We start from the raw sequence: 72,089 nt of genomic DNA, 5'->3' as shown, positions 1-72,089 counted from the left end.
CGTTTTCGAGATATTTAACATTTTGCATTTAAGCCCCAAATTTAATGAATCGAACCTGCACGGCACGTTATACTCTCTACCATAGCTAAACCTGATCATGTTACGAAGACTTGCTTCAATACAAGCTAAAACAGAGCGAATGCTAAAGGGCCTAAGTAGGAACCGAACCGTTGATCTCATCATTAGACTATGTTTTTCTTGTTCCTCGTACTGCGAACCGAGGTACTGGGTAGAAATTTTTTGTCCGTTTTGCTCTACGATGCATCGCTTTCGAGATATTTAACATTTTGCATTTAAGCCCCAAATTTAATGAATCGAACTAGCACGACGCGTTAGCCTCTAAGCTAAGAGCAGCAGCCATCTTGCGCAAGCACCCTTAAGGCGTCTCATAAGGAGACGTGTATAGCCGCCATCTTGTGTCCGCCATCTTGCGCAAGCATCCTTAGGGCGTCTCTAGCCATCTTGTGCAAGGACCCTTAAGCCTCCTCATAAGAGCAACCGCCATCTTGCGCAAGCATCACTAGGGCGTCTCATAAGGAGCCTTGTATAACCGCTATCTTGCGCAAGCATCCCAAGGGCGTCTCATAAGAACCTGTGTATAGCAGTCATCTTGCGTAAGCAGCCTTAAGGAGTCATGTATAGCCGCCATCTTATGCAATTAGCGTCGAGAGAGGACTGCTGTAGAATTTTTCTTTTTAAATTATCCACCACCACATTTCAAAGGTATCTAGCTAAAGATGGCAGCACTGCGTATGACAGGTGACGAATTTACATCTACTACGATAAAGAGGGCAGCACGGTGCTCTCTGGATTAAAGATGGCGGATGACAGCTGTCAAAAAAGCATGTGGCTATGTTTACCAAACAAGAGCACGTGGAATTTGCCGCCACCACATTTCAAACTAAAGAGGGCAGCACTATGCTCTGTTGATTAAAGATGGCGGATGGTAGCTGACAAAAAAGCACGTGAGTTTGTTTCCAAACAAGAGCACGTGGAATTTTTCAATTTGCCGCCACCACATTTCAAAGGTATCTAGCTAAAGATGGCAGCACGGTGCTCTCTTGATTAAAGATGGTGGATGATAGCTAGCAGAACTTTTCAAATTGCCCGCTACTACGTGCTTAAGGTAGTAGCCATAGAGAGGGCAGCACGGTGTTCTGTGGATTAAAGATGGCGGATGACAGGTGATGAAATTGCCCGCATGATAGCAGCACGGTGCTCTGTTGATTAAAGATGGCGGATGACAGCTGTCAAAAAAGCACATGGCTTTGTTTCCAAACAAGAGCACGTGGAATTTGCCGCCACCACATTTCAAACTAAAGAGGGCAGCACTGTGCTCTATAGATTAAAGATGGCAGATGACAGCTGTCAAAAAAGCACGTGAGTTTGTTTCCAAACAAGAGCACGTGGAATTTGCCGCCACCACATAGAGGGCAGCACGGTGCTCTCTTGATTAAAGATGGCTGCTGTCATGTGGAATTGTCTACCACCACAGGTATCTAGCTAAAGAGGGCAGCACGGTGCTCAAAGATGGCTGCTGTCAAAAAGCATTTTTCAAATTATCCGCCACCACATTTCAAAGGTAAGTAGCTGAAGAGGGCAGCACTGTGCTCTATAGATTAAAGATGGCGGATGACAACTGCACGTAGATTTGTTTATCTCACGCTAGTGAGGTTAAGTTGGTAGCACTAAGGTTTAGGCCCGCCAAGATGGCAGCACTGCCGATGACAGGTGAAGAATTTACATCTAAAGAGGGCAGCACAGTGCTCTGTAGTTTAAAGATGGCGGATGACAGCTGTCAAAAAAGCACATGGCTTTGTTTACCACGCGCTAGTTAGGTTAAGTTGGTAGCACTAAGGTTTAGGCCCGCCAAGATGGCAGCACTGCCGATGACAGGTGACGAATTTTACATCTAAAGAGGGCAGCACAGTGCTCTGTAGTTTAAAGATGGCGGATGACAGCTGTCAAAAAAAGCACGTGGCTGTCAAAAAAAACACGTGGCTTTGTTTACCACGCGCTAGTTAGGTTAAGTTGGTACTACTGAGGTTTAGGTCCGTCAAGATGGCAGTACTGAGGTTAGCGATGCGTTGTTGTCTGTCAAAAAGCACGTGGTTGTCAAAAAACACATGGTTTTGTTTATCTCGCGCTAGTTAGGTTAAGTTGGCACTACTGAGGTTTAGGCCCGTCAAGATGGCAGTACTGAGGTTAGCGATGCGTTGTTGTCGATGACAGCTGTCAAAAAGCACGTGGCTTTGTTTTCAAATCTGTCAAAAGCACGTGGCTGTCAAAAAACACGTGGATTTGTTTATCTCGCGCTAGTTAGGTTAAGTTGGCACTACTGAGTTTTAGGCCCGTCAAGATGGCAGTACTGAGGTTAGCGATGCGTTGTTGTCTGTCAAAAAGCACGTGGCTGTCAAAAACCACGTGGCTTTGTTTACCTCATGCTAGTTAGGTTTAGTTGGCACTAGTGAGGTTTAGGCCCGTCAAGATGGCAGCAGTGAGGTTAGCGATGCGTTGTTGTCGATGACAGCTGTCAAAAAGCACGTGGCTTTGTTTACAAATTCAAACCTCCCGCCAAAATTCAAATCTCCCGCCAAAATTCAAATTTCCCGCCAGAATTCAAATTTCCCGCGCCGCGCGAGGAGGAGGAGGCGGCAGAACCATCCAATTATACTACTCAAACCACATGGATCAATATTCCGAAGGACCTTGGACTACCAGGCGACCGCTGCTCAGCCCGAAGGCTTGCAGATTATGAGGTGGCGTGTGATAAGCACGACGAATCCTCTTGGCCGTTATTCTTGGCGTTCTAGACCGAGGCCGCTAACTTACCGTCAGATAGCTCCCCAGTTGTAATCACATAGGCTGAGTGAACGTCGAGCCAGACCTCAGGTCCAGGTAAAAATCCCTGACCTGGCCGGGAATCGAACCTGGGGCATCTGGGTAAGAGGCAGGTACGCTACCCCTACGCCACGGGTCCCCGTAGCACACTCAGTAATCCACTGCTGCAAGACACTTGTGTCAAAAAGCTGACATCTATTATAAGGGTCCGACAGAGACTTCCAGAAGGAATTAAATAACAACCCACGAACCTACTACGCTGGCGTAGCAGGGGGAGAGGTGATACTCCTACGTGGTGCGTCCCAGATGGCGGATAGCGGGGTCCTAATCGGCTTGCCGGCGGTCTTGGGTGAAATAAAATAGCTCTCACGGACCAAATACAAAACCCCTTAGTGGTGGGTGATGCAGACGGAGAATACACCCACAGTACCCCTGTCTATCGTAAGAGGCGACTAAAAGGGGCGACCGAGGGATGATCGAATTAGAACCAGGAGACCACTTGTAATTTGTACCATCACGCGGGGAACACCATGGGTCGCCTTTACTTGCGAGTAGTACCACTATGATTGGTACACAGTAGGTTTGTGATTAGTAGCAACGGAGTGTGAATCAAGGTGGGATTTACAGTAGTACCCCTGATTAGTATCACTACATGCGGAACACCACGGGCTTGTCCAACTCGTTGGCTGAATGGTCAGCGTACTGTCCTTCGGTTCAGAGGGTCCCGGGTTCGATTCCCGGCCGCGTCGGGGATTTTAACCTTCTGTCGTGACACAGGCTTTGCCACGACGAGAAATGATGAATAATCAGATTGACTTCCTCCGAGCGGTAATGAGGGATTGTTCAATGGGCCTGGGAGATTTGCTACGTGTGAAGAGACGAAGTCCTCTGTTTCCCAAAACCTTCCTTTAATAGTAAACTGATGAGTACGTATAATTATATACAGTATTTACAATCTCCTTCCTAACTTCAAATGACGCTGACATAGAAGACTTGGCGTGGTCGAAGTATTGAAGTGAATACTCTAAGTCCACACTTGGACCTTATTATTATTATCGGTGACCTCACTGACAGGGCTTCCGCCCGCACTTCTAGTCGACTTGTTCCAAAAAAGACTCGATCAGGGTGTGTGCCCCTGTTTTATACCTTCACTAACTTTCGCCTCCCTTCGAGAAGGCCATCGAAGTTCTCATCCTATGGAGTCTGTCCTCAGACACACGAAAACGGAATTGCCTCCTTCCGTTCACTCTCTACCCACCTTTTCTGAAGATATACTACGCACCTTTAGCAGGGTGCAGCTTATGATTCACCTACTTCGACCAAGCCTTACTTCTAATTACACAACTTGTTGCTTACAGCTTTTGGTGTGCCTTCAAACTCTTAAATCTTATATGTTTCTTAATTTACTTATATCAACATTATAATTATGATTCCTTGGCCTTGTTGCCATTACATAGTCATTACTATTAGCTTATAATTTCCCCTATAATATCAATGTATGTCTCAGCGACACCATTCCTCCTACGTTCCCGGTCATGGGTTCGATCCTCGGAAGAATGAGTCCTGAGCTCCAATCTGGGGCGGACACGACACTTCATTGGTTAATTCCAATGGCCCGGGGTCTGGGTGTTTGTGCTGTCCCCAACATCCCTGCAACTCACACACCACACATAACACTATCCTCCACCACAATAACACGCAGTTACCTACACATGGCAGATGCCGCCCACCCTCATCGGAGGGTCTGCCTTACAAGGGCTGCACTCGGCTAGAAATAGCCACACGAAATTATTATACCACGGGCTTGTGTTGCTAGTAATTTGTACCATTATGCGAGAAACACCGTGGGTCTGGTCGTTGCCTGTGTTTAGGACCAGTATGTGAGCGCCACCGTCGGTCTGCGCTGCCTATGATTGGCACCCACTCTGTGAGGAACATCACGGGATAGTACGAGTACCTGAGATTAGTACACCTATGTGAGGAACATCATAGGTTTGCGTTGCCTGTGAGTGGCGTCGTAGTATGAGAAACGCCATAGGTCTGCGTTACATGCGTGTATTACATTACATGTGAGTAGTACCATAATATGTGGAATACCGCGAGTCTACGCTACTTTTGTTTAGTACCGCAACATGACAAATTCCATGGTTCTACCTTACTAGCGATAAGTACCATTATGAGGGGCCGATGACCTGGATTTTGAACCCCTTTAGACAACAAGCATCATCGATTCAGAATTGTGTTTTAAAAGTAGTCCCTTGGTCAGCAAAACTATTGTTTTATGCTAGTTTCTGAGAATGTGGGGCATTGAGGTTCGGATCCACTGACTATTTTAAATTCATATTCACCCATTCATTCTTCGTCGTCACGTTTTGTATTCTGGTGATTGGTTGATTTTGATTTTGGCATTATGGTCAGTGGAAGATTTTGGACTTTTAATTTGTCATTACATTTCGTCGCAATTCGTACCATTATGGGTCGATGACCTAGATGATAGGCCCCTTTAAACAACAAGCATCATCATCGTATTATTATTATTATTATTATTATTATTATTATTATTATTATTATTATTATCGTCAGTACTAATAATGGCAGAAGTGGCAGTAGTAGTAATATACGTATTTATGGAAAACTTAATTGATGCTAAGCGGAATTTATAACCTTGTCCTTTGAGTCGTAAGTACCCAAAAATAATATAATTCCTTTATTAACTTATAGCTCATACGATGAAAGTGAATGAGTCATGACTGAATGGAAGTAGTCCATATTATGTTATGTACAATAATTAGGTAAACAAATATTATCGGAGATATTGGTGAGATTATGAAAAATATAATAATCGTTAATATTTCCCTTATTTTTCCTCGAGTGGTAAAAACGCACGGAACGCAAAAGATATCATATAATTAGAATATTCTGCTCATTAGTTTATGGCGTAGAAAAATCAGACTCTAAAAATATTCATTGTCCAGATTGTTTAAATAAAACTCTTTAAATAAATAAGAAAGTTAAGTTTAGTCGAAAAGCTTTTCGAGTGTTATCAAATAGAGGGTATTTGCAAAGTGGACGATCAGTGATGTGATTATATTAGTGGATCGTCCCTCGGAGATCGGTTCTCAGTGTCACTCTATTCGTGACTGCCATAAACGATATGATCGCTGCTGCTGATTCGTCAGTAAAACCGTCGCTGTGAGTAGATGTAATATTTTTATAATATTTTATCGTCTCCGACATCAGTAAGTCACTATGGATATGCATTTAGAGCAGTCGCCCAGGTGACAGATTCCTTATCTCCTGTTTTCCCAGCCTTTTCTTAAATGATTGCAAAGAGATGGGAAATTTATTGAACATCTCCCTTGGTAAGTTATTCCAATCCCTAACTCCCCTTCCTATAAACGAATATTTGTCCCAATTTATCCTCTTGAATTCCAACTTTATCTTCATACTGTGATCTTTCGTACTTTTAAGGACGCCACTCAAACTTATTCGTCTACTAATGTCATTCCACGGCATCTCTCCGCTGACAGCTCGGAACATACCACTTAATCGAGCAGCTCGCCTTCTTTCTCCCAATTCTTCCCAGCCCAAACATTGCAACATTTTGGTAACGCTACTCTTTTATCGGAAATAGCCCAGAACAAATCGAGCTGCTTTTCTTTGGATTTTTCCCAGTTCTTGAATCAAGTAATCCTGGTGAGGGTCCCATACACTGGAACCATACTCTAGTTGGGGTCTTACCAGAGACTTAGGCCAATATGCCCTCTCCTTTACATCCTTACTACAACCCCTAAACACCCTAATAACCAGGTACAGAGATCTGTACCCTTTATTTACAATCCCTTTTATGTTATTACCCCAATGAAGATCTTTCCTTCTATTAACACCTAGATACTTACAGTGGTCCCCAAAAGGAACTTCCACCCTATCAACGCAGTAATTAAAACTGAGAGGACTTTTCCTATTTGTGAAACTCACACCCTGACTTTTCACCCCGTTTTTCAACATACCATTGCCTGCTGTCCACCTCACAACATTTTCGAGGTCACTTTGCAGTTGCTCACAATCCTGTAACTTATTTATCACTCTATAGAGAATAACATCGTCCGCAAAAAGCCTTACCTCTGATTCCACTCCTTTACTCATATCATTTATATATATAAGAAAAAATAAAAGTTCAATAATATTGCCTTGAGGAATTCCCCTCTTAATTATTACAGGGTCAGATAAAGCTTCCCTTACTCTAATTCCCTGAGTGCTATCTTCTAGAAATATAGGAACCAATTCAGTCACTCTTTTGTCTAGTCCAATTGCACTCATTTTTGCCAGTAGTATCCCATTACCCACCCTATCAAATGCTTTAGACAGGTCAATCGCGATACAGTCCATTTGACCTCCTGAATCCAAGATATCTGCTGTATCTTGCTGGAATCCTACAAGTTGAGCTTCAGTGGAATAACCTTTCCTAAAACCGACCTGCCTGCTATCGAACCAGTTATTAATTTCGCAAACATGTCGAATATAATCACAAAGAATGCCTTCCCAAAGCTTTCATGTAACGCATGTCAAACGTACTGGCCTGTGATTTTTATCTTTATGTCTATCACGCTTTCCTTTATATGCAGGGGCTACTATAGCAACTATCCATGCATTTTGTATATCTCCTTCAAGCAAACAATAATCAAATGAGTACTTCACATATGTTACTCTATCCCAACCCATTGTCTTTAGTACATCCCCTGAAATCTTATCAATTCCAGACGCTTTTCTAGTTTTCAACTTTTGTATCTTATTGTAAATGTCATTGTTATCATATGTAAATGTTTATACTTTTTTAGCATTAGCCACCTCCTCTACCTGGACATTATTCTTGCAACCAACAATCTTTACATAATGCTGACTGAATACTTCTGCCTTTTGAAGATCCACACATACACACTCCCCTTGTTCATTAATGATTCCTGGAAAAGGAAACTGTTCCTGCCTTAAAATATCTATACATACCCTTCCATTTTTCACTAAAATCTATATGACTGCCAATTATGCTTGCCAGGGGGGAGTATGTTATATTATCCTTACCTACCTTCTTTGCTAGATTCAATTTCCTAGTAAATTCCTTCAATATCTCCTTACTTCCACAGCCATTTCTAACTCTATTTCTTTCCAATCTGCCCCTCCTTCTTAGTCTCATTTTTTTAATTTAAAAAAAATTCTATTTCATCTTATCTTTGGTATAAATCTTTTTCTCAAATGTTATATAGTTTGTCTCATTTAAATGGATTTATTATCAAAAATAATGTTTCTAGGAGGAAACCGTAAGTTCATTTCATCGATTGCAAATGTATTTAGATTTGTTATGATACTGATCCTCAGTGTAGCAAATTCTAAATGTCCCCTACTCTTTAATTTTATGATTTTGGTGGCTACAGCCCATCTTCCACATGGCCGTTTTGTGGAGAACGAGTGTTAAGGTAAGTGTTCTGTATCTGATTGATTGGTTTGCTGCTGTTATTTTATTTTGTTTGTTTGTTTGTTTGTTTGTTTGTTTTTGTTTGTTTGTTTGTTTGTTTGTTTGTTTGTTTGTTTGTTTGTGTGTGTGTTTGTTTGTTTGTTTGTGTGTGTGTGTGTTTGTTTGTTTGTTTGTTTGTTTGTTTGTTTATTTGTTTGTTTGTTTGTTTGTTTGTTTGTTTGTTTGTTTGTTTGTTTGTTTGTTTGTTTGTTTGTTTGTTTGTTTGTTTGTTTGTTTGTTTGTTTGTTTGTTTGTTTGTTTGTTTGTTTGTTTGTTTGTTTGTTTGTTTGTTTGTTTGTTTGTTTGTTTGTTTGTTTGTTTGTTTGTTTGTTTGTTTGTTTGTTTGTTTGTTTGTTTGTTTGTTTGTTTGTTTGTTTGTTTGTTTGTTTGTTTGTTTGTTTGTTTGTTTGTTTGTTTGTTTGTTTGTTTGTTTGTTTGTTTGTTTGTTTGTTTGTTTGTTTGTTTGTTTGTTTGTTTGTTTGTTTGTTTGTTTGTTTGTTTGTTTGTTTGTTTGTTTGTTTGTTTGTTTGTCCAGCATCCATGGGTTGGCGTAGACCTAATGCTAGGGCCACCCTATTGTTGTGCACGGTTTATGTGGGTAAATATATAAATAAATAAGGTCACTCCGCAAATCAGATTCAGTGATGTTCGTTCTTCCACTTTGACGGCAAAATCGTCAAAATGGTGGCAACCGATAAATGTGAGATGCGGTGTGCGTCTTGCATAACAAACTACTATTGAACATATTCTTTAGATGGCCAAGTTCGCCGTAGACAGGAACGTAACGTTGGGGCCTGCATTGCAGATGGGCCCGAGCCTTTAAGGGGCCCCGCAGACTCCTCAAAATACATATATAGCCTAATACCTCTCTGCGCGGAAATGAAATGGTGGTGATAGTTTTGTAGAATCTGTCGAAATAGATAATTCTGCAATGTTTACGTAGAGGAATTGCCATTTGATTGCTTCTACCAGCAGACACCATTACACACACATTACACAACTTTTGTAAGAAATTTAATCTGCATAACCAATTTATTAAGGGCATTGGGTTAGCAGCCCTGGAAGAATCGTTAGCAATAGTAAAACATAATTTATACTCTTAGCTATATCTTTATCCTATGAGGAATTCCTCATGGATTTCAAATTTATTGACTGATGTAATCGTTATTAATAAATAGGCATTAATATGGTATACCTATAATTTCTTGACATATTTTAAAAGACCCTTGTAGTTATTAATCAAATTTTCATGCAGGGTTTGCCTTTCTGGCAGCCTCCGAATGGGGGATGCAGAAATAAATGCATTTCTCTATCTTTAATTGTGTTGAGTGTAAGGCAGCATAGCTGTAATCAATGTTTACCTTGGCCGTGTCTCCCAACACCGCGACACGCTACTCACAAAAGATCCGCACAAAATTATACAAAAATAATTACAGCAATAAAAACTGATACCAAAATATCACATCTTATTTAGAAAATGATACTTTCTTGATATGTAGTGTACCTCAAATATTATTATGCAAAAATTTTGCTGAACATTTAACTTTTGTCACTCATTTATTCGATAAAAATCAATACTACCTATACGAAGTTGGTGTGGTAACTCTGATTCTATTCAGTTTGGAAATAGTTCTGTTTGAGTGAAGGTAATTACAGGCTTATCAGGTGTGCGGTTTGATATTTTTCAAATTTTATTTGGGCAGCTTTTTTTTTTTTTTTTTTCGTTTTGTTCGTATATATGTCTGTGTTTTAATCGAATACATTTTCATAAGTGAGAATTTGGTATCGGTTGCAAAGTATAGTTCTCTAGTTACTGAAAATGAAAGCAATTTTATGTACGAACAGCTAAGTGGTGTACGGTTGGCATTTCAGCAGTGTAGCCGTTGAACTAAGGAGGCAATCGAATAAAACCTATTAAAAATACTTTTAATAATCTTACAGTACTGAATAATCTCTATCTTCATATAATTTGACATTATTTTGTATTAGTTCCACCCGCTGTAATTACGTTTATATTAGCTATTCATAGGTTTACATCTTATTTGAGGGAGTCCGAAATTTTATTTTGCCGTGCGGGTCCGTATCACATATGCTAACTCATGCGATGTGCCTACTGAACAAACTAGACTTCACCAGCTGGAAGTCATGGCAGACACCAGTAACCTAAGGAAGCTGGTTTCGAGGATTTCACCCTGCGCGTGTTCCCAGGGGGTAATCGAATGTTAAGCCTGTACAGAATATCGTTCTTTTGGAAGCCATGCCCAAAAGAATTCCCGTCGTACTACGTCAACTCAGATCACGGGCTATCCTTGTACCCACCATATAGAAAAGTAAATACTCACTTGGCTCGGGAGGTGTTGACTGGGTTCAATGTCAAACTATGCCTTGTACTCTTGATTGAATAGAGTATGCCTATAAAAGTTGTGCTATTTCTCAGGCAATCCGGTTGTCAGGGGACATGCGTTTTCAGACGGATACTTTTGCTAAGGTATACGTCGCTCCCACCCAAATGATCGCCTCTTCAGGATTACCAGTGACTCGGCCCACAGATAAACCGGTATATACACTGACTGACAGAGCAAATGCAACACCAAAAGGAGTGGTCAGAACTTTATGCCAATTGCAGGGTAGACTGACGTCACTGAGGTATGCTCATGATGTGAAATGCGCCGCTGTGCTGCGCACGTAGCGAACGATAAATGGGACACGGCGTTGGCGAATGGCCCACTTCGTACCGTGATTTCTCAGCCGACAGTCATTGTAGAACGTGTTGTCGTGTGCCACAGGACACGTGTATAGCTAAGAATGCCAGGCCGCCGTCAACGGAGGCATTTCCAGCAGACAGACGACTTTACGAGGGGTATGGTGATCGGGCTGAGAAGGGCAGGTTGGTCGCTTCGTCAAATCGCAGCCGATACTCATAGGGATGTGTCCACGGTGCAGCGCCTGTGGCGAAGATGGTTGGCGCAGGGACATGTGGCACGTGCGAGGGGTCCAGGCGCAGCCCGAGTGACGTCAGCACGCGAGGATCGGCGCATCCGCCGCCAAGCGGTGGCAGCCCCGCACGCCGCACGCCACGTCAACCGCCATTCTTCAGCATGTGCAAGACACCCTGGCTGTTCCAATATCGACCAGAACAATTTCCCGTCGATTGGTTGAAGGAGGCCTGCACTCCCGGCGTCCGCTCAGAAGACTACCATTGACTCCACAGCATAGACGTGCACGCCTGGCATGGTGCCGGGCTAGAGCGACTTGGATGAGGGAATGGCAGGTGTACAGATGCTTCCGTGGCCAGCGTACTCTCCGGATCTCTCACCAATCGAACACGTGTGGGATCTCATTGGACGCCGTTTGCAAACTCTGCCCCAGCCTCGTACGGACGAACAACTGTGGCAAATGGTTGACAGAGAATGGAGAACCATCCCTCAGGACACCATCCGCACTCTTATTGACTCTGTACCTCGACGTGTTTCTGCGTGCATCGCCGCTCGCGGTGGTCCTACATCCTACTGAGTCGATGCCGTGCGCATTGTGTAACCTGCATACCGTCTCTGTTTTTTCCCCAACTTTCATCCCTTTCGAACCACTCCTCCTTGGTGTTGCATTGTCACTGTCAGTCAGTGTATATATATATGAACTCATTTCCGCAGTCCAGTACCATGCCAATGTAATCCCTTTCAGTCACCTTTTACGACAGACAGGATACTCCGTGGGTGAATTCTATGCCCCCCACTGACGGGTTGTTTTATTGTTCTACTGATTCAAGGATATTGCAATTTCATCTGGAAGATTGGCTGCAGGTAATTTCTATTACAAAATTTGTACAATAATTTTAAATTAATGTTAACATTTTGAGATGATAAATAACAACATTGATTATCTATTAGTGATAATTATGACAACCACCTTAATGTCCCGAAATTGTAAACTTGCTCATGATATTTGTTCTCCTAAAATGGAAACTTCGTACATTGTACATTCAATTAACAATCGAGCAACCCTTTCTCTTCAAACAGTGGCAACATGCATTTTATTGCACTGACGTACGCTTTATTCGAATATATCTTCTTCTGACTCTCTGACAAACCTCCGGACTCAACGTCATCAACATCTAAGCCATCTTCTGGTTTTGAAAGAACAATCGGTAGAACAGCTGTTGCAGCCACAAGGCCGTAGAACGCACAGTCATCGAAGGCCTTCCTTATTACAGCAAGAGGAACTGATCGGTGAGAACAACCAAGGATCTCCAGTGTCTCCGCTAATGTACCATGATATTCCTCTATCAGTTTGTCCACGTAATTCATTCTTATTTCCTGTTTGGTACAAGCGTGCAGAAAATATTGGAGATCTAGAGCCGGTGAACCATAGTAAGCAAGTTGAAAGTCAACAAACCGTATATCTTCAAGAACACAGTCAGCATATTTGAACATGATGTTGTTCGTCCAAGTATCCCCATGAAGAAGAACGTTAAATTCATTATTTTTACGTTTGGTGGTCTCTACTATTTTGTCATAAAACTTGCTTTCTAGCTTCTTCAATTTCCAGGCGTATTTTTCAAAACCTGGCCATTGTGAAACTTCCTCTGAGAGACATCGAATTCCAGTCTCGAAGATCTTAACCATTTCCTCCTTCATATCCTGATTATATACAAATTTGTTATAACTTTCCACAGATGAAGGATTCTGATTATGGAGACCAATGGAAGCTGCATGGTAACGAGCTAGAGCTCTTACAACCATAGTGCAGTGCATCAGATCCATACCCTCATGTCTCTTAGCCAGAGTAAACCCAGAATGCCGTAGGTCTTCCAGTACAATGAATTGGATGGGATCGTTTCCATGGTAGACGCACTTTGCAGCGAATGGTTGATATACTCCTGGCTTGGCATCGTTCAGAAGCTTGTACATAGCTGGGAGAGTTTCCTGCAACATTCGAGTCTCTATATCGAATACGTTAGCCTTCTTAAGCAATACTTCTCTAAATCCTCCCTGAGGATGACATTTCACGATCACACGACGTTCTTGTGAACCTCCTAACCTGGCTATTATCCTGTACATGTCAGAGCTGTAGCCGTCTCCTACTGAATTGGCCATGGAAACTTTACATGAGAGGACAGTCAGAGTGGGATTGTTATCCCCAGAACGGAGAGCCTTCTGGATGAAGTCCATATTTAACCAAGATGGTATTGGAGGCGTCACGTCTTGTCCATCAGCAGCCATGCTGGGGAGGGATGATATATCCTGCAAGAAAAAGAAACCATACATTAGTGTGTTTCCAATATTTGCCCTGTTTTTGTATTGGGTCGGGTGTGAAGTGAATTGAATCCTTGTAGCTTTTATGACAGGAGGCAGTTCTGTAAGTTCATCAGAGGAGTAAGTAGACGAAATGGATGACTTGATATACTTGATAGTAGGAAGGCATATGGCCTACACTTGTCCAATAGCACCTTCAAGTCTTAACCTCTCCATCTGACGGAAGAATCCCCATCAACAGCGCCGTATGTCCTCGTTCCAAATGAACACTGTGGAGAGGTTAGGAATTGAATCCAGGCTTTGGCACGCAATCTACTGATTACAAATAGTATACCGTATCACCACTTCTCCTACCCTGTGGCAAATATTCTGATGGTGAAAAGTCTTTCTGTTAACCATGGTGTCAGGCAATACAGACTTGACACCCTAATGATCATGGCAATCAGGCAGGCAAAACAAACATGAATTAGTATCATTTACAATGTAAAACTCTAGTGTAGTAGAGTCCCCATTAGTCTGACCCAATGCCCTCAAGGATAACGAGTATTCCGGGTTCAATTTTAGAGCCATGAAAAATATCACAATTCGCACTCTGAAATAGGTTTAAGACCTTATTTTTTAGTAACTGTATATTTAAAATGTGTATTTTCACTAGCTGTTCTATACATTATATTTAAGGACCCAGTGAAGATCTGTCGTGTTGTCAGTTTGATTACAATAATGATATCGACTGTCTTAGTCACATGCAGACCTCTCAGTCAAGGCTGACTTTGCAGATTGTCCTAATTAAATAACTAAGTATGCTTTACCTGAATATTGATTCGGCTCAGTGATGTAAGAGTAGAGAGACTTCTTCTTACCCGCAGGTCGCGAGTTCGATTCCCGGCCAGGTTAGGAATTTCTAACTGGATCTGGGAGCTCGTTCGATGTCCACACAGCCTACGTGATTACATGTTGTCCGTGGACTAGGAAGCCAAGAATAATGGCCGAGAGGATTCGTCGTGCCGACCACACGACACCTTGTAATCCGCAGGCCTTTCGTGACTATTACGCCATTGTAAATTTAGGTCATTGCTCCAATGATCAATCAGGTATAAGAATATCGAAAACTTCAACCAATCACCTGTTGTCTATCGTCAAACTTCCCAACGCAATTGTGAATGGCAGGAGGCAAATTAGCCTGCCGTTATCATCACAACTCCGCAACTCGCACTTTATGTTGAAAACAACGTATGAAGACCTCTCCATGCTGTTTCTTGGATAACGCTAAGAGACCTGAAATTTAAAAAATCTTATTCACTGCGTGAACAGTAATTTTCTTCAATATCCGTATACAATGTAGAATACCGTAGCAAAGCACTGTTACATTTGCTAATCTCTAGCTCACCGGAAAAAATTAGTCACCCCTGGAGGGAACATTACAAGCATCATTTAATGCCGTGTAACTCCGCCTCTGGAATTGATCCACGAACCTGCTACGAAGGCGTAGCAGGGGGAGAGGTGATACTCCCACGTGGCGCGTCCCAGGTGGCGGATAGGGGGGTCCTAACCGGCTTGCCGGCGGACTTGAGGGAAATAAAATACCTCTCGCGGACCAAACACACTACCCCCTGCGGGTGGGGGACGCACATGTAGAATACACCCGCGGTATCCCCTGCCTGTCGTATGAGTCGACTAAAAGGGGCGACCTAGGCGCGGACATGGATTGCGGTTTGGTATAATGTGTTGGACCTCCTGTGGATGGGAGGGGTCGAGTACATTCACAGGTAATCCCTGCCTGTCGTAGAAGGCGACTTAAAGGGTCATGTGGCCATGGTCCCCTCTTTATTTTTTTTATTCTTCCGAGGGTCAGATGTAGACAATTCGAAATTTTTATGTGCGTGCTGCTCGGCGATGGAGCTCCTATGTGTGCGACTACGCTCGAAAGCCCGTGCCAGCAACCACCCAGGACGCGGCGGGTGGGAGTGTCATGTACCCGGGCAGTGGTATCCGCCTGACAACGCAGGTCCCCGCACAGCCGAATGCCAGAAGGACATATTCTTATTAATTATTTGTATTTATTTTTTCTATATTTAGTGCTCTGTACATGCTATGGGGTACATGCTATTGCGGGTGACTGGAGGAAGGGAGTCTTAGTGCTCATTGCCTCAGTCATCCCGTATTAGGCATCGTCCAACATCGGACCCCGGGCAGTAACTGCTATGACCAGGTGGGTATTGCCTTGGCTGCTTGGTTCGGCTACAGAGACCCCTGATCGGAGTGGGTGGCATTCGGGGAGGATGCTATCGGGCATGGCTTCCAAACGAAGTCGGCTCTCTCAAGGTGGTCGCCCACCTAAGTCTTTAACTTTTGCTTCCCTGAGAGGTTCAACTCCCTGGGAACATGCGCAGCGTGAAGGAATGGGGTCCAGCTTCCCTAGGTTTCTGGTCGCTACCAGAACCGATGGGCACTATTTTAAGCTGGTGAAGTCGATCCTGTTTAGTAGACACATCGAAGGCGTCTATGGCTAACTGGAGGAACTTAAGAAAATGCGCAACGGTAGTTTGCTTCTAAAGACTCGTACAGCACTGCAAGCTGATCAGTTGCTTAAGTGCGAGCACTTTGGCGAAATCCCCGTCAAAGTGGAGGAGCATAAGTCCTTGAACCTGGTTCGCGGAGTCATCTTTCACCGCGACCTTATTTTGAACACTGACGACGAGTTGATGGAAGACATGAAGAACCGTGGCGTGACACACATCCGGCGCATTACGCGCAAGGTCAACGGTGAAGACGTTGCCACTGGTGCCTTCATTGTCTCTTTCAAGTTGTCAGTGTTACCAGAGAAAGTCAAGGTAACAACTTATCGTTGCGATGTGAGGCCGTACATCCCGCCTCCTATGCGATGCTATCAATGTCAGCGATTCGGACATATGGTATCTCGCTGTTCGAATCAGGCTGTATGTGGTACATGTGGACGAGTAGCTCACGGCGCGGAGGAGTGCACAACTCCATCCAAGTGCACTAACTGCTCCGGTTTTCATTCTCCTCGGGATCGGAATTGTCCGACATACCTGAGTGAGAAGAAGATCCAGGAGATCAAGACCCTGGATGGTCTTTCCTACCAGGAAGCGCGCCGTAAGTTTAATTCTACGAATACACCTGCCCGTACCCTCGACTATAGGTTGATAGCTCAGAGTCTTCCAGGTTCGTCATTTACAACCTCGACACCTGTCCAGACCGCTGCGCCCAAGGCGACTGTTGCTGCTCCCAGCAACGTCGCGAATAGTCAAAGCTCGAAGGGAGGGACCACCCCACCTTCGACCAACCAGAAGTCTGTGCCGGCTGGCAGTTCCCAGCCGGCACAGCAAGGGGGGAAGACTAAGTCTCCCCCCCCCCTAGGAGGTCGACGAAAGTCGCGCCCCAGCCGGCGGAGGCGGCATTGTCGACCAGGGCTGGGAAACCATCTCCCAGCCCGTCTAAACTAGAAAAGAAACAGGGGAAGACGAGCGCCCGTCCTGAGCGCTCTCGGACTTCCCTTTCGAAGGAGATGTCATGCCCCCCATCTGGGAGATATGAGTCTGCGTCAGGAGGCACTCCAGCTCCCAAACCTGCGCGCTCCCCTCGTAGGGGACCCCCTCGCGCCCGAAAAGCGTCGAAGTTCTGGGCGGCACCCCTGCCATCTTTCGATGACGGATTGGATGTCGCGCTGTCCTCTACATCTACGGATGTAGAACTAGATAGTGTTTAGGCTTACGAGCATTTTGTCGCTCATAACCTAACACTCCTTTTATAGTCCACACTATGGCACTGTTACAGTGGAATTGTAACGGTTATGACAGGCATCTTGCTGAGTTACGTCAGCTTATTAGTGAGTACGCAGCGAGTATAGTCTGTATTCAGGAGACCAATTTCAGACCTGGTCATCATACGGTCTTGAGGCATTTCAAACTATACTCGACAGAACGATACTATGCTCACCGGGCTTCCGGAGGCGTTGGCATTTTTGTACGTTCTGATAGCTACAGCGAAGAGGTTCCATTAAGAACCCCTCTTGAGGCTGTAGCTGTTCGCGTCTCGCTGCCTGTCATAGCAACAGTGTGTAAAGTTTATCTTCCACCAGGCCAGCATCTGAACATCAATGAAGTCGCTGATCTTATAGATCAGCTTCCACCACCCTTCCTCTTATTGGGAGATTTTAACGCCCATCACCCCATATGGGGCTCTGAGACACGTTGTCCCCGAGGAAGAGAGCTGGAAACACTTCTAACAGATCTGGATTTATGTATTTTGAACACAGGGGAACCAACTCACTTTATTGTACGTTACGGCACATACTCTCGCATAGACGTAAGTATATGCAGCCGGACGTTGGTTCCACTGTTTCGGTGGAATGCACACGATGATCTCTGTGACAGTGACCATTTTCCCATCATTCTTACATTGTTGAAACATAAACCCGTCGAGGCTCCCCTCGATGGATTCTTAAACATGCTGATTGGCCAAAGTACACATCACTAGCTGTCTTTCACGATGATGTCAGGCGGACCGTCGGCGAGGAAATAACTTACGTCACCCCAGTTATTCTTGCTGCTGCTGAGGAGTCCATTCCGTTTTTCTCGGGGGCTCCTCGCCGAAAACTCGTTCCTTGGTGGAACGATGAAATAGCAGCAGCCATCAAAGAACGCCGTCGCGCTCATAAACGTTACCGTAAACAGCCTACTGTGGCCAACTTGGTAACATTTAAGAAACTCCGCGCTAAGGCGCGAGTTCTTATTCGACAAAGTAAGAAGGCTTCAGGGAGAGATATGTGTCGTCCATGACGTCACATACTCCATCATCTCAAGTGTGGACGAAACTTCGACGAATTTCGGGTATTCAAGGATCATCTGCTGTACCGGGAATTTCCATTGCAGGCAGTGTCGCCACTGATCCCCTCGCGATTGCTAATCATCTCGCTAGTCATTTCGCGGATGTCTCTGGCTCCGGGAATTACAATCCTGATTTCCTCCCTCTGAAGCGGGAGGCAGAACGTCATCACCTTAGTTTTGCCACCCAAGCTTCAGAGGACTACAACGTGCCCTTTACGGAGTGGGAACTCCGCAGCGCCTTAGCGCTTTGCAAGGACACGTCTCCTGGACCGGACAACATCCATAACCAGATGTTGAAACACATTAGTGATGATAGTTTACTATATCTCCTTCGTGTGTTCAACCGAATCTGGACAGAGGGTGATTTTCCGTCTCAGTGGCGAGAGGGCATAGTCATCCCTGTCCTCAAGCCTGACAAAGATCCTAAGTATGCAGGAAGTTACAGACCGATTTGTCTTACAAATTGCCTGTGTAAGCTATTTGAGAGGATGGTAAATCGCAGACTCGTGTGGTGTCTGGAGAAACAAGGACTCTTGTCCGAGTACCAATGTGGATTTCGAGCCGCTCGATCCACCACAGACCACTTGGTACGCCTGGAGAGCTCTATCCAGGATGCGTTTCTCCGCAAACAGCACTTGGTAGCTGTCTTCTTTGACTTGGAGAAGGCCTACGACACCACCTGGCGATATGGCATCCTATCAGTCCTGCATCAATGGAGATTCCGAGGTATCTTGCCGGTATTTATTGCGAATTTTTTGTCACTCCGTCTATTCCGTGTCCGAGTAGGGAGGACATATTCGCAATACCACGTTCAAGAAAATGGAGTCCCACAGGGATCGGTTCTTAGTGTCACTCTGTTCGCGATTGCCATAAACGGTATTGTCGCTGCTGCTGGTCCAGCCGTAATACCGTCCCTATATGTGGATGATTTTGCTCTGCACTATAGCTCGTGCAGTATGGCAGTCGCCGAGCGACAGTTACAGTAAGCTATTCGGAGGGTGGAGAAGTGGACCTTAGAACATGGCTTTCGGTTTTCTGCCGCAAAGACCTCCGTTGTCCACTTTTGTCGTCAACGTACTCTTCACCCTCCTCCTGAGCTTTATCTAGGAAATGTCGTTCTTCCAGTTGTTGACACCTACCGATTTCTTGGGCTCCTTTTTGACAGTAAATTATCGTGGGAGCCACACGTGCGTGAGTTAAAAGTGCAATGCACCAAGAGGCTTAACCTCTTGTTGTTTCTTAGCAGCACTAATTGGGGAGCTGACCGCGTGGTGCTCCTGCGATTCTATCGGGCACACATTTTATCTCGGTTAGACTACGGCAGTGCAGCATATGTCTCCGCAAGACCAAGCGTTCTTGCGAAGCTGAACAGTATCCACCACAGCGGGGTTAGGTTGGCGACTGAGCTTTTCGTACTAGCCCCATCGCTAGCCTGCTCGCTGAGTCTGGTGTGCCGCCTTTACACCTGAGGCGCCAGCAACTACTACTTACGTATGCTGCAAATTTGCGACAGATGCCACTTCATCCGAGCTATCCCTGCGTGTTCAACAATGGCAACCGTTTGTTGTACGTTGCTCATTCTCGTGCGACGCGGCCGGTTGGGATACGCTTGGATAGCAGTTATGAATTGTTTGACGTACCTTCGATTCCTTGCCTTGTCAGACAACCAAGTGGGGTACCTCCGTGGGTTGTACGACGACCTGAAATCATCCTGGATTTGCACACTGGCCCGAAAGGAGACACGGACCCTTCGATTTATCGGAGGATCTACCTGTCCGTTCTTGGCCGCTATCCAGGTTCAGTCGTCGTTTACACGGATGGTTCAAGGACAGATACGAAGGTGGGCTGTGCGTTCGTTGTCGACAATGATCGGTTTCTTTTTGCTCTCCCGGACACCTGTAGTGTGTACACGGCAGAGCTCTATGCTATCTGTGAGGCTCTGCGGTACGCACTAGACAATGAGCGCCGACACTTTCTCGTGTGTACTGACTCCTTGAGTTCGCTTCAGTCTATTGATACCTGTTTCCCTCGACACCCTCTAGTGCAGCGGATCCAGGACCTGCTGGCCGGGTGTTCGGATGCCGGCACCAGAATTATGTTTGTGTGGCTCCCCAGCCACATGGGCATAGAGGGAAACGAGTTAGCAGATCAGGCTGCCAAGGAGGCAGTTACACTGCCCCCGTTGCCTTTCAAGGTTCCAGCAAGTGATATTCGCTCTCAGCTGAGACATCTGGTTATGTCTCATTGGGAGATGGAGTGGCAGGCCATCCCACTTCCCAATAAGCTGAGAGCGATAAAAGGAACAACGAAGGTATGGAGGACTTCCCTTCGGGCTTCGCGGAGGGAAGCCGTGGTATTATGTCGCCTTCGGATCGGCCACGGTATCTTGACGCACTCCCATCTACTGAAAGGAGAACCCCCTCCGGTGTGTACCTGCGGCGACCATCTTACCGTGGTACACATCCTTACGGAGTGCGTGGACCTGGTCGATCTGCGCCGTAGTATTAACCTTCCGAGTACTATCTCCCTTATCTTGCGCGATGACGAGCAGTCAGCAGACCTCGTCATCCGCTTTATGAGGGATAGTGGTCTCTTTTATCGTGTGTGATGATGTCCTTTGTCCTAGTGTTGTTTATGTCAGTTGCGCTTTTATCTCATTGACTTCATTTTAGTTTATGTTGCGCATTGTAATGTGTTATTTGAACGTCTAACGTACATTATGTGTTAATATCAGTATTACTGGGCAATGCCTTATTCCTTCGATTTCCTGTACTTTCTCTTATTTTAATAGAACATAAGGCATTGCGTATTAGATCCACTGACTGTTTTAATCTCACCCTCATTTTTCTTCATCACCATTCTTTTTTAACTCTAGTCAGTGGATACCTTTTAAAATTTTAACTTCATGTCTCATGTCATTCATTTCGTTCCATTAGGGGCCGATGACCTTCGATGTTAGGCCGCTTAAAACATCAAGCATCATCATCATCATCATCATCTGGAATTGATAACCGCCTGGATTTTGTTAGGACGTGAGTCCAAAAGGTTGTGCAAGTACGTCGAATCCAGATTAAGCCACTCGCTGAGGATCTGATCGTGTATATCCACAAAATTAATGGATACTGATGTCGGCATTTTATACGCTGTTCCAACATGTCCCGTAGATTTTCAAAATGGTTCAAGTCAGGTGTTTTGTGGGTCAATCGAGATGTAATACTGTGGGGAATGTTCATAAAACCAGTTACATATGCGTCCAGCCCGATGAATTTTGGACCCATTTCGACTGCAAGCCTCATCGGTTCAGTACTATGCTTTAGAAGCAGTCCCTTGGTCAGTAATACTATTGTTTAACGCTTGTTTCTGGGAATGTAGGGCGTTGATTGATCCATCCATTCATTCATTCTTCGTCCTCACGTTTTCGAATTCTGGTCAGTGGAGGATTATGGATATTTAAATTGTCATAACATTTCGTACCATTAGGGGCCGATGAACTAGATGTTAGGCCCCTTTCCACAACAAGCATCATCATCATCATTATCATCAATTTCAGGATCGTAAGACATCCCGGAACGAAACTTAATTTTCCGTGGACGCAATCGTCTTTCTTTTCGGACCCCAGGGTGATGTTGCTCATAAAGCGTTTGAATTGTTCTGTGATTATCGCGATTATTTTGCTGGTATGTAGCTGCCGCTGCTCTATGAACCTCCGGATTATTTTTCAGGTATATAGCTGCCGCTGCTCTATGAACCTCCGGATTATTTTTCAGGTATATAGCTGCCGCTGCTCTATGAACGTCGAGATTATTTTTCTGACTTTTCTGTTATATTCATGGCGCTGCTCTATGTGCCTTGGGATCATTCTTCTGGTACCTGACTGCCGCTGCTCTATGAAACTTGGAATCATTCTTCTGGTGCGTGTCTGCTGCTGCTCTATGGATTTCAAGATTTTTCTTTTGGTATTTACTTGCAACAATCATATGTGCGGAAACATTATTCTGTTAAAGTGTGGGTGATGTTCTTTAAATTGATTTTCCTTGTACCATTTTTGTATCAAGTACAACGTTTTGGGGTACTTTTCGAACAACGAATGAAGCACTTGTTTCTTCACACAAAAATCCATATACTTCAAAAAATCCGGTAGAATGATTACGAGTAAATGGCAATTTATTACGTTATTAGGTTCATCACCAAATGTCCAGTATAACATTTCATCACGACAAATTTCAAAGTGGTATGGAAATGTTTTGCCTGCTGCCGTAAACTCAACATATTCCACCATAATTTGAATCTTTTGACATATAAAGTCGGTACTCTTATGAGGAGGAATAGTTATTACCATAATGACTTTCGGACAAACTGGAGAACTCTACCCAACTGTTCACAACATACGAAACAATAGCTTCACGAACATATTTATGGCGTAACTGAGTAGAATATAGAATGTAAAATCTATATAAATAAAATTGTAGGGGGTCCGCTGTCTGTAATTTCTTTTGTTTTGCCAATTTTTCAGATATTTATCCGTTTTAGGTCAACTCAAGACCGAATCGGTGGTTTTTACGTTTCGTGTCTGTTTGTTTATCTGTTTGTCTGTTTGTCTGTTTGTCTGTTTGTCTGTCTGTTTGTTTGTTTGTCTGTTCCACCATCACGTCGAAACGGCTGGATAGATCTCAACCAAACTTCATATTTAGAGTAAACTCATCCCGGGGATGGTTTCGATATGCATATCATTTTAAAATCTTTCAATACTCGGGGGGTTTATAGGAAAACCAGAATGGTTTTTCCACCATCACGTTGAAACGGTTGGATAGATCTCAACTAAACTTCATATCTAGAGCATACTCATCTCGGGGAAGGTTTCGATATGCATATTATTTTAAAATCTTTGAATAGACCGGGGGTTTATAGGAAAACCAGAATGGTTTTTCCACCATCACTTCGAAACGGCTGGATAGATCTCAACCAAACTTCATATTTAGAGTATACTCATCCCGGGGAAGGTTTCGATATGCATATCATTTTAAAATCTTTCAATAGACGGGGGTTTATAGGAAAACCTGAATGGTTTTTCCACCATCACTTCGAAACGGCTGGATAGATCTCAACCAAACTTCATATTTAGAGAATACTCATCTCGGGGAAGGTTTCTATATACATATTATTTTACAATCGTCGAATAGACGGGTGGTTTATAGGAAAACCAGAATGGGTTTCCTCCATTTTCTCTTATACTATTGATTTTCTGTAAACTTCGTTTACCGTATGTGAAACGTCTCTTCATTATAAACAACTTTCGTTATGTTCATAATTTACCTTACTCTTCACATGACGGAGAAATTTACAATTTTCCGCTGGTATCATGCTCTGCATTGAGTGACCGACAGACCGACAACGAAACTACAGGTTACCATGGCAACGTCTCTGACTGCATGCCAGCAGGGAAGTAACGTATTGCCATTTTCCTCATCATGCTTTTAAATTCGTGGTTGTTCCTTGGGTAGAAGGCAAGAGAGGCGTCAATCGGCCTATCTGCGGGATATTGGCGGAATATCGTTGGATATTATAACCGCCCTCGAATAGATTAAGTAATAACACCATTAGTCATCTTCTTATTATTTGTTTACCTAAGAATCACTGACCTAAATTTCTCCTCTGTTACCGCTTTATTATATCCATTACTCACACTAGCATAATTTATTGAGGGGCATTTGATTTTCCAATACATTCACTTGGCATTTACATATTTGTCGTTATCCGGCTGTCCGCAGTTATAATCCATTTTCTATTACTTTCAACTTTCTTAACTGTATTATTTCTTCCTTAATTACGCCGTATGTACGCGAGTGCTACAAACTACTGGATGTATTTCCACCAAGACTCATATTTAGAATACACCTGTCCTTGATAGGTTTTGGGCAAGTATTGTTTCTAAATCCCTGAACTGACTGGGGGTTTATACGAAACCCAAACAGTGATTTTGCACTTCCACAAAATATACACAACCAAACTTAATGGAAATCTACCTACCTTGGTAGATAATAATTTCTAAACCTTTTTTCTCATGTGCATCATTTCGATACGAGGATTAATAAGGGAGATATCATTAACGGACCCTTTTTTCTGTACAAGTCCCATCGGACTTAACTCCCGAGCGGGTGCGTGTAAAGCGTACTCCTTACAATTTGAAAACTACTGAAGACATTCGAACCAAAATTTATATTTAGCATCCACCTGTCCAAAGGTAGGTTTTAAACGTAAATAACATTTCATGTTCCGGAATGGACTGGCGGTTTATAGGGAACCGAAATGGTGATTTTACTCTTCCACAACATATACAGTACAAGACCAACCTGACTGGAAATCGACCAAACGTGATGGAATTCCACCTCTAAACCTTTTTTTCATGTGCATTCTTTCGTCAGGAGGATTACTAAGGGAGATATCATGAATGGTCACTTTTGCCGGTTAAGTCCAGCGGACATAGCCCAAAAGGTGTTTTACATGGAGCAGATTCCTTATCTATATAAATCAGATCGTAACGACTGTGTGCCTCTACACTGACTATTTTGGAGAAATTTTCGTACAGATTTCCGTTTAAGGGGTAATAATGACCATCTCCATAATTTTTGGTTTAGTTTCCTGAAAGTCCTAATTTTTACCCGCCTCGCCCAAAATCCAAATTGCGCCATATTCTGCCAGAAGAAAAAGAAGATAATTGAAATTTGACAAAATTATACGTTTAGGCCTGTAACGAACGGAAAACTTCCTAGATCATTAAATTTTTCACTTTGAATCCCCGAAGAATATCGAAATACGCAGGCAATTTTAATGATGGTGCAGACCTTCGGAAATTCCTATCCTATAACGGATTGCACAATCTCCGTTCAATTTGGAATGATCTACAACCGTGGTCTTATGACTTTTTGCCGTATCTGTATCCCTTTTACGTTTGATTTTTCTCTTTAATCGATGTTAAGTCAATTTGGAATTTTCACATGCATAATTCATACTTTCAATTACTTATATGAAATACAGAATCATTAAACTCTTCACGAAAATTGGCCCACCCAGTAGCCATATGTGAGCCAAATGCTATGTATGTATCCGAAAAGTAATGTAATGTGAGATAATCTTACAAAACCTTTACCCTGTTCCACGTTTCTAACTCAATCTGACCCAAGAATAGATGACATATCATAGGACCAGCCATTTAGGCCACTAAATCCGGCGTGTCTTATGGTATAATCCTTTGTCGATATGACGTACGTTTAGTAGCAGTTAATCTGTAAATGAAGGTCTTCAATATTGTAAATACGCATATACTTTCGTATGTCGATCTATATATATTCACTGATGTCGATTTTTAGCGATCGAGAAAGGGTGGGTCTGCTATTGTAATAAGTACTCCCCACACCGACTTTGACTGGCAGTAGGAAAGGGTTCCTTCTCCAACTCCTGTGTAACTGTCATTAGTAATGAAAGCCTACAATTATAATGAATAGTTCCCTTCTCGATTTGACTTGCAGAAGGCAAGTGACCATGCAGTTTTGTTTGAAACTCCCCTACCCGATTGTGTTTGGGAGTAGGCAAGGGTGCCTATCATTATAAAGAAATGTCCTCATCTAAAATGTGACTGGCATTAGGCATAGTGGCCTGCTATTTTGATGGAAACTCACCAACTTGGTGTGACTGGCAGTAAGCTGGCTGGCAGTAGGAAAATGGGCCTGGCATTATAATGATAACTGCACAACTCAATTTCGAGTGATAGTAGGGTAATTGCCTGCCATTATAATAAAAACTCCTCACCTGAAATCTGTCTGGAAGTAGGAAGGGGGCTGCCATATTAACGAAAACTCCCCAAATCGATTCTGTCCGCGTAGTAGGCAATGGGGCCTGCAATTATAATGTAAACTTCCCAACTCGATTGTGAATGCCAGTAGGCAAGTGAGCCTGCCGTTATATCACAAATCCGTAACAAACACTTTACATTGGAAACAACGTACGGGGAACTCCCCATGCTCTTTCTCGGATAACGCTAAGAGACATGCAATTTTAAAACAATCTTATTTACTGCATGTACACTATTTACTTCGATAACCGAATACAATGTAGAATACCGTAGCGAAGCACGGGTACATTCGCTAGTGTAAAAATATAGATCTAAATAGACACACACCGCCACCTACAATAGAAACATTCTTATGTGGCAACACTTCACCATTAATGTTTAGATAAGTTATTACCATTTTGCTGTGTGCGTGAAAAATATGTTCGCGTTGCAGTCTGTTATTTACCTGTCCCCTTGAAATATCACACACCAGTACGTTGAATCTTCTAATATGAAAATTCGGTACTTTTCTGAGGATATTTATTACCAAGGACTGCCAAGGCTCAAAACTTTCCTGCTCAAGAGTTGTATCACACTCACTTCATTACAGGTCGACAATATGCTAGTTGCCTCAGATCTCTCCTTCTTCAATATGAGTGACATATCTTCGAACTTTAGACAGCTTTGCTAACGACGCATACGCGCGCCGATCATAATGAAGGAAGAAATGCTATTGCTTTCGCCTAGCCAGTTCTACGGATGAAATAATTCCTTTAAACTGTAAACGGCTGCATAACTCACTAATAAAATATAAAACGTTAGTAATTCTCCCTGATAAAACAAGATTCCTGTGTTAAGAAAAGCCGCCAGGAGGCTGATTCGTACCTGTATTCTTGCATTCTGCAGTCCGTTTACTTAAATGATGCGCTATCAGCGCTGCGTAAAGTAGTTCCACATTAAATCACTGACAAACATTCGTATATGTAGGCCTATATATTGTTAACTCTATTTATTGTAATTAAGGACTTGGTTGATTACCATCTTGAAATAAACGGGACCACTTGCGGGTGGGGGACGCACATGTAGAATACACCCACGGTACCCCCTGCATGTCGCAAGAGGCGACTAATAGGGGCGACCTTGGCGCGGAAATGGATTGCGGTTTGGTATCATGTGTATCCCCTGTGTATGGGAGGGGCTGAATAAATTCGCAGGTAATCCCTGCCTGTCGTAGAAGGCGACTAAAAGGGTCATGCGGCCATCGGACCCCTCTTTATATTTTTTTAGTTTTTCATGGTTAGTTGTAGACAGACTCAAAATTCTTGATGTGTGTGCTGTTCGGAGATGGGCCTCTTACGTGAGGGATTACGCTCGAAAGCCCGCTGGTGACCGCGGGAAGCATTCGGGTGGAAGCGCCATGTACTCGAGCAGTAGTATCCGCCTGATAACACAGGTGCACGCACAGCCGAATGCCAAAAGGACATATTATTATTTATTTTTATTTTTATTTTTTCTCTATATTTATTACTCGGTACACGGGGTACATGCTATTGCCGGTGATTGGAGGAAGGGAGTCCTAGTGCTCATTGCCTCAGTCATTTCGTATTAGGCACCGTCTAACATCGGATCCCGGACAATATCTGGTACGACCAGGCAGATATAGCCTTGGCTGCATAGTTCGGCTACAGAGGCCCCTGATAGGAGTGGGTGGAACTCGGCGAGGATGATTTCGGGTATGGCCTCGAAACGTCTTTGACCTGCCCAAGGTGGTCCCCCACCGAAGTCTTGCGATTCCTTGCGGGGTTCTACACCTTGGGAACATGCGCAGCGTAAAGGAATTGGGTCCAGCTTCCCTACGTTTCTGGTTGCTACGAGAACCGATGGGCATGATTTTAAGCTGGTTAAATCGATCCTCTTTAGTAGACAAGTTGAAGGCATCTACGGCGAACTTGAGGATCTCAAGAAAATGTGCAACGATAGTTTGTTTTTGACGTCTCGCACAGCTGTCCAAGGCGATCATTTGCTTAAGTGCAACCACTTTGGTGAAGTCCTCGTCAAAGTGGATGAGTACAAATCCTTGAATCTGGTTCGTGGAGTCATCTTCACCGTGACCTCATTTTAAACACTGACGATAAGTTGATGGAAGACACGAGGAACCATGGTGTGGCACCCGTCCGCAAAGTCAACGGTGAAGACGATGCCACTCGTGCCTTCATTGTCTCTTTCAAGTTGTCAGTGTTACCGGAAAAAGTCAAGGTAACAACTCATCGTTGCGATGTGAGGCCGTACATCCCGCCTCCTATGCGATGCTATCAATGCAAGAGATTCGGACGTACGGTATCCCGTTGTTCAAATCAGTCTGTGTGTGGTACATGTGGAAGAGAAGCTCACGGCGCGGAAGAATCCACAACTCCGTACAGGTACACTAACCGCTCTGGTCTTCATTCTCCTCGGGATCGGAACTGTCCGACATATCTGAATGAGAAGAAGATCCAGGAGATCAAGGCCCTGGATGGTCTTTCCTACAAGAAAGTGTGCCGTAAGTTTCATTCTCCTGCCAATAATCTAGACTACAGCATGATAGCTCAGAGTCTCCCAGGTCTGTCAATCACGACATCGTTACCCGTGAAGATTGCCCATGGCGGCTGTTGCTCCTGAGAGCAAAGTCGCAAAGAGTGGGGATCACCCAACTTTCGACCATTAATAAATCTGTACCGGCTGGGAGTCGTAAGCCGGCACAGCAGGGGGGAAGACCAAGTCTCCCCACACCAAGAAGTCGGTGAAAGCTGTGTCCAAGCCGGCGGAGGTGGCATCGTCGACCAGGGCAGCGAAATTATATCCCAGCCCGTCTAAACAAGAAAGGAAGGCGGAAAAGGGTAACGCCTTTAACGGGTGCTCCTGAACATCTCCTGCGAAAGGGAAATCATGCCCTCCATTCAGAGGGTATGAATCAGTACCAGCAGGTACGCCTATCCCTAAACCCGAGTGCTCCCCTCGTAGAAAGATAACCTGCCCCCAAGGTACGTCGAATTCTGAGCGTCAGTACCACCGTTCGTTGATAACTGGGTGGACGTCGAGCTGTCATCAACATCTACGGATGTAGATGATGATATCGATAGTGTTTAAGTTTACGAACATCTTGCCGATCATAACCTAACACTCTCTCTTTTAGTACAAACTATGGCACTGTTGTAATTGAATTGTAACGGTTATGAAAAGCATCCTGCTGAGCTGCACAAGCTCATTAGTGAGTTCGCGGCGAGTATATTCTGTATTCAGAACACTAATCTCGGACCAGGTCATCATACGGTCTTGAGAAATTTCAGATTATATTCGACAGAACGATATCTTGCTCACCGAGCGCTAGTGGCGTTGGAAATTTCGTATTTTTGTTCGTTCTGATACCTATAGCGAAGAGGTTCCTCTAAGAACCCGGCTGGAAGAAGTTGCGGTGCGGGTACCGCTTCCTTTTATGGCAACAGTGTGTAATGCTTAATTTCCACCAGGCCAGCCTCTTAATACAAATGGTGTCACTGATCTTCTAGATCAGCTTCTACCACCATCCCACTTATTGGGAGATTTTAAAGCCCATCACCCTACATGGGGCTCAGAAACGCCTTGCCCCAGGGGAAGGGAGACGGAAATATTTCTATGAGAGCTGGATTTATATATTTTGAATACAGGTGAACCAACTCATTTCAGTGTGCCTTACGGAACATACAGTACTCTCGCATGCAGCCGAACGCTGGTTCCCTGGTTTCGGTGGAGTACACACGATAATCTCTGTAACAGTGGCCATTTTCCTATTATACTTACGTTGTTAAAGAATCTATCGGGGCTCCTCCTCTATGGATTCTTAAACGTGCTGATTGGCCAAAGTTCACAGCACTAGCTGCCTTTACTGACGCAACTGGCCCAAGCAGAGACGGCGATACATCTTACATAATACAAGTTATTCTTGCTGCTGCTGCTGCTGCTGCTAAGAAGTCCATTCCATCCTTTTCAGGGACTCCTCGCCGAAAACGCGTTCCTTGGTGGAACGAAGAAATTGCAGCAGTTATAAAAGTACGACTCGCGTTCATAAACCTTATCGTAGGCAACCTACTGTGGCGAACTTTGTAACATTTAAAAAAACTTCGCGCCATGGCGTGAGTTCTTATTAGACAGAGTAAGAGAGCTTCGTGGGAGAGATATGTGTCGTCTATGACGTCACATACACCGTCATCTAAAGTGTGGATTACATTTCGACGTATTTCGGGTTTACAAGAATCATCTTTAGTGACAGGAATTTCCATTGCAGACAATATCGTCACAGATTCACCTTGTGTTGCTAATCATCTAGCCGGTCGTTTCGGGGATGTGTCTGGTTCCGAGAATTACCATCGTGATTTCTTAGCTCTGAAGCCAGAGGCAGAACGTCATAAACTCAGTTTTGCCATCTAAGCTTCAGAGGACTATAACGTACCCTTTACGCAGTGGGAACTCCATGGCGCCTTGGCACGGTGCAAGAAGACGACTCCCGCACCAGGTGACTTCCATAACCAGATGTTGAAACACCTTAGTGAGGATCGACTTTTATATCTCCTTCGTATGTTCAAACGAATCTGGGTAGAGGGTGAGTTTCCACCTCAGTGGCGAGAGGGCATAGTAATTCCTGTCCTCTAGCCTGACAAAAACCCTAATTATGCAGGAAGATACAGACCTATTTGTCTTACGAACTGCTTGTGTAAGATTTTAGAGAGGATAATGAATCGCCGCCTTGTGTGGTGCCCTGTGAAAAAGAGGAAATTGGTCCGAATACCAATGTGGTTTCCGAGTCGCTCGCTCGACCACTGGCCACTTGGTATGCCTTGAGAGTTCTATCCAGGACGCTTTTATTCGAAAACAGCATTTGGTTGCTGTTTTCATTGACTTATAAAAGGCCTATGGCATCAGTGCTGCATCCGAGGTAACTTGGCCGTATTCCAATTGGTCAGCGTTAGGGGCGGACAGCACGAAGGCCACATTGGTACTTGGACAGAAGTTCTCTTTTCACCAAACGCCTCAAAAGTCGGTGATTCACCATTCTTTCAAACAGCTTACACTGACAGGTAATGAGACAAATAGGTCTGTAAAAACCTGTATACTTTGGATATTCTGAGGCTTCAGGAGAAGAATTACTATTCCCTTTCACCACTGCGAAGGAAACTGAGCCAGTATCCAGATTCGGCTGAACACCCCAAGAATATATCAGAGGCTCTCGCTGCTGAGGTGCTTCAACATCTGGTTATGGACAATATCTGATTTGGGAGACGTGCCCTTGCAAAATGCCAAGCCTCTGCGTAGTTCCCACTCTGTAAAGAGCACGTTATAATCATCTGATAATTGAATGGCAAATATTAAATAAGATCGTTCTGCCTGCCGCATCAGGGCCAGAAAATCTGAATGGTAATTCTCGGAACTAAACATATCGGACTTGCTAGATGATTAGCAACCGGGGGTGGATCAATGACGATATTTCCTGCAATGGAAATTCGCCGTACCGAGGATGGAGCTTTTACTCTCGAAATGCGTCTAAGTTTAGTCTATACTTGAGATGACGATGACGTCACATATCTTTTCTATGAAGCTTTCTTAAGTCTGTCGAATGGGTCCTCGAACCTTAGCGCGAAGTTTTTAAAGTACTACCAACTTGGGTTCAGTAAACTGCATACCAATGTCTTTATGACCAGTACGCCGTTCTTTTAAAGCTGCTGCGATTTCTTCGTTCAAATAAGGAACGAGTTTTCGTCAAGGAGTTTCAGAAAACGATGGAATGGGCTCCTCAGCAACGGGAAAAATAACGTGTTTGATATAAGTTATATCGTCGTCTATGCCCCGGCTATTCGCATCCTTAAAGACAGCTAGTGAAGTGAACTTCAGCCAATCGCCATGTTTAAGATTTGATCGGGGAGGAGCTTCGATGGATTTCTGTTCCACAAAGTAAGAATAATGGATAAATGATCATTGTCACAGAGGTCATCGTTTTACGTCTCACCGAAGCAGGGAAATGAGCGCCTGGCTGCACAGAGTAAGGTCAGTGCGGGAGAAGGGATCATACGCTACGCTGAATTGTTTCGGTTCCCTGTATTCAAAATGGAAAAATCTAGCTATCGAATTAAATTTTCAAATTTTCTTCCTCTGGGGCAAGGTATTTCAGAGACCCATAATAGGTGATGGGAATTAAAATCACCCAATAAGATGAAAAGAGTTGGGAGCTTAATTATAAGATTAATTACATCATTGATATTAAGAGGCCGCACTGGTGGAGAGTAAACATTACATACTTTAGTTATAACAGGGAACAAAACACTTACCGCTACTGTTCTAGCTGAGTTATTAGCTTCGCTGTAGGTATCGGAAAGAATAACAAAACCATCTTCAAACGAATCCCGGTTAGCAAAATTTTGTTGTGTCGACTATAGTCTAAATTTTCTCAAGACCGCATGATGACCTGGTTTGAGATTTGTTTTTTTTGAATGCAGACTGTACTCGCCGCGAACTAAGTGATTGGGTTGCGCAGCTTAGTAAGGTAACTGTCATAACCGTTACAGTTCCAATGTAACTGTGCCACATGTTGGACTCTTGAAAAATTATTTAGGTTATTATAAGCGGCAGAACACTTTTAGCCGGGCTGAGTGGCTCAGACGATTGAGACGCTGGCCTTCTGACCTCAACTTGGCAGGTTCGATTCTGGCTCAGTCTGGTCGTATTTGAATGTGCTCAAATACGTCAGGCTCGTGTCGGTGGATTTACTGGCACGCAAAAGAACTCCTGCTGGACTAAAGTCCGGCTCTTCGGCGTCTCCGAAAACCGTAAATGTAGTTAGTGGGACGTAAAGCAAATAACATTATTAAACACTGTTATACCTCAACATCAAGATGAAATCTCAACGTTTTTCCTCTGATCAGGTGACAGGTGATTAACGCCGAATGCTTCTTCGACGCCTTACCGTGGGGTCTCTTCCTACGAGGGGAGCGAATAGGTTTCAGAGCGGCTGGATCATCTGGCACTAACACTTACCGTCCAGATGTAGGGCGTATTTCTCCATTAGCAGGAGGTGTGGAGGAGCGCCTAGTAAGTGCGTCCTTCTTCCCCGGCTTCTTTTCTGGTTTGAGAGAGGTGGGAAGTGAATTTCCTGTCCCAGTCCTTGATGCCGGCTTAATTTTACAGTCCACTAAATAATTGTACGATTTCGGAGACGCCGCTAACGGAATTTTATCGTGCAGGAGTTCTCCTCTGATGCAGAATGTGAAGTTTTGAGCAAGTTAACAGGAAAGGAATACCGGCACTCACTTTTAACAATAAAATGAGCCAACAATGTTGTTGCAGACAACAAACTGATACTGAACTCACAGTCTGAATCCCACCGTCGCGTTGACAGCTCCAAAGATGATTCTCCGTAGTTGTCTTATTTTCACACAAATCTTGTTTTCAGACTGTGTCTTAACTGAAAATCATAACCCTTATACTTATCCAGTTGTAGATAGTCCCCCTCCCCGTATCACCAAAAAAATAAGCCTCTCTCTGTTAGTGAAAAGTAAGTAGCATGACTTCTTTCTTTGCTTTCTTGGACGCAGGTGAAGCGCAATTTGGAAGAAAATATGTTTTACTGAGGAAGAGATGGAAGTAACAGCAAAGGACATGCGATTACATATCTGTGCTGATGTTACATAAGTTTATGTTAGGGAAAACAAGTGCTCATTAATCTCAAGGACATCAACTGTTCTCTACGATCCGCTGAGTCACTGAGTGAAGGCTGATGCGATAAAGAAGAAAAACACATTCCGTAGTTCATTACGAAGCAGATATTCTGTTCATCAGCGAAGAGTGTGTCCGGGCTATGCTGAATCGTTTAAGCAGTAGAAGCGCCGACTTCCAGAACTCAAGTTGGTGGGTTCTACCTCGGCTCAGTCTCGTGGTATTCATAAACTCTTATCAATAGATTTACTGACACGTCGAAAAAAAAAACCCGCTGGACAAAAAACGACATTACGGGGTGTCCAAAAACCATAAAAGAATTGATATGTAAAACCATTATTATTACTTTTTTGAGAAAGAGATATTTAATTACGTATCTTCCTGTGGTTTCGGCAGGAGTGAACGTAGCTAATTTATTTCCGACCCTGGCCAACTGGAAAGCTGTAGTGTGCATTATGTCGTCTGGAATGGGCTAGAACAAATTTCTTACCTTCATTGAGCCTGTCTCGGTGCTTCCTTGACTTCGACAGATGTAAATGGCCCAGGTGTGCGCGATGCTAGTAATGCCAACTTTTTTTAGCCAGTCCCCGATATGAATGATGTGAAAATGTCTCCTTTTTTTTTCACAATTTGTTTTACGTCACACCGATACATAGGTCTTATGGCGACGATGGGATAGGATAGGGCCAGGAGTGAGAAGGAAGTGGACGTGGATTTAATTAAGGTACATCCCCAGCATTTGCCTGGTGTGAAAATGGGAAACAACGTAAAAACATCTTCAGTGCTGCCGACAGTGTGTTTCGAACCCACTATCTCCCGAATGCAGGCTCACAACTGCGCGGCCCTAACCGCGCGGGCAACTCGCCCGGTGAAAATGCCTCTGGTAAGGCCGGTTGGTGCATCCATTTCAGTGGGTTTAGCAGACTGACAAGAAATAGCAATTTTCGGCTCAGTGAGGAAAGCAACTGGAAACTACTCACTCCTCATTTCCCAAGCATGCCTCATCAGTAACCCATAGGCCATCTCTAAGAACTGATGGCAGAGCTGTTGAGGATTAAACCAGCCTTCGATCGGATTACTCAACGTACTAAACGCACATGAACTAAATGGTAATTAATTGTAATAAACGACATATCTGAAACTGTGCTGTTACAGTGGGTCCAATTTTTTTAAGGCATTCCAGTAGCTAATAAGAGAAACACGGGATTCTTCTCAAGAAAATATATCAGGATCTCACAATCACAAATTGGAGGAAGAGTATGAACCAATGACGTAGCGCCAACAATAAGAAAACGTTTCTCGAAAAGGGACCAAGAGTCCTAAAAATCATTGGTCATGAATAGAGCCCGGAAGTTCAGGCATTTATTTTGCCTAAAAAAGGCAGGCAAATAAGCACTTAAAATTCAGGAAGTAGGCAAAAATTAATTTAAATAGGCTTTTTTAATGACAAAAATGGGCACTAAAATAATGAAAACCGGGCGAGTTGGGTCTGCGATTAGGAGCGCGCAGCTGTGAGCTTGCATCCGGGAGATAATGGGTTCGAACCCCACTGTCGGCAGCCCTGAAGATGGTTTTCCGTGGTTTCCCATTTTCACACCAGGCATATGCTGGGGCTGTAGGCTTACTTTAATTAATGCCACGACCGCTTCCTTCCCGTTTCTAGGCCTTTCCTATCTCATCGTCGCCATAAGACTTATTTGTGTCGGTGCGACGTAAAGCAACTTGTAAAAAAAAAAAAAAAAGGATGGTTTAATATAAGCTACGTAACACACATCTGCATCACATTTTACGTCCTTCTGTGGGTTGGGATGATAGAATAACATCAACGGTATCCCCTGACTGTCGTAAGAGGTGACTAAAAGGGGGACCAGAGACTCTCAACTTGGGAGTGTGGATTGCAACCTCGGTTCCCTTAAGTGAGACTGGCGTTGCTTCCACTTACTTGTGTCAGGCTTCTCGCTCTTTCATACCTCAACTCCCTTGGTCAACTCTTGTTCTTTTCCGATCCCGACAATGTTAGAATTTCGAGAGTTTCAAGCTCTTCGTGGTCCTTCTCTATTCTTTTTCCGATACCTTCATTTTTCGAAGTCTCAGACTTCTTCCATCTTCCTTCTAATTAGTGTTAATAGAAGATGGTTACTAAGATGCTTTACCTCTTAAAACGAGAATCACCACCACTACTTAATCTTACGGAGCAGGTACGGGACCTTGCAAATCTCTCAGGTACGGGACCTTGCAAATCTCTCGACAATTTGGCTTGTGGAGTGAGTTTTTAGTAGAGATTTGTGTAATATTAAAATATCGTTGCTATCTCTTGGACACATTTACAGAATGGATGACAATAGACTAACTAAACGAATCTTCGAGTACCTTTGGGTAAAGAAATCAACCACCACCTATATTCAAGAAGTCAAGAAAGACCTGGAAAGGAACAACATACGAGAAGAAGAATTATTCAAAAGAAAGATTTTTAGGAAGAAAGTCTTACAAATGGAAGGATTCCAAGGGAGGAAGGAAAATAAAACAGGCACAAAGTAGACTGAAGACAGGAAAAAGAAGCACAGTTTAAAAATCCTGGAAGAAAAGGAAAGAACTAAGGAGGAAGAAGTGAAATTGTAACGTGGTCCTTAGAAGGCAGGAACAAAAGAAGAAAAAAGAAAAATATTGTTTCTGTACATGTTATTTTTTATCTATTAATTAAAATGAAATAGTCGTCTGTATTATCAACATTGTAGCCTACATTGGAATCATATCTTCTTTTCATCCATTTGATCAATAAAGGTAAGGTAAGGGTTATTCTGCCCGAAGGCAGGTCCGAACCTCCGCAGAGGTGTTCCTGAGCCGGAGTTTACGTGCGGTAGGGTGGCCAGTTCCTTTCCGCTCTCCATTCCCTTACCCCCCACCAACAGCGCGTGGTAACCCATCCAACTCCTGACCAAGCCCAATGTTGGTTAACTTCGGAGATCTCACGGGTTCCAGTGTTTTAACACGGCTACGGCCGTTGGCTGATCAAAAAATATCCACAAATCAAAAATGCAAAATAGGGCATTAAACTATCAAATAGGCAACGGAAGCTAAAACAAAAGGCAAAATAATAACTGGTCGTACCGTTCCAGAATGTACGGAAATATATTTGTTCCTGTTTATCATCATACCATTGCCTACTGTCCATCTCACAGCATTATCGAGGCCATTTTGCAGTTGCTCACAATATTGTAACTTATTTATTACTCTTTGTATAATAACATCATTTGTAAACAGCCTTATCTCTAATTCCACTTCTTTACACATTTCATTGATATTTATAAGAAAACTAGCAATTGTACCCGTGCTTTGCTACGGTATTCCAGATTGTATACGGATATCGAAGTAAATTACTGTACATGAAGTTAATAACAATGTTTAAATTGCATGTAAATTCGCGTTTTCCGAGAAAAAGCATAGGGAGGTCCGCAGACGATGTTTCCAATGTAAAGTGCGAGTTGTGGAGTTGTGATGATAACGACAGGTGCACTTGTCTACCACAATTCATTATGTTTTAGAAACTTTGAACAGGGTGAAATTTGTGTATGATTTTCACACAGTGCATTACTTTTCAGATACTTATGCGACAGCTTCAAACATAGAATTTGGCTCACATATGGCTACTGGGTGGGCCAATATTCGTGTAGAATTGGATGATCCCATCTTTCCTATAAGTGTATCAAACCATTAATTGTACGTGTACAAAGTGCAAAATTTAGGTAAATCCAGAAATAGAGAAAAATTTAATGTATAAGGGATAGAGATACGACAAAAGGTCATAGGACCGAAGCTGTAGATCACTCCAAATTGAACAGAGATTGTGCCATCCGTTTTGTGATACGACTTACCGTTTAGCCACGAAATATATCGAAAGGAAGGACTGCACCGTCATTAAAATTGCCTCCATATTTCGATATTTTTCGGGGGTAAAAAGTAAAATTTTTAAATATCTCGTAAATTTTCGGTCGGTTACATGCTAAAAGCTATAATTTTGCAAAATTTCAATTTTATAACTTGTCATGGAGATTGTGCTGCGATCTTGATATGGGGGAGTGGGTTAAAATCAGGACTTTAAGGAAACTTTTAAGCCCATAGAATCTGTAGGTTCTGGATAAATATCACCGACTGCATTCTTATGCAGGTTTGAAACTCCCAGCAAGTACCCCTCAGAGAATTATGAGAAATTGGGATTTTTCTAGGGATCCTGAAGTCATCAGGTTGTCTGGTACCAAGTTTTAAATTTCTAAGATGCCCAGAATGGTCTCACTAATTTACGTCTGTTTTCATTTTTATGCCTTAATTTATATATATATAGTACAGTATATATAGATCGCGCCAACAGACTTCCATTTATTAGTGTGGATAAAATTTTACCCGCCTCCCTAGTAGTTCTAGGGGCGTCTTACTCCCACAGTACGTTTTCCAGGTAGTAAGTCATACTTGAAAGTCATACTGGAACATACACACGTCCATTATCTCGGTCATTTCTGACAATTTATTTTTTCACCCTTTCTCACCCCTATGCCAAAGGGAGCTGAAGTTAGACTTTAAACATCCGGAATGTTACTATTCATCTCAGCGACCCGGAAAACTATGGATTCGGCAGTATATTCGATTACTATTATATCTCACTCCCCCTTCCCCCACCCTAAAGGGGGCTAAACTTTCAGTTTTAAAAATCGGAATGTTACTATTCATCTCAGTGACCCCGAAAAGTATGGATTCGACACTACTTTCGATGATTTGTATATCTCAGCCCCCTTGCCCCCCCCCCCGCCCCTAAGGGTTCCTGGGGTGTTTTATTCCCATGTGGTTTGTCTCCTGATACTAAAAATCTGGAGTGTACAATTCACCTCGGCGACCCCGAAAACTATGTATTATACACTATTTTCGTTTAATTTTATATATCACTACCTTTCGCCCCCACCCGAAAGGGGGTTGAACTTGAACTTTTTGAAAATCCGAAGTGTCACTATTCATCTCAGCGACCCCAAAAAGTATGGATTCGACAGTATTTTCGTTAATTTGTTTATCTGACCCCTCGCCCCCCCCCCCCCGCCCCTAAGGGTTCCTGGGCTTTCTTACCCCCACGTAGTTTGTCTCCTGATACTAAAAATACAGAGTATACAATTCACTTCGGCGACCCCCGAAAACTATGTATTTGACATTATTTTCGTTTAATTTTATATATCACTCCCCCCTCGCCCCCATGCGAAAGGGAGCTGAACTTTGACATTTGAAAAATGGGGAGTGTCACTGTTCATCTGAGCGACCCCGAAAACTGAGGATTCGGCACTTTTTTCGATTATTTTTATACCTTGCCCCCCCTGACCCCCCACCCCTAAGAGAGCTACGGATGGCTTACCCCCACAGTGCTCGTCTCCAGATAGTAAGTCATAAGTGTACAAGTTTGGATGAAATTGTTCCAGTGGTTTAGGAGGAGATGTGTCATTTACACACACACATACATGCATACATCCACTTTTATATATAGTAAGAAGAAGCAGATTATGCTTGCTTTATTATTACATAGAGAATCTTTATTTTGAACACTGCAGAGATCTAAACTTAAACTGTATATCCGAAGAAATTATTCGAATCCGAAGAGTGAATATTACTTCGCTCGCGGCATGCCCACTCATGAGAATGGCTTCAATAATATTAGTCATCAGTTTCAGAGTCGTGTTCATTGCAGAGGGAAGGATTCTTATTCTTAAGAAGGATAATTGGTGCCACAATCGTCCGCTCTAAGATGTTCAAGGGTACTCCAGGTGACTCCAAGTCTTTCGAAGCTCTGCCGTGTAGTCGATAGACTTGTAACTGTGTAGAACATCGGATAATTCTTGTAAAACTTTCTTGTTGAAAGAAATGAATGACATGATATATGATAGCAAGAATGAAGAGGATGAAACCCGGCGCCGGCACATGTGCCACTCCTCTCGAATAGCTCAAGACTTAACGTCCCGATCCGACGGACGAATCATCATCAACACCATCATATGCCCTCCCACTATATAAGACCAAAAACAGCTTCCTACGTCCTGGACGTAAAATGGCTCCTTGAATATTGTGTTCTCTACCTATCTTATGTACGTTGCCTAGCGACAGCGACTCTATGCATTTAATCTTGGTGACAGTATGTTGGATTGTCATATCCCAATGCACGTTTTCCGATGGTTTTTCGTTCATAACTCACCAACGAAAGCGAAAATGAAAATTCCGGCTTCGAGGTGCATTCGGACCTCTTTCCATCTACCTATGTTCAAAATTTCAGATCTCTACGTGCTGTAGATTTTGCTGGGCATCGCGCACAGACAGACAGACAGACAAACACTTCCTTTTATAATATTAAGAGATATCAAGGTCCAAAGTACTGCCTTGAGGAATTCCCCTCTTAATTATTACAGGGACAGATAAAGCTTCGCCTCTAATTCTCTGAGATCTATTTTCTAGAAATATAGCCACCCATTCCGTCACTCTTTTTCCTAGTCCACTTCTACTCATTTTTGTCAGTAGTCTCGCATGATCTACCCTATCAAATGCCTTAGATAGATCAATCGCGATACAGTCCATTTGACCTCCTGAATTCAGGATATCTGCTATAACTTGATGGAATCCTACAAGTTGAACGTCAGTGGAATAACCTCTTCTAACCTAAACTGCCTTCTATTAAATCAGTTATAATTTTGCAAGCGTGTCTAATATATAATCAGAAATAATGCTTTCCAAAGCTTACATGCAATGCACGTTAAACTGACTGGCCTGTAATTTTCAGCTTTATGTATATCATCCTTTCCTTTATAACAGGAGCAACTATGGCACCTCTCCATTCATTTAGAATAGCTCCTTCATACAAATAATAACCAAATTATTACTTCAGATATGGTACTATATCCCAACCCACTGCCTTTAGTATATCCCCGGAAATCTTATCAATTCCAGTCGCTCTTCTAGTTTTCAACTTTTGTATCTTACTGTAAATGGCATCGTTATCATACGTAAATGTTAATACTTCTTTAGTATTAGTCACCTCCCAACAACATTTACATACTGCTGACTGAACACTTCTGCCTTTTGAAGGTCCTCGAATACACACTGCCCTTGTTCATTAATGATTCCTGGTTTGTCCTTCTTGGAGCCTGTTTCTGCCTTAAAGTACCTATACATACTCTTTCATTTTTCACTAGAATTTGTATGACCGCCAATTATGCTTTTCTATCGTGTTATCCTTAGCTGACTTCTTTGCTGTATTCAATTTCCTAGTAAGTTCCTTCAACTTCTTTTTACTTCCACAGCCATTTCTAACTCTATTTATTTCTAACCTGCACCTCCTTCTTAGTTTCTTTACTTCTCTGTTTCATTTCTCTGTTTGCTCAAGTACACAAAACTGATTACTGCAACACCGTTAAGCCCAGGCAACAAAGTATATGCCCATGAATTTGTACAGCAGTTTCTGAACGTGTTATGAAAACACAGTTATTTCTATGTTCTCTATGAAGGTATATTTAAAATTAGTTGTCTTAGAGAAACAGATAAGTGTAAGAACAAGCGTTAAAACGCAGCCTATATATTAAGCCAATATACTTATTTACAAATTCTAACAGATAACGGAAAGAAATACCTAAAAGTGCGATTCTGTGATATAAAATTTTAGAAGGGCGATGATGTTTAATTTCGTGAGGCTATTGCTAGGGTGATGGAGGGAAAAATAGGTGGAAGGAAGGGAAGAGCAAGAAGAAAGTTTGGAATGTTAACAGATGTCAGACTCGCATGATCTGCCATATCAAATGCCTTAGATAGATCAATCGCGATACAGTCCATTTGACCTCCTGAATTCAGGATATCTGCTATAACTTGATGGAATCCAACAAGTTGAACGTCAGTGGAATAACCTCTTCTAAACCTAAACTGCCTTCTATTAAATCAGTTATAATTTTGCAAGCGTGTCTAATATATAATCAGAAAGAATGCTAATTCTCTGAGATCTATTTTCTAGAAATATAGCCACCCATTCCGTCACTCTTTTTCCTAGTCCACTTGTACTCATTTTTGTCAGTAGTCTGACAACTGAAGCAAGATGCTCAGGACAGAGAATCAAGGAGACTGTCCAATTGATACCTGTCTCAAGACAGATTCACAGAAGAAGAAGAAGAAGATTGCTGGGCAAACACGCTCTTACTTACTGAAGGGAGTAGGCCCCCAGGTGTGTACTTGCGGCGGTCATCTGATCGTAATGCACATTCTTACGGATTACACGGACCTGGTCGATCCATGCCGTAGTCTAAAACATCCGAGTACCATCTCCCTGATTCTACGAATTGACGACCAGTCAGCAAACCTCGTCATCCGTTTTATGAGGTCTAGTGGCTTGATTTATCGTGTTCAAATGTGAACGTCCTACATGTTTGTAATTTTTATGTCATTCTTAAGTATATTCTGTTGACTTTGTTTTAGTCTCTCTGCGTCTGCGTTTTAATGTGTTTTAAACTTATAATTTGCATAAAATATATTATTCCACTTCAAAGACAATGCCTTATTTCATTTTATTATATTTTAATCTATTCTCAAACGTATGTTATAAAATAATGCATTGTGAATTAGATCCACAGATTATCTAAATTCATGTTCATTTCTAATCATTTTTTAAATTCTAGTCAGCGGATAAATTTTAAAATTTGAATCATCATTACATTTCGTTTCATCTCGTACAGTTAGGGGCCGATGACCTAGATGTTAGGCCCCTTTAAACGACAAGCATCATCATCATCATCATCATGCATTGTTCTTGACGTTGTGTCTGAAGCTGCCACGGAATGGGCGTGTATCCCATGCGTCTTTAGTGTCATATACATTGCGATGTGCCTGCAATGCCGTGTACTGTTATGCTTACTTGTTTATCGAGGTTTTATTATGTTTTCTCTGGGATTTACCGCATTTATTCTTTATTTCTAGAATTACTATTCTTTAAAATATTTTTTCCTATGTATTTTGGGTAGCCCCTAACGAAATTTAACAAATGAAGCTTCGTAGCATCTAGTGGTCGGAACATGAACTTCATATATTAGTAAACGTGCTACGAATATTTAGTTAATTCCATTTAATTAATTTTTAGTTGTAACATAGACATTTGAGTATTATGGATTTATTCCAAGGAGGACTTTAATTTAATTATTTGACAAAAATGGAATATTTGAATTTATATTTGCTGTTTGATTTCTTGAATTTTGTTTAAATTCTGTTTTATTTCAATATTTGATCTTAACTTTGACATTACATTTTTCTTCAAAAGTTATATTGGTCGTCTCATTTAAATAGATTTATTAGGACACATATCAACAGGACGTATCGCTATGATGACTATGTGCCCGATCTGGAAGAGCAGAGATATCAGTTTGGCTACCAAATACAGATTAGTCAATGCGATTATATTCCTATTGTTAATGTATGGATGTGTGAGCTGACGCTGAAACAGGCAGACAAAAGGAAGATCGACGCTTTTGAGCTCTAGTGTTGGCAAAGAATATTACGAATACCGTTGACTAAAAAAAAATCACCAACAAGGCAGCTTTAGAACGCACCAAGCTCCGCATGTCATTGGTTGGTAAGATTATGAATCCGAGTCTAGCATACTTTGGCCACTTTATGCGATCAGATACATTGGAAAAAGCAATCATGCTAGAAATGATCACCGGTACAAGAAGACCAGGTCGCCAGAGGACTCGTTGGTTAGACACAACCCTCACCCTGGAACAACTAAAGGAGGCAGTGTCGAACAGGACAACTTTGAGAGCGCCGAGGGTCGGATCCGACTGAAGGGATATCTTTATGACACAGGCCCTCAGTGTAGCAAACACTAAATGTCCCCTCCTTTTTAAATTTTCGATTTTGGTGCCTGCAGCACGTCTTCCACATGGACATTTTCTGGAGAGGGAGTGTTAAGGTATGCTGCTGTTATTTTATTTTGCTTGTTTGCCTGTCTCCACTCTTCTGTCGACCTTTGTTTTGACTAATACTCCGTCCAGCATCGCCAACGTCCGTAGTCGTGTTGAAACGTCGGATCCCGTGATATCTCCGAAGTTAAGCAACATTGGGCGTGGTCAAGATTTGGATGGGTTGCAACGCGCTGTTGGTGGAGGGTAAGGGAATGGAGGAGCGGAAAGAAATTTGCCACTCTACCGTACGTAAACTCCCGCTCAGGCACACCATTGCGGAGGTTCCGATCTGCCTTCGGGCAGAATACACCCGTACCGTACCATCCAGCATCCATAGGTTCAACGTAGACCAAATACTGGAGTTACACTGTTGTTTTGTACGATGTACGTGAGTAAATAAATAAATAAATAAATAAATAAATAAATAAATAAGATCGTCCGCATCTGTGGTGTAGTGTGATTAGCTGCCACCCTCGGAGGTCCGGGTTCGATTCCCGGCCCTGCCACAACATTTGAAAAGTGGTACGAGGGGTAGAACGGGGTCCACTCAGCCTCGAGAGGTCAACTGAGTAGAGGTGGGTTCGATTCCCGCCTCAGCCATCCTGGAAGTAGTTTTCCGTGGTTTCCCCACTTCTCCTCCAGGCAAATGCTGGGATGGTACCTAACTTAAGGCCACGGCCGCTTCCTTCCTCTTACTTGTCTATCCCTTCCAAACTTCCCATCCCCGCAAGGCCCCTGTTCAGCATAGCAGTTGAGGCCGCCTCGTCGAGGTACTGGTCGTTCTCCCGAGTTGTATCTCACGACCCAAAGTCTCACGCTTCAGGACACTGCCCTTGAGGTGGTATAGGTGGGATCCCTTGCTGAGTTCGAGGGAAAAACCAACCCTGGAGGGTAAACAGATTAAGAAAGAAAGAAAGAAAGATCACTCTGCGAATCAGATTCCGTGATTTGTGTTCTTCCAGTTTGACAGGAATATCGTGAAGTGGCCGCCTTTTAGCAACCGATAAGTGTCAGATGCGTTGCACGTCTTGAACAACAAACTACTATTGAATGTGCTCTTTAGATGGTCAAGTTCGCCGTAGTCGGGAACGTAATGTTAGGGCCTGCATGGTCTTTAAGGGGCCCCGCAAACTCCTAGCAAAATGTAAAAATAATGTCTACCCTATTGTCTCTCTGTACGGAAATGGTGGGGTTGGTTTTGTAGAAACAGTCGAAATACAGTTCCAGCTCTTATGATCATTGAGTTGAGTGTAACACAGCATAGCTGTAAACAATGCTTGCCTTCGCCGTCTCTCTCAACACCGTGACACGCTCCTCTCAAAAGCCCCGCACCAAATTATTTAAAAGCCGGGCTGAGACGCTGGCCTTCTGACCCCAACTTGGCAGGTTCGATCCTGTCTCAGTCACGTAGTATTTAAAGGTGCTAAAATACGCAAGCCTGATGTTGGTAGATTTACTGGCACGTAAAAGAACTCCTGCGGGACTACATTCCGAAACCTCGCGTTTCCGGAAACGGTAAAAGTAGTATTACATAATTACTATATACTATATAATAATTATTATTACTATAAAATTATTTAAAAAGAATTACAGCAATGAAAACTGATACCAAAATATAACATTTTATTCAGAAAATGATACTTTCTTTATGTGTAGTGCACGTGAAATATTGTTATGCATAGCTTTTGCTGAATATTTTTGCACATTAATTCGACAGAAATCAATAGTGCCAAAAACAAGATGTTGTGGTAACTCAGATTCTACTCAGTTTCGAAATAGTTCTCTTTGAGCGAAGGTAATTACAGGCTTATCAGTTGCACGGTTTGTTATTTTTCAAATTTTTATTTGAACAGGACTTATTTAATTTGGTTCTTTTATTTTTCAGTGTTGTAATCGAATATAATGTTATAAATGAAACCTAGGTATCGGTTACATACTATAGTTGCCGAAAAAAGCAATTTTATATACGAACAGCTATGTGGTGTACAGTAGGCATATCAGCAGCGTAGTCGTTAAACTATGAATATAGTCAAATAAAACCTATTAAACATTATTTTTATAATCTTACAGTATTGAGTAATCCCTTTGTTTATAGAATTGGAAAATATATTGCCCTAGTTCTACCTGCTGTAATTACATTTAATTCAGCTATTCATAGGTTTTTCATCCTATTTCAGGGAGTACCCCCTATGGGTGGGGGACGCAGTTGTATAATACAGCCACGGTATTACTCGTCTGTTGTAAGAGGCGACTAAAATGGGCCCCAGGGGCTTTCGACTTGGAAGCGTGGGTTGGCGACCACGGAGCCCTTAGCTGAGTCCTAGCATTGCTTCCACTTACTTGTGCCAGGCTCCTCACTTTCATCTATCCTGTCCGAACTCCCATGGTCAACTCTTGTTCTTTTCAGACTCCGACGGTATTAGAGCATTCGAGGCCTAGGGAGTCTTTCATTTTCACGCCCTTCGTGGCCCTTGACTTTCTTCATCCGTTACTTCATTTATCGAAGTGACGGATCCCTACTTCTTTCTACTTTTTTCTCTTTGTCTGCCCCCTGTGGGTGGGGGACGCAGGCGAAGAATTCACGCACGGTATCTTCTGCCTGTCGTAAGAGACGACTAAAGGGGGCGACCAAGGGATGATCAAATTCGAACCATGAAACTACTTGTGATTAGTACCACCACGCGGGGAACACCATCGGTCGCTTTTACTTGCGCGTAGTACCAATATGTTGGGTACCAAATAGGTTTGTGATTAGTACCAAACGAGGGCTCGACGGCTTCTACAGTACCTGTGATTAGTAGCACTATATGAGCGACACCATGGGATGAAGGAACCCATGGTTCTGGCTTGCCTATGATTAGTACCCACTATATGAGGAACACCACAGGATTGTACGAGCCCCTGTGGTTAGTACACTTAGGTGATGAACACCATAGGTTTGCGGTGCCTGTCAATGACGCCGCAATGTGCGAAACACAGTAGGTCTGTAATGCATGTGCGAATTTCATTACCTGTGAGTAGTACCATAATGTGTGGAATACCCGCGAGTCAACGCTACTCTTGATTTGTACCGCGACATGACAAATGCCATGGTTCTATTTTCCTAGCGATACGAACCATTACGAGGGGCCGAAGACTTGTATTTTGGACTCCTTTCGAATATAAGCATCATCGTCTCAGTATCGTGCTGTAGAGGCAGTCCCTTGGTCAGTTGTACTATTGTTCTACGCCAGCTTCTGTGCATGTGAGGCACTGTGGGTCGGTTCCACTGATCGTTTTAAAATCCCATCCATCCATCCATCCATCCATCCATCCATCCATCCATCCATCCATCCATCCATCCATCCATCCATCCATCCATCCATCCATCCATCCATCCTCACGGTTTGAATTGTGGTCAGTGGAGGATTTTGGGTTTTTAATTTGTCGTTTCATTTCGTATCATAAGGGGCCGGTGACCTTTAAACAACAAGCCATCATTTGAGGGAGTCCGAACTTTTATTTTGGCGCGCGGGCCGGTACCACATTCGTTACGCACCTACCATGTGCCTACTGAACAAACCAGACTTCACCAGCTGGAAGTCATAGCAGGGACCAGTAACATAAGGAAGATGATTTCCAGAATTTCACACTGAGCTTATTCCCAGGGTAATCGTACCCTGTACCCTCTACAGATATCATTATTTTGGAGGCCATGTCCAAAAGTATTCCCGCCCTAATCCGTCAATTACCATCACGGGATGTTCTTGTAGCCACCAGGCAGCAAAGTAACGTGTTGGCCGGGTTCAGTTTTAAATGATGCCTTGTACTCTTGCATTCGATAGAGATTGGCTGTAGATACCGTCTAGGCTTTTAGACGTAGTCTCGCACGTAAGACTACATTGCCCAAGCAGCACTCACATAAAAACTTCGAACGTCTTAAGGATTACCGGTCCCCCCGCCCACAGAGATGCCGGTACCTACTTGTGAATTCATTTCCGCTGTCCAGTACCATTCCAAGTTAACCCATTTTAGTCGCCTTTTACGACAGGCAGGGGATTCCGTGTGTGTATTCTGTGTCCCCGACTAACAGGTTCGTTTAAGGTTCTACAGATTTACGGATATTCTAATTTCACCTGGAAGATTGGCTGCAGGTAATATCGACTGCAAAATTTGTACAATATTCTTTTTTAATTAACGTTAACAATTTGAGATGATAAATAACAACAGTGAAGTTTTATTAGTGATAATTGTGACAACCACCTTAATGTCCAGAATTTGTAAAATTGCTCGTGGTGTAGGCAAGTTCAGCACTTTCAGTTGCTCTCCTAAAACGAAAACTTCGTACATTGTACATTCCATTAACAATCGAGCAACCCTTTCTCTTCAAACAGTGGCAACATGCTTTTTATTGCACTGACGTACGCTTCATTCGTATATATCTTCATCTGACGCTCTGGCCAATCTTCGGACTCAACTTCATCCATATCTAAGCCGTCTTCTGGTTTCGAAAGAACAATCGGTAGAACAGCTGTTGCAGCCATAAAGCCGTAGAACGCACAATCATCGAAGGCCTTCCTTATCACAGCAAGAGGAACTGATCGGTGAGAACAACCAAGGATCTCCAGTGTCTCCACTAATGTACTGTGATATTCCTCTATCAGTTTGTCCACGTAATTCATTCTTATTTCCTGGTTGGTACAAGCGTACAGAAAATATTGGAGATCTAGCCCCGGTGAACTATAGTGCACAAGTTGAAAGTCAACAAATCGTAAATCTTCAAGAACACAGTCAGCATATTTGAACATGATGTTGTTCGTCCAAGTATCCCCATGAAGAAGAACGTTAAAATCATCATCTTTACGTTTAGTGATCTCCACTATTTTGTCATAATACTTGCTTTCCAGCTTCTTCAATTTACAGGCGTATTTTTCGAAACCTGGCCATTGTGAAGCTGCCTCTGAGAGACATCGAATTCCATTATCGAAGAACTTAATCATGTCGTCCTTCAATTCCTCATTAAAGAAACATTTGTTATAACTTTCAACAGCTGAAGGATTCTGATTATGGAGACCAATGGAAGCTGCATGGTATCGCGCCAGGGCTTTCAGAACCATAGTGCAGTGCGTCAAATCCAAGCCCTCATATCTCTTAGCTAGAGTAAACCCAGAATGCCGTAGGTCTTCCAGTACAATGAATTGGATGGGATCGTTTCCATGGTAGACGCACTTTGCAGCGAATGGTTGATATACTCCTGGCTTGGCATCGTTCAGAAGTTTGTACATTGCTGGAAGAGTTTCCTGCAACATTCGAGTCTCTATATCGAAGATGTTGCCCTTCTTAAGCATTGATTCTCTATATCCTCCCTGAGGATGACATTTCACGATCACACGACGTTCTTGTGAACCTTCTAACCTGGCTATTATCCTGTACATGTCACAGCTGTAGCCGTCTCCTACTGAATTGGCCATGGAAACTTCACATGAGAGGACAGTCAGAGTGGGATTGTTATCGCCAGAACGGAGAGCCTTCTGGACGAAGTCCTTATTCAACCAAGATGGTATTGGAGGCGTCACGTCTTGTCCATCACCAGCCATGTTGGAGAGGGATGATATATCCTACAAGAAAAAGAAACCATAAATTAGTGTGTTCCAATATTTGCCCTGTTTTTGTATTGGGTCGGGTGTGAAGTGAAATGAATCCTTGTAGTTTTATGACAGGATGCAGTTCCCTAAGTTAACTCCATCAGAGGAGTTAGTGAGACGAAATGGATGACTTGATATATGATAGTAGGAAGGCATATGGTGAAACCCAGCGCCGGCAAATAGCCTACACTTGTCCAATAGCACCTTTAAGTCTTAACCTCTCCATCTGACGGAAGAATCCCCATCAACAGCGCCATATGTCCTCGTTCCATATGAACACTGCGGAGAGGTTAGGAATTGAATCCAGGGTTTTGGCACGCAATCTAGCGATTACAAATGGTACACCGTATCACAACTTCTCCTAGCCTGTGGCTAATATTCTGATTGTGAAATTTTTTCTGCTAACCATGGTGTCAGACAATACAGACTTGACACCTTGATGATCATGGCAATAAGGCAGAAAAACATAAATTAGTATCATTTACAATGTAAAACGCTAGTGTAGTAGAGTACCCATTAGTCTGACCCCATTCCCTCTAGGATAACCCATAATTCGGGTTAAGTTTTAGAGACGAAAAATGTCACAATTTGCATCCTGAAATAGGTTTAAAACTTTATTACAAAGTAATATCATATTTATATAAACCTAACTAAACCTGGCCACGCTTCGCTGTGGCTTAGTCTGATATGAAATGAATGGGTAAGTAAATAAATTAGTGAAATGCATAATCGAATACTTTCCTGAATCGATTACTATGCATCCAAAAACATTTAAGAATCGAAACTTGCATTCGAAACCAAGTTATCGAATCTAACATAACTCAAGTAACTGAAATGAAAGTGCACTCTGGACATCAGGAACAATTCAGTGTCCATGAAGCGCTTTAATAAAGACTAGCCTTAAAAAATTTAAATTGCAGCAATATTATATCCATTTCATATCACGCCATTGGTCGTTGTCAAAATGTCCAACTCTACTCTGTGTTTACATTCGTATTTTATGTACATATATATATATACATTGCTCAAAAAAATCGTTTCACAATTTTGGTATGAACTAGAGTACACACATGCTATTTCACATCCATGGTGTTCTACAGAGTTGTTCGTTTATCCCTCGGTGACATTAATGTGGTGGAATATTGAAGTCAAGTGCTTAATCTTCCAGTCGTAGCAGTTATCTTTGTGACTGCACCCCGAACATGAGTGGTTCTTGACGTACAGCATGATCTGTCAGTGCTGTGTAAGCTGTCGTATTGGTAATCAGCGCAGGCAGGTTAGAGCACAAGACATGGGAAGGCATTTACCACCAGAACAGTTCTTGCGTGCAGTAACTCTTTTGCAGGAAGGCCGCATTCAGCGTTATGCGGCAAAGCGGCTTGGAGTGTCTCAACTAGTCATCTGTAGGTCGTGTCAGCGATATCAAGAGCTACACAATGTGAAACACTGATTTTTCCAGGGAGAAAACGTAAAACAACGCAACCTGGTGACTAAAATCGCCGCAGTACAACCAGGAAGCTACGAGGTGAGCTAATTAATGCACATGGGACTGTCGTCAGTACACAGACAGTCCGAAATAGACCAAGGGAAGGTCAGCTCAATTCCCGGAGACCGCTTAAAGTGGCCCAGTTGACCTCTCATCACCAAAGATGCCTTTTGCAGTTTGCACAACAGGACGTCAACTGGCAGCTCCGACACTGGACTCCAGTATTCTTTACTGAAGAATCTAGATTCCAGCTTTCTGGGTCAGATGGTCGTATTTCAGTCTGGCGACGTCAGTGAGAACGGAATTTACCTTGCAAAGTGCAGGAAAAATCCGCTTACAGTGGTGGATCAGCCATGGCTTGAGGAGGAATATATTTGAACCATAAAAGTGACATCGTAGTCATTCACGGACTTTCGACAGCTCTGCGCTACATTGATGAGGTTCTGGAGAACCATGTACTACCGATCGCTGACAATATCGGGCAACATTTCACATTAGTGCATGATGGAGCCCTGCACATTCTGCTAGGACCACCAGGGACTTCCTTGTAGCTTCTGGAAATCAAGCAATGGACTGGCCCGCATGTGGCTCCGACCTCAATTGTATCGGACATCTGTGGGACCAACTTGGTAGGCGTATCCAGAATCACCCACAGAAACCCCGCAAACTCCAGGAGCTGACAGCAGCATTATTGGAAGAATAGAGAGCCATCTCCAAAGACGCAGTCTGGAGGCTTATCCGAATCATGCCAAGCCGGTGTGCTGCTGTGCTACGAGCCTCAGGAGTGAATACAGAATTCTGAAGAAGTGTTAACTGTAAGTTTCAGTTTGTTTTCAGTTACATTCAAGAGCCGTGACTTTCGGTTTTGGACCACTGTGTCTGTTTGGGACATTCAAGCGTAAACGTGTGTGTACATTTTGTTCATTTTTGGTTTCTGTACAAATAAAGGAACATGTTTAGGTTCTGTATAATCTACGTCTGCAAAATAAAAGCACACGAAGTACTACAGCCGACCAAAAGTTTGGTCCTTTCTTGTGAGCACTATATGGTGAACATCAATTGGGATAACTAACATTTAATATCGTCGAGAGAGTGGCCAAGTGGGTCGGGGCACAAAGATGTGAGTTTGCGTTAGGGAAGGACTGGGTTCGAATCACCATGTCGACAGTCCTGAAGCTGGTTTCCCGTGGTTGCCCATTTTCACACCAGTATAAAACTCGTACTATGGCTGGCGAAAACACAGACGACGATAGGCTACTTTTAGAGCTTTGCAAGCTCAGGACACATTTATTCATGTTTATGCACATTCATTCACATATACAGTAACAGGCAGTGAGTTGCCTAATTACTTGAACCTCCTAGCATGAAAGGTTCTTCATAAAACGTGGCGGCGTGTTCCCATCCTCCTATATACAGGAATTTTTAACGGATTATAATGACATAGCGTCAGTCGTTGCCGCCTAGCGACAATCTGTCCATCAAGGTCGATCCAATTTTTGTGCGACTTTGTAATTAAATTAATTCCATAACATTACTCATAATAAAAAACTACCTACACGATTTCGTTCAAAATACTTTCTAAACACGCTAGTATTCGAATGCAACGTTGTGTCAAAATTTTAAGTCAATCGACCGACCACTTTTAGGGTTTTACGATCAAAAACGTATGCAGGCCGAATTTTTATATATAAATGTGTGTATTTCCACTAGTTCTGTGCGTTTTATTTAATAACCCAGTGAAGATCTGTCTTGTTGTAAAATTGATTCCAATAACGATATCGACGCTGGAAATCACATGCAGCCCTCTGAATATAAGCTGATCTTGCTGTTTTCCCTATCTAAATAAAGAATTATATTTTACCTGACTATTAATTCGGCCCATTGGTGGAGGGGTAGCGAGCCTGCCTCTTACACCATTGCCCTGAGTTTGATTTCCGGCCAGGCCAGGGGTTTTTACCGGGATCTGAGGGATAGTCCGAGGTCCTCTCACCCTACTTGATAACACTTTAGGTGTTACCTGATGGTGATGCGGCGACCTCGGCCTAGAAAGCAAAAATTAATGACCGAGTGATTCTTCGTGTCGACCACACGACACCTCGTAATCTGCAGGCCTTTGGGGTGAGCAACGGTCGCTTGGTAGGCCAAGGCCTTTAAGGGCTATTGTACCATGGGGAATTCAGATCATGGCTCCAGTGATCAATCAGCTATAAGAATATCGAAACCTTCATCCAATCAACGGCTGTCTATCTCCAAACTTGTATATGAATATTGATTTTTTACGACCTAGCAAATCATAGCTCCAGTGGTACAGCAAATAACGTGAAATCGGGAGATTGTGGGTTCGGATCCCACTGGTGTCCGGTTGACCATTTTTGTTCTGTACATAACATTCCATCAGCAAGTACTAAATGTACGTAACACGACCTAATAGATTGAAATTCGATTTCGATTACAATATTCAATATTCCTTGACTTGGCCAACAACCGACGACTCTACAGTGTGATGGCAGTGGTGCCAGACCTGTAGCTTAGATCGTTTCCAATAGAACAAAAATCACCCAACCCATCATAACTGAATTGGTAGAGCAACTAAGTCGAAATCGGGAAGTTGTGGGTTCGGATCCAACTGGTACACGGTTCAATCAAAAAATCACTACTGATCTGCATTTATGGCAGACACCCAGGTGGCTGATTCCCTTCCGTTGTTTTTCTCACCTTTTTTTAAATGATTTCAAAGAATATTGGAAATTCATTTAACATCTCCCTTGGTAATTTTTCCAATCCCTAACTTCCGATCCTATAAACGAATATTTGCCCCTATTTGTCCTCCTGAATTCCAACTTTATCTTCATATCGTGATCCTTCCTATTTTTAAAGACACCCCTCAAACGTATTCGTCTACTAATGCCATTCCGCTCCATCTCTCCACTGGCAGCTGGGAACTTACCACTTAGTGGGGCAGCTCGTCTTCTTCCTCCCAAGTCTTCCCAGCCCAAACTTCACAACAGTTTTGCAACGTTACTCTTTTGTCGGATATCACGCAGAACAAAATCAGCTCTTTTCTTTGGATTTTTCCATTTCTTGAATCAAGTAATCCTGGTGAGGGTCCATACTCTAGTTGGGGTTTAACCAGAGACTTGTATTTTACTCCAGCTTTATTAGCCGTTTTCCAAAGATCTTATGTACTTTTTAAACTCCCTCATGCCTGTTTTATCTGCCATATGGTACTGCCTAATAGCCATTCATTTAAGACCTTCCTTTCTATCATATTTTTTTTTAAATACGACAAAAACAGCCACGTGATCACTAATACCGTATATTACTTCGGTTTGTACATAGAAATCAACTGGATTTACCAGCAACACGTCCAGAATATTCTTTCCTCTACTTGGTTCCATCACTTTCTGAATCAGCTGTACTTTCCATATTAGCTTATTTGCCATTTGTTGGTCATGCTTCCTGCCGTTCGGATTTGCTTCCCAATTGACATTGGTAAATTCAGATCTCTCGCTACAATCACATTCCTTTCCATGTCGATTCCGACACAGCTGATTATCTTTTCAAATAATTCTGAATCCGTGTCAGCGCTACTCTTTCCCGGTCTGTACACTCCAAAGACATCAAGTTGCCTATTATCTTTATAAATTAGCCTTACACCTAGAATTTCATTTTTCCCGTCCTTAATATTTTCATAGCTTACAAATTCTTCTTTCACCAGAATGAATACTCCCCCTTCCACCATTCCTATCCTATCTCTACGGTACACACTCCAGTTTCCATGAGAAAATTTCTTCATCCATTATATCATTTCTCAGCCGTGATGCAACTCCTATTACAATATCTGGTAAATATATATCTATTAAATTAATTCAATCCCTTCCTTTACAATACTTCTACGGTTCAACGCTAACATTGTTATGCCATCCGTACTTGACTTCCAGATACCTCTCCCTAGACCACCCCGTTTCCATGAATATACCCCCATATAACCCTTCTAAGTAAATTTCCTAACTTATACTTTCCCCTGCGGTCTAAGTGAAGACCATCTGAGCGCAGATCCCTATATTGTACCCACCCATTACGATCTACAAATCTCATTCCCAGTTTCACACATACCCACTCCATAGTCTCATTTAAATCCCCAATCACCTTCCATTCAGTATCCCTCCTACACAGTATTTCACTGATAACAACCTCCTCATCCTTAAACTTCACCCGTGCTGCATTTTCCAGATACCACACATCCCCAATTATGTTGGTACTTATACCACCTTCTCCTTTCCCTCCTCCTTCTCCTCAACTTTCCTCAACATCTGCCTCAACCTAATTCCTGGATAACACTTTCCCCACATGTATAACAGTGGAATCCCCCATGACCAGTGCTTCAACCCTACCCCCCCCCCTCATATGATCCCCTCCCCTCCTTGTCAACCCTAACCTTCCTCACAGCTGCAGAAGCTACTTTCTCCTCCCTTTTCTCCCCTACTATGACCCTGTTCCACCTGTCTTTTCATATCATCTATTCTAGATTTCCCTTTCCTAACTTTTCCCTTCCTCCTACTTCTACACTTCTCAGCAACAGTTCCCTCTTCCTCATCTTCCCTCTGTTGTTCTATCTTCAGTGACTCGTACCGATTTCTCACAGACACCTGCCCTGAATTCTGATCCTGCATAGAGCCCTTACACTGCAATCTCATTCCTCTTAGCAGTTTATACCACCTATCTTCTATAATTCCCCCCTTTCCTTCCCATCCCCATTTCACACCTACTATATTAAGTACATTGTTTGAGAAAGGCCTGCCTTCCTTCCTGTCTTCTGAGAGAATCTTAATTATATCCCTCAATCACTCCAACTCCTCCCTCATACTATTTAACGCCTGGCCACACGCACAGTTCCTACACTTGCACTCCTTATCCATTCTTTACGGAAAAATGAAAAAGAAAAGGAAAAATAAAATAACGTATTATGTGCAAATAAAATGAAAGGAAAGAAATATTGTCTAGGATAGTATACAAAGATCACACCACAATAAGGTAAGTAAGGTAATTAATTGGTCATTTTAGTTCTGTACTTAACATATTGTAACCGCTCATCACCATGCCATAGGCATGTTGGGAGGTCTAGTCAATTATATATGCCGTTTTCCGCAACATTCTGTGATATACAATGTAGTAATTAGCAGTCTACATACCAAACCAGGGTGTGATTTGCGATACCCCAGCCCGAAGGGAGCAGTTTTCTGCGCTGTAACGAGAGAAGGATAGCGCAGTATTGCTAAACCTTGAAATCGCGCTCTCTTTCCGAGCGAGCGAGAAGAAGAGATGACGCTCTGCATGGAGATGTAGGTTGTCGGAGAGTGGGCTGAGTTAAAGTGTGTTAACCCCTGAGAAATAAATGCCCTCTACTAATTCAACACCGCATTCACTGGTGCAACTTCACTATAATTTACTAAAAAGAGGAAGAATAAGAACACCTTCATCTGAAATAATTTACGGGAAATTATGAGTCAGGTCTCATTCGAACAGATGTATTTAATGATAATTGTTAATGCATATAAATGCAATACTTGAATAGTGGATCGGTAATGACGCTTGTCATGCAGTAGTACGCAGAGTAAAGACGACTGCTGAAATCTGACAACGTGTGGAAAAAAAGTGGGAGATCTTGCGTGATGAACCATGACGCGTGATCTTCTAAAAGGACGCTTTTGAGATTGTGAATAACCCACTGATCGCTTTAGTTTTATATGTCTTCAGAAAAAAGTAGAGGTCACAAGCTTTAATTTGATTGTTATCACGTCGCTGAAAGACTCCGATTACCGGACCTTCATTTTCAGCAGGGGCATAATTCACCTCCCCCCTGACCATTTTGTCCGGAGGCTATAAGTAGAGCCAGGACCTAGATACAGTACCTCATTGTCATCTGTGTAGCTACAGTACTAACACCTTAGGAGTGAACTTGGATATCAGTGTACGAAGTGTTGTGCCATAGAAGAAAAACACATCAGTGCGATGTAAATATATCGCGGAATAAGCCGTGTGGTACAAGTTAATGCACACTATTGCCGAATAGAAGCCTTATTTTAGCATTTAATATTTCAATTGTTAAAGACAGTCAGTTGCGGCTCATGGTGTAATCACCAACGAAAGGGCAAACGTGTCAGGTTATTTAGAAGTGGTGAGACAGCTAATTATGTTCAGCAATTATTAATAATCACCGATTCAAAGCATTTAAGAGCGAGTGACGTTCAGGAAAAATTAAATAACTGTTCCTGATAAAATTAGTGTTTGCATACTCCATGGACACTCGTGGTGATAGACTATGTGATTACTGGGGAAATGAACAGTGATTTCTACAAACTTGCCACTATTTGCACTAATCTATTTGAAGTTAAGAGTGGATCTTGTCACAAGTAGATTCCCTTTGAAAGTACATAAACAGTGTTTAATAATTGATTTCCCATTTTCCTGTACGTTCGTGAGTGGTCGTCCAACCCGAGGTCTAGAGTCAACAAGAATCGCGTCTAAGTGCCTGCGATCAGTTTCTACGGAAGCGTCCAGAGACTCAACTGAGAAGACCACAGTTCGAGACATCGATCGTGGTAGTATGAAGAGGAACCGAGGACTGCCAGAGAGAAGAACATTCATCATGGTCGTGTAAAAATCTAAGATGTACCCCGAGATGACAGCAAACCATACCCATCATTTGATAAGTACACATGATTTAAATATATGTTACCACGAGATTTGCATGCCAGTAGCAATTTTTATTTTGTAAATATCATAATGTTATAATTAATCATTTAAAATGTAGGGAACATTATGCGCGTATGACTGGGAAAAGATTTATTATTTAGTTAGGATTATCAAATGATTTCAAGATAATCATTGATATTTAATTGGATCAGTTGCATAAATTATTATATAGATCCCAGAAATTCTTAGCTTATATGAAGCATATATGTAACGGTTCAAATCCCGTTACAAGGTAATATCTGTATTTTATTATTATTATTATTATTATTATTGCATCTGTGATATTATTATTGTTATTATTATTATTATTATTATTGTTATTGTTATTGTTATTATTGTTATTATGTCCGTATTATTATTATTTTATCTGTGAGATTACTATTATTTTGTTATAATTCTTATTCAATTCAATTTTACAATGCTTGTCGCTTGCAGGATTGTACTTAGATGTATGCATATATACGTGTGTGTAAAATAACACTCAATACATGTACAGTGAGAATTGTTATATATCAGATGTTGAATATGACGTTGTTATATTTTGCACTACTGGCGATTCTGCCAAGTCATTGCTATGTCATGGCTACGTCATCGTGAGCTTTTAACAATTCGCTCAGAGACTCAGCCGCCCCAGGGGATTTCATCATTACATGCAACAGTTTGAGGCGTTGTGGGAGTATGTCATTGCTATTTCTGGAGATTACGTTGCTGTGTCAACCAATGTTTATAAAAGGTGGGTGCATATTGTAGCGTCAGTCATTAGTTAAACGGAAGCTGAACAGTGAAGAAGTCTACGAGATGAAGAGGCCTCAGTCGGTCAGTCAACGAGTGTGAACGAGAGATGGAGAAGCCTCAGTGAGCCATTAATCATTGGTCATTGAGAGAGTGAGTTGAAGACACGGACGCAAGGGCTTACCATGGAGTCAGAGAGGGCAACCCTGGACCTGCCATGAGGTGATACCATATTGACTTACAAAGAAGTCAGATGATATGGAGAAGAAGCAGTCACAAGGATGTATCACCAAGTTAGGCGTGACACATCTACAGTAAACACCAGATCAAAGGAATAGGTCGTAATTACACTAAAAGTGTTGAACGTACAGTCAAGTGAATCAGTGAGGGAAATATTTCGCATAAATTGTTAAATGTCCGGTCAAGAAGAATTCAAATTCATGCCTAGTTTCTTTCAGTTACAATGTCATAATTTCATATTCTCATCTGTTTTATCGCAACAAGACTCACTACTTTTTATATATTATTTAAAGAATGTATTTTGTTCTATCAAACGAATTCATAGTTTTATTTCAATGACAGTAAAATATCTTAACCTCAAAATTAATGGGGAAACCGAACGCCAATCTCCTTTTCCCAGAACTGATATGGTATGTTGTAAAAAGTAAGCTTATTACCCCACACCCTAGAGATAGTCAAGAGTCTCATTCTATTATTGCTGCACTGAGTGGCAGCTGGTGCCCTTCAAATAACGTATGTGTAAGTAAGCAGGTAACAAGTAAGTGTGAGTACAAGGTCCGACGAGTGTGTATTTTATTTGATGAATATTAATTTTCAGATTTTCCATTTTAAATGTAGATATTTCATATTTTTCAAGTTAAATGCAGTTTTATAATATTTGTAAAATTAGTCAGTGACTTAGGAAAGTCTCACATATTTGGGAAGATTGGCGATTTAGCTAAACTTATATTCCTTCGTAATTTTTTTATCTGGTAAAGATTTTCATAGTAGTTTGAATACAAACTATAAGTTTGCTTTATGGTGATTCAGGAATTTGTAAATCCCGGATGATATTAGATGAACGGATTATGTTCAAAACCGAGGTACTAATATGAATTATATGAATATGTGAGAAGAATTAAATAACCTGGAAGAATGGAGTCTTCTCTGTAAATTAAATGATCGGATTGAGATGCGGTGGTATGATATGGAAGGGCGAAGCTGTAACATGTTATGTTGCTGAAATGATAAAGAATAATAAATAATTATGGCTGTTGTGATATGTTGAATTAGGCTGAGTATATAGCCAGATAATGAATAATAAGTGACGGCTCTCAAATGAAGGTGTACTTGAGAATAAGCCGCGATGATATATAAAGGAAGGAAAGAGAGAGAAAGAAAGAACGACGATTTCAAAGTGTCCGTAGCCACAAGGCTGGTCACACAGCTGTTGTCATGATTGACAGGTATATTACTAGCCGACTGAGGGTCGAGAGAGAGATTTTGTAGTTTCCAGCAAAGCTCAATGTTTACTGGCGAGTTCCCTTTCATTCGCCAAAGCAGTCTCAATTCCATTCTAATGATGCGTTATGTGTAATGCGGATAATTTTCTGATTTTGCGAAGGATAGAACCCCTTCTTATGCTGAGGCATTAAATTAGCCTTTGATTGGAGTTTAAAATTTTTACCTTGGAAACTGGAGTTCGTGTGTTCGAATGATGTTGGAGCGAAGAATTTAACTACATACTATGGCTTGGTTAAGCCATATCTTCAAGATGTAATGTGTAAAATATGTTGATATTTTTCTATGTAATGTGTTTACGTGTTTTATTATTTCCCAAAGTGTTCTATGGTGATGGGTTCGATTCCAGCTTTGGCAGATTTTTCTTTGAATATTTTGTTAGGTAAACCCAGGATATGCGTATGTGTTCAGTGTAAATATATAATTGTCGTGGTCAAATAGATCACGTGTTTGATATACGGCGACGCATCTCGTGTTTGGAGTAGATGTACTTGATTTTCATTCCAAATCATGATGATTAATAATTAATTAAGGATGTGATTAATAATGAGGATTAATAATTAATTAATCACCAGAATGGATACCATTTAATATCCATTTTTGATCAGCTTATTAAAACACTAGATGCCATTTAATATCATTGTTATAAATAAATAAAATCACGTATTAGTGTGTGTTAATCAAATGACTTGAGGTACGCCAAGGATCAACTATGCCGAGGACAAACTACAAGGACATGAAGGCATACCATGTATATAATTTTTGTATCAGTCTTAATTGTTCTTTTTGCTCATGTGTTGAAATACGGCATCATCTCGTGTGGTTTCTATCAGTATAATAAAATGTTTAGAAAAATAATATTTAAACGAAGATACTTCTCATTTAATAATAATAGTGTGTTCCTCTCATATTATAGAATCCTACTTTCATTATATTTTAGGTAATGCCTATTTTTCTTTTTCGAACACTCCATTGCCCGTATGCTACTTGAGTTCAGCCGGTGACGCAATGAAAGTAGGATGGACGAGACTTCAAGCCTGGTAAGTGACTTCTGGCGGTTCTCATCCAACTATTCCATCTATACATCTGTTTGTGAAACCTAATTAAATCATATTGCCCTTAATTGCTCAGTAAGGGTACAATATCTTCAACACGTACAAAATATACGTAATAAGACCTAATAGCTTGAAATTAGATTTCAAAACTAGTATACGTTTCGTTTTTTCTCTTTCATTTTATAGTATCTACATGCACTTGATAGTATATGAAAATCATCAGAATAGTGCACTGAAACATATTCAGTAATATATTTCGCCACAGACCGTACAATGAACAGGACGTAACTCTCTTATTCTGACGGAACCCAAAGCCAAGATATAGGACAGAGGTGCTCAGCTGGGCACCCGTTGAGGCTAGCGAAACATGTCCCATATATAACTTTTTAACTAATGAAGATATTTTAAATGTGACAACATTATAATGTATTGAACAGGTGGATTCATAATAAAACTTTGTTATTGTATATCAACAGATTTCAATACGGATTAAAACATGAGATTAGTCACTTGCAACAAATCATTATGGTGTATAATCAAAGTAGAATGCTGCAAATGTCTCTTTCAACAGTATTGCATTGGACATGCTCCGGCTCATGTCAAAAATGATATGAACATATGCGGCCCGAAGAGATAAATTTCAAAACTATCACACAGTAATACTTTCAGAAAATACATATACTGTACTCTGTATATTTTATTAATGCCCGAGCATTCGATTTCTACAGTTATGTTTTTATTACTTATTCAGTATTGTAATTATTTTTAACAAAATAATAGCTCGACGTCTAGATTCTCTCTAGATAAATTCTGGACCTCTCGTTACATTACTAGAGAAAATACACTCTGCGTGCTTATCCCATCTTGATATGTAACTGAGGGTGTGATGATGATGATGATGATGATGATGATGATTATGATGATGATGATGATGATGATGATGATGATGATGATGATGATGATGACGATGCTTTTTGTTTATGGGCCTAACATAGGCCATCGGCCCCTAGTTGTACGAGATGGCCGCCGCAAGGTCACAGCGGTGAGGGGACTTCTTCTTTCAGCAAGTAGAAGTGTGTTGCTATAGCCTGGCCGGTCAGAAGACGATAGAATAGAATAGAATGGAATAGACCGAGCTCGATAGCTGCAGTCGCTTAAGTGAGGCCAGTATCCAGTAATCGGGAGATAGTCGGTTCGAGCCCCACTGTCGGCAGCCCTGAAGATGGTTTTCCGTGGTTTCGCATTTTCACACCAGGCAAATGCCGGGGCTGTACCTTAATTAAGGTCACGGCTGCTTCCTTCCACTTCCCAGGCATTCCCTATCCCATCGTCGCCATAAGATCTATCTGTGTCGGTGCAACGTAAAGCAAATAGCAAAAAAAGAATAGAATAGAATAGAATAGAATAGAATAGAATAGAATAGAATAGAATAGAATAGAATAGAATAGAATACTCCCATCTACTAGTTCCAGGTCACCTGAAACTGGAGCAACAGCGTTATTTTATTGCAAATCTTTAAATTCGATACAGGCATTACCATTGACCATTTTTACTATTGCCATTAATGCTTTCATGGCCCGTATTTATGGACATGATATAGGCTTTTGGGGTTATGCCGTGTCAAGAAAATAAGATGAAATTCTTTGCATTTCGCAGAGAACTTTGCTCTGCGTAATCAGAAAATAATCTCGACTGTTCACGATGCAGGCTTCTCAAGGAATGGGGTTTGAATTTAGACGTTATAATAGAAGTGGTACATTCATTCGTCACCAGATGGCTCACTGAACGAGGTACAGTGCTTGCTATTGTTCTTAGCGGAAGCTGACGGAACCATCAGAATCAGCCTGAGAGGGAGTCGCATAACAACGGGAGTACACACATATGAAAGAATGACATACATACAACACTGGAATGAAACATCTGGCGAAGAGAACCAGCATAAAAAACAGCGTTTGTTGGCTCCTCGGATGGAGAAGCAGCACACAACATTCAGCGAGCTGACTGGTAATGGTGCTAGTACGGAATTCTGTCGTTGCCTACCTAACTCCGCAGTGGTTGATGCTCTTCAGTTTCACAAGGCCGCTTTGCCTTGATGATCCATATGCTGCACTACCGTAGTCTAATCTCGGTAAAATGTGTCCCCCATACAATCGTAGGAGCAAGGTGTGAACAGCTCCACTTCGGGCCGCTAAGAAACTTCAAAATATTCAGTTCCTTAGTGCATTTACCTTTTAAGAACGCACATGTGGTTCACACGATGATTTACTTTCGGAAAGGTGGTCAAAAAATCGGTATGCCACCTCCGCCGACTTGGGTGCAAAAATGACTATAGGCTTAATTTTACGGTCCACTAAATACTTGTACGATCCCCTGTGGGTGGGGGACGCATACGAAGAATACGCCCACAGTATCCCCTGCCTGGCGTAAGAGGCGACGAAAAGGGGCGACAAAGGGATGATTGTATTAGAACCATGAAACTACTTGTGATTGGTACCAGAGAACACCATGGGTCGCCCTTAATTGCGAAGAGTACCACTATGTTAGATACATAACAGGTTTGTGATTAGTAGAAGTAGAGAGTGGGTTCACTGTGTGTTTACAGTACCTGAGATTGGAACCACTATATGAGCGGCACCGTGAGTCTGCATTGCCTGTGGTTAGTAACTATGTGAGCAACACCACGGGAATACCGGCGCCCGTGATTAGTACACTAATGTGCGGAACACCATGGGTTTGCGTTGCCTATGAGTGGCGCGATCATGTGAGAAACACCATAGGTATGTGTTACCTATGCGACGTACGATACTTGTGAGTAGTACCATAATGTGTGAAAATCCGTGAGTCTACGCTACTTTTGATTAGTACCGCAACATCATAAATATCATGGTTCAACTTCACTAGCGTTAAGTACCATTATGAGGGACCGTTGACCTGGATTTTGTACCCTTTTAGACCTCAAGCATCATCTTTTCAGGAATGTGGTTTAGGAGCAGTGCCTTGTCAGTAATGCTATTGTTTATGATAGCTTCTGGGAAGGTGCGGCTCGGATCCACTGCTTGTCCTAAATTCATATTCATCCTTGCATTCTTCATCATCACGTTTTAAATTCTGGTCAATGGATGATTTCGGACTTTTAAATTGCCATTACATTTCGTCTCATGACTTAGATGTTAGGTCCCTTTAAGCAACAATCATCAACAAAATTGTACGATTTCGGAAACGCCGATAACGAAATATTTTCCAGCAGGAGATATATTCTCTGATGCAGAATGAAGAGTTTTGAGCAAGTTAACAGGAAAGGTATACTCACTTTTAACAATAAAATGACCGGGCGAGTTGGCCGTGCGCGTAGAGGCGCGCGGCTGTGAGCTTGCATCCGGGAGATAGTAGGTTCGAATCCCACTATAGGCAGCCCTGAAGATGGTTTTCCGTGGTTTCCCATTTTCACACCAGGCAAATGCTGGGGCTGTACCTTAATTAAGGCCACGGCCGCTTCCTTCCAACTCCTAGGCCTTTTCTATCCATCGTCGCCATAAGACCTATCTGTGTCGGTGCGACATAAAGCCCCTAGCAAAAAAAGAACAATAAAATGAACCAACAAACTTACAGATTGAATCCCACCATCGTGTCCATCGTGTCCATCGTGTCGACGGCACGAAAGATGATTTTCTGCATTTGTCCTATTTTCACACAAATCATGTTATCAGACTGCGCCTTAACCGAACTCATAACCGCAATACTTTTCCAGTTGTAGTTAGAACCTCTCCCCGTGTCTGTGCGAATGTTGCATAAGTTCATGTTAGAGATAAAGCAAGTGCTCATTAATCTGACTTACATCAACTGTTCTCTACGATTCGCTGAGTCATTGAGTGAAGGCTGCTGCGGTAAAGAAGAACACACATTCAGTAGTTCATTACGAAGCAGATATTCTATTCAACAACCAAGAGTGTGCCTGCACTGTACTGAATTCAAGTTGACGGGTTCTACCTCGGTTCACGCTCATGGTGTTTACTAGCACGTCGTAGAATCCCGCAGGACAAAAAACCGACATTACGGTGTCTTCGAAAACCGTAAAAGTAGTTAGAGATATGTAAAAGATTTTTTGTGTGTGTGAGAATCCTGTGGATTGTGCAGGAATCAACGGAGCTAATTTATTTCCGTCCGTAGCCAGCTGGAGATACCTAGTGTTTACAGTGCACTATGTCTTCTGGTATGGTCTAGAACAAATTTATAACTTTCATTGAGCCTGTGTCAGTCCTTCCTTCACTTCGACAAATTAAAGTGGTGTGAGCGATGGTAGTAAGATCATTTTTTATGCAATCTGTCCCCGACATGAATGATGTGAAAATGTCCCTCTAAGTCGCATCGACACAGATAGGTCTTATGGCGACGATAGGGTAAGAAAGGTTTAGGAGTGGGAAGTAAGCGGCCGTGGCCTTAATTAAGGTACAGCCCCAACATTTGACTGGTGTGAAAACGGGAAACCACGAAAAATCGTATTCAGGGCTGCCGAAGGTGGGGTTCCAACCGATGCAAGCTCAAAGCACTGCTCCCCTAACCGCACGGCAAACTAGCCCGATCTCTGATAGGGTCGGTTGGTGCCTGCATATTTTTTTTTTTTTTTTGTTAGTTGCTTTACGTCGCACCGACACAGATAGGTCTTATGGTGACGATGGGACAGGAAAGGCCTAGGAGTTGGAAGGAAGCGGCCGTGGCCTTAATTAAGGTATAGCCCCAGCATCTGCCTGATGTGGAAATGGGAAACCACGGAAAACTATCCTCAGGGCTGCCGACAGTGAGGTTCGAACTCACTATCTCCCGGATGCGAGCCCACAGCTGTGTGCTCCTAACCGCACGCCACCTGCATTTCAGCAGGCTTAGCAGACTGATAAGAAATAGCAATTTTCGGCTCAGTGAGGAAAGTAACTGGAAACTACTCCCTCGTCATTTCCCAAGCATGCCTCATCAGTGACTCCCAGGCCATCTATAACAGCTAATGGCAGAGGTGTTGAGTATTCAACGAGCCTTCGATCTGATTACTAAACATAAGTTACAGTACGTACATTAACTAAATAATTATTAGTAATGAACGACGTTTCTGAAACTGTGCTCATACAGTGGGTCCAATTACTGGCAGTATGGGTGGTCTTATTACGGGCTAGTTTTTATCATTGAAATATTCAAAGAAGCTTCCTGTGTGTCACTGAATGAACTATTTTAAGGGACTTCGGCAAGGAAACGTACAATTTTTAAGCCAGTCAAGTAGCTAATGAGAGAAACACGGGGTTCTTCTCAAAAAAATATCAGAATCTCACAATCACAAAATGGAGGAAGAGCTTCAACCAGTGACGTAGTGCCATCAACAGGAAAATACTGTTCGAAAAGGGACCAAGAGTCCTCAGAATCATTGCACAAGCCCTAAACGAACCTTTCCTATAATGAGGAGGATAGCAAGCTTGAAATAACTCGCACGACCAAAATGCTAGGTGCATGATTTGTGAAGGACATTTCTTTGAAGTCTCAATGGGAAAACGTTGTGTGATATATTTTATGTGTTACATATTCAACCCATGGGCCAAAGGGTTCAATATGGACACAGTGATTGCAGAAAGGGGCGTGTATATTTTTATGACGTATGTAAAAGGACCATAAACACCTAGCAAACGTTAAATTTCAAACAATTTCGATCAAGTTTCGACATTTGACAATCTAAAAATATTTAGTTCTTGGATTTAGTTTAGTGTATGTTTTGTTTTTACATTGGTTTTACATCTCAGCGACCCAGATAGGTTTTATGGGGACGATGGAACAGGAAAGGGCTAGGAGTGGGAAAGAAGCGGTCCTAGCCTTAAGTAAGGTACAGCCTCTGCATTTGCCAGGTGTGAAAATGGGAGACCATGGAAAATCATCTTATGGCTGCCGACAATGTGGTTCGAACCCACTATCCCACCAATGCAAGCTCATAGCTGCGAGACCCTAACCGCATGGCCAACTCACTCGGTTTTTGTATAGGTATGAATTATTCAATGTTAATGGGTTCCTGTTTTAAGTTTCTTTCGCATGTATGTGAAGTGCGTTCAGCTTCTCCCTGTCCATTGTACTTTATTAAATACTTTCTTTGAAAGGAATTTCGATAGCCTATATTCAGACCATGTTGGCATATAACTTACAGAAATAACTTACAGGACACGTATACAGCTTCGGCCAAATTTTCTCTTTCGTTAAATTCGATTTGTTTCCGTCTTGGTCCCACTCTATATCTAATAATAATAATAATAATAATAATAATAATAATAATAATAATAATAATAATAATAATAATAATAATAATAATACTTCCGAGCGTCCCTGCATCAACTACCCTGTACGTCTGTCTTAAACGATACAGAGGTAGCAGAATTTTACTCAGTAAATGATTTTTTTATCGTGTGAAAAATCTACTGATAAGAGTATCTCACATTTCATCACCCCGATTTAAAAACGCTCTCTCGAGCCTATAATGTACTATTGGACAGATTTAATTAATATTATAGGTTTCTAAATACCACTGTCTAATTTTATGTGTTTCAAAGACGCTGAAATACCTGAATTGTGCCACTGTAGTTCTTAAATCTGTCGACACGTGAGTGGTGTATTAGAGCACAAACAATACCACCGGACTGAGCTGGGATTGAACCCACCAACTTGGCTCCAGAAGTCCAGCGCTTCTACTATTAGAGACACGCACACAGTCTGCCTACTGGTCAGAAATAATTCTTGATATCGGTTCAGATGTGACTATCCTATTCTGATACATAGTCTTCATGAGATTGGATATAAATTCTGATCATATTAACAACCTATTCTTAACCAACCAGTGGAATCGGAAAATTGGAATCCTATCTTATACTGTACCAGTAAAGTGTTGCTTCTTACAGAAGTTTGTCGATAGATTTAAGGTTCACTGGTCTTTCTTTTCTTTGCAATTGGCTTTACATCGCACGGACACAGATAGCTCTTATGGCGACGATGGGATAGGAAAGGCTCGGAGTGGAAACGCTAAATCACGGAATACCATCTTCAAGGCTGCCGACAGTGGAGTTAGAAACCCACCATCTCCCAAATGCGAGCTCACAACTGCGCGCCCCTAACCGCACGGTCAACTCACTCAGTTGTAATAATTTGCCTTAAAAATAAAGAGCAGTATTTCAATTAACTGCCAGAAAAATAGCTGGGCAGTTTGAAGCAGTTAGTGGATGATGGCATTAGTACGATCTTGCGTATGCATTGTAGAAATATACCTATAATGCTATTTTAATGTTACGTTAAACAACGTATACATAAAGCAGAATTTGGGCAACACGAACAGAATTTCACGCTGTACTAACCAACTTTAATAACACGTCCACTATATGGATACATCAAAATACAATAGTTTTGAAAGTAATCTGCGTTTACAGCTGTCGCCCAACTGGCAGATTACCTAGCAATTGTCTACGTAGTATTTTCTTAAATGATTTCAAATAAGTTGAAAATGTATCGAACTCCAGCCCCTTATTCCTCTTCATGAAACAAACGAAATTTTGCACCAATTTGACCTTGAGAACTCCAACATTTTCATCATATTATGATCCTTCCTACTTCTAAAAACTCTGTTCAAGCTTACTCGCCTGCTAATGACATTCCACACTATCTCTCCACTGACAGCTCCGCCGAACATGTCACTTAGTTGAGCAGCTCGTCTCCTTACCCCAGTTCTTCCCTGCGCATATATTGTATTATGTTCGCAACACAATTCTTCTGTCGAAAATCATCCCGAGCAAACCGTGCTGCTTTCCTTTGGATCTTTTCCAGTTCTCAAATCAAGTAATCCTGGTGAGGGACCCGTACACTGTAAACATACTTTAAGTGAGCTCTTACCAGTGACTTACATGTCTTCTCTTTTACATCCTTATTACAACCCCTGAATACCCCCATAACTAAACATTAAGAGATCTATAAAATTACAACCTCGTTAATATGATTATTTCAATGAACATCTACCCTTATATTATCACCTAGGCACGTAGGGTGATCTCGATGTACTTTCTATCCATCAACACAGAAATTAAAACTTAGGGAACTATTCCCCTTGGTGACTCATATAACTTGATATTTCACCCCATTTACCATCATATCGTTGTGTGCTGTTCATCTCACAAGTTTTTCGAGATCATTTAGCATTCGTTCACAATCCTGCAATTACTCTATTTCTCTATACAGTATAACATCATGAGCAAAAAGCCTTAATATAAGTACAGTTCTTTACGTATATTATTTATGTAAGTAAGAAGACATGAAGGTCCAGTAATACTGCGTTGGGGAACGCCCCCTTAATAATTATATGAGATCAAATATTGCCTCACTTATTCTAAATCTATGAGTTCTGTTTCCTAGAAATGTTGTCACCAATTCAATCACTGTTTTGTCTAGTCCAACAGTCCTTATTAATCGTCAGTATTTTACCTTGTTCACCGGGCGACTTGTGAGCTTGCATCCGGGAGATAGTGGGTTCGTATCCCTGAATATGGTTTTCCGTGGTTTCCCATTTTCACACCAGGCAAATGCAGAGGTTGTGCCTTAATTAAGGCCACGTGCGCTTCCTTCCCATTCCTGAGTCTTTCCTATCCCGTCGTCGCCATAAGCCGTATTTGTGTCGGTGTGACGTAAAAAAATTCTAAAACAGAAATTCTACATTGTACTACCCTCTGCAACGTCTTGGATACATCATTAACTAAAATATCATGCAACATGAAATATTGGTCATCTACAGTATGTATAAACGTGCATGCTACTGATATTATCTTTCATTACAATAAACGAGGAACTTGCCGGATTCCTGATCATAGACACTCATTCTCTTATGCTATAGCAGGTAATCAGCTATGTCTTTATATCCTAATCGATCATCTCCACAAATCTGATTTTAATCAATAAACCTTCGGTACACCACGTTCCCTTAAGATGGAGTAACAAATTAGTATTTTTTAGTTTGTGTGAATAACATTTATTCAAATAATGATTAAGAACTTAACTTTTTGATACCTTAATTGAACATCGATCACGTTTCTTTGCAATCGGTCAAGTCCAACCATAACAGTGGTCTTGGTAGCGGTATTATATTATTATTATTATTAGTAGTAGTAGTAGTAGTAGTAGTAGTAGTAGTAGTATTGTCTACAGTACATACGTGTGTTTGCAACGTACTTGCCCAGGCTGGAGATGGCTACGAACTGCTCAGTCGCTGCTAGGAGAATACAGGGAATATCTGCCGCTTAAATCATATTGACCTTGACCAGTAATTTAAAGATAACCAGCACGTACTAGTAAGCGTTTGGCATTATTCGTCTTATCACGTTACAGTAGCTATTAGAAAATTATATTTTGTTATAAATGAGTAGAGGTCCGCCTCTGTAGTGTGAGTGTGATTAGCTGCCACTCCCGGAGGCCCGGGTTCGATTCCTGAATCTGCCACGAAATTTGAAAAGTGGTACGTGGGCTGGAACTGGGTCCACTCAGCCTCGGGAGGTCAACTGAGTAGAGGTGGGTTCAATTCCCACCGCAGCCATCCTGGAAGTGGTTATACTTGGTTTCCCACTTCCCCTCCAGGCAAATGCCGGGATGGTACCTAACTTAAGGCCACGGCCGCTTCCTTTCCTCTTCCTTGTCTATCCTATCCAATCATCCCCTCCCTCCGCAAGGCCCCTGTTCAGCATATCAGGTGAGGCTGCCTGGGCGAGGTACTGGTAAACCTCCCCAGTTGTATCCCCGACCCAGAGTCTGAAGCTCCAGGACACTGCCCATGAGGCGGTAGAGGTGGGATCATTCGCTGAGTCCGAGGGAAGAACTGACCCTGGAGGGTAAACAGATAAAGAAGAAGAAGATAAATGTGTAGAATATACTTGCATATTCGCCTTACAACTGGAATAATTAAATGCAAAAGTATATTCTAATTGAGGTGGGGGGGCTCACAAATCTTGACATCTACAAAAGTAGTACAAAAGGAGAGATTTTTCTAAATTAACTCAAAAATGAAACACAGTACTTTTGCAGCGAATAAAATTTTAAAGAAAAGGATATAAATGGAATAGATTGTGGATATTTTACAAGTTTTTATAACTAAATACTCTCTCTAAATTAACCCTGAAAACAACAAATTTTTACAAAAGCCAACATATAGGCCCTACGTACTTCTATTATCAGTTTCTAAATGCCTTAATCAAGATTTTTCACGGAAGCCTACTATCCTTAGACATTTAAAGCAAATTGGGCAGTGAGAGGAAGAATAATAAATCTCAGACATTTATATACCTTTGTTAAGGTGTATTATTGACTAGCTGATGTACCCGTGCTTCACTACGGAATTCTACATTGCATACATAATTGTAGGTTAGGTAGTGTACACCTTGTGAGCAAGATTGTATGAAATTGCATAGCTCTTAACATTACCCTAGAAACGCGACGGGGAACTCACCAAACATATTTTCTCACATGGAGACTGAGTTAGGGAATTCTCACTGTAATGGTAGACCCGCTTGCATACCAACAGTCACAATCAGGTTGGGAAGCTCTCATTATAATGGTAGAAACTCACTCTCCACCTGCCTTTTTAAATCCTCAGAAAGACAGTCTTAGTGGATTTCCCAACTGAAATGAACATACATTACAATAACGTCAGTAGGAATGGCGCGATTGAAAACAATGCTTTCATATGAAATACGCGATCAAATGAAAAACCAGACGTTTTCTCACTTTTAACGAACAGTACTTCGCTGCCGATCTAACACTCCAAAGTTCCAGAGCTGGAATGACCAAGCCGCAGACTACCGTGATCCGTGAACATTCTTCGTCCCTCTTCAGCGGGGAGGGGTTCGAATAGTGGCGACTCCCAGGGCATAAACTATGCCCTTTTACTAATCTGTTTCCTACGAGTACCCGATGAGTC

At 42.1% G+C, this 72,089-nt stretch overlaps 2 protein-coding genes across 2 annotated transcripts; both read right to left on the bottom strand.

Annotated features, from left to right (window-relative positions):
* Nucleotides 1-12,016: 12,016 nt before the first annotated feature.
* Nucleotides 12,017-70,402, bottom strand: LOC136872641 (uncharacterized). The gene is made up of 2 exons (XM_068227503.1): nt 70,335-70,402; nt 12,017-13,590 (listed from the first exon to the last, which is right to left on the bottom strand). The coding sequence occupies exon 2, from the start codon at nt 13,567-13,569 to the stop codon at nt 12,334-12,336; it is 1,236 nt and encodes a 411-aa protein (XP_068083604.1). The 5' UTR covers nt 13,570-13,590; nt 70,335-70,402; the 3' UTR covers nt 12,017-12,333.
* Nucleotides 48,124-49,562, bottom strand: LOC137500576 (uncharacterized). The gene has a single exon (XM_068227504.1). It carries the CDS (start codon nt 49,526-49,528, stop codon nt 48,293-48,295), a length of 1,236 nt encoding a protein of 411 aa, XP_068083605.1. The 5' UTR covers nt 49,529-49,562; the 3' UTR covers nt 48,124-48,292.
* Nucleotides 70,403-72,089: the final 1,687 nt, after the last annotated feature.

Source organism: Anabrus simplex, chromosome 4 (genome assembly GCF_040414725.1).
Source record: "Anabrus simplex isolate iqAnaSimp1 chromosome 4, ASM4041472v1, whole genome shotgun sequence".
In the NCBI taxonomy this organism is placed as follows: Eukaryota; Metazoa; Arthropoda; class Insecta; order Orthoptera; family Tettigoniidae; genus Anabrus; species Anabrus simplex.
The sequence above is the reverse complement of the archived record's forward strand: the minus strand, read 5'-3'. Positions and strand labels throughout refer to the sequence as shown.

Bases quoted from the DNA above. Each gene is read 5' to 3' on its own strand.
- LOC136872641 (XM_068227503.1), bottom strand. From the start codon at position 13,569: ATGGCTGCTGATGGACAAGACGTGACGCCTCCAATACCATCTTGGTTA.
- LOC137500576 (XM_068227504.1), bottom strand. From the start codon at position 49,528: ATGGCTGGTGATGGACAAGACGTGACGCCTCCAATACCATCTTGGTTG.